Below are 60,948 nucleotides of genomic sequence, written 5' to 3' on the forward strand. Positions count from 1 at the left end.
AAAGAACATGAATCACCAGGAACATAAGAAATACAAATGATGGGTCCTTAAAAACAATATATATATGAGCCGCCAAAAAACTTATACAAAAATAAATATTCCTTCAATTTCAAAACCACTGCAAGAAGTGCAGGTGATCATTTGAGGGTGTTTCTAAACAAGGGTCCCAATAAAGGACTATGGCAATTAATATTATGTAATCTTTCTTTTCCAGGGACAGAAATAAATAGGATGCGTTGCGAAACAAGTGCTTTTTCAAGGCTCACCGCATTTTGGTTATCTCCAACAAGCTTTACCACGTTTAATCTCAGTAACTCTAGATTGTTAAATGCTAATTCGTTATTTTTTATTCCAATTTTAAGTTCAAAAAGTGCAATTTCGGTTTGCTTAAGCCAATGGAGAAATTTTGGAAAAAATATCGTTTTTTAAATTCTTTTTTTGTCAGTTTAACGGTTTTTAAAATAATCAAGGTTTTAAAAAAAAAATGGCTCAAAGTTAAAACCAGGTGAAAAAAATGCTCAAGCAAGTCATTTTTAAACTTCTCTATTCATTGGTACAACGATCCAGAAGTTCAATTATTAAACTTATTATTATTATTAAACTTCATCGATATATATGAGCTACAATTATTGCAACAATAAATCCCAGGTAACATGAACTACTAAATTTATGTAACGTGAATAGTCATTTCAAAATTTTTCACTAAATTTTAAAAGTTTGTAATTTTGTTGTATGGAATTTTTGTTAAAAATTTTTATTAAAAATAAATTAGCTATAAGGTTAAATTTTACAGAAAAGTTCCAAACTATCATATTTTTAAAATGTAGGGTTATTTTTTCTTACCTAATGATAAAAATACAAAATTTGTATTAAATGACAGTATTTATTGTATTATTTTAAAATTTATAAGAACTATTTACCTATTTTATGGAAAACAATGGCTACTTTTTTGCCAGAAAAAGCGATCCCTTTTTTTAAAATTTTTTAAAAATTATTACATTGTTCCCAAGTGTTTTAATGTACAAGGCAAAAAAAAAAAAAATTGAAACTATGCAATACCAAAAAACAAAGATCAATAAAATAGAATAAACTCGAGTCCTTAGAAAGAACAGATCGATGACGTCTCTTTTACTTTACGCTTTAGGAAAAATAGTAAATAGGTATTAAGGAATTGTTTCAGCACATGGCTTTCAAATAATGTATGTTGAACATAAACAGTTTTTACATATTGAATCTAACTTAAAAATCTTTCAATTAGATTTATTTTTTTTTTTAATCGTCTTTAATATAAATAGTCCTCGATAAAGGTTTTTTTTTTGTATACCTAATAAACAAAAATTTAAATTTCTTTTTACTAGGTACTTATCTTATTAAAAAATAAAAATAAAAATTCGTGAACCAATTTTTTTTTCACTAACTTCAATACCTATCTGTAAATCAACATTTTGCTTTATGCGAATAAAATTGTTTCAAAATGTGAATTCAAACATTCCAAAACAATTCTGTCCCTAAATCAAATATCTATAGAAATTTTATCAGTCAACAATCTACCCATACTCCCTTCTCTTTTCTTCAATTTATATACAATACGAGAAAGTTTGCCATCCATATACTCACCTTGAACTCCTTTCGGTGTCGTTTTCAGCCAAATTTAAGAGATATGCAACGAACTCAACGTCATTCTTAAAGGCCAACCTCGTTCTTGTTAACTCCCATTTTTCAGCATTTTTTGTTCCAATGTAAATATTTTTACTGTAATTTTGGTGCCGATACTTTTTGCTATTACTGCCATTACCACTACCATCGCCAGCACTGCCACCACCACCCCCCAATCCACCTGTGGTCGCCGCACTATTATTACTTAGGCTTGCACTGCCACTCCGTACATCGTTAAAATTATTCACCAATACATCACTACAACTAGCCCCACCACCACCACCACCAACACTATTACCACCACCGTTGTTAGTTCCAGTTCCGGCTGCTGATGTGCCCGCACCATTGCTTGTGCTTCCTATCGCAGCCGAAACTGCATCTAATGCGTTACTACCCTCGTTGTTGCCATTTATGTTTGTGTCACCATCACCGTCTCCATCACCATCATCACCGTCGTCACCGCCGCAGCCGCCATTGCCACCTATTTCGGAGGTTGCCTGCGACGAGGAGCAACCCCCATTTATACTCCCGCCACCCTCTCCGGCGCCACTGTTTGTCACCGAGCCGAGCCCGCCGCGATTCAGGAAAATGCTGCGCGAATTCAAACTGTTCTCGGAGCTATCGTTAAAGTCGAATGCACTAAAGTCCGCGTTTGATTTAGACATAATTCTGCCTGACTCTGATTCCTGCTTTCTTTCGCCTCTATATTTTGGTCCTTTTGCTTGTTCTTGTCTACACGTATGGAATCCGCACATACATTCACTGCGCGCCGATTCACAATCACATTTTATTTATAGGTGATGACTTTTCATCTCTCATTTTGAGGATGCTGTCCTTCTTCGTGTAGCGCCTTTGCCTTCCATGTTTTTTTTTTCTTTTTTGATGATTCTAACTTTTTTTTTCGAGGTTTTGCGTTGCCTATGGACCCCCACCCGAATTCTAAATTAATAAACTATAGAAGCCACATGGGAACACATCTCAAGGATCGACACACAATTTATTTTTTGCTGAAAAAAAAACGCACTCGCGAATGAAAAAATTTCTTTACAGGATTGCACCTTCAAACTACCCAGCCATTCCCAATCGGAAGGGATGGGCCAGTGCCAACCAAGTTTTTTTCCTCGAACATTTTCCACAAAATATGTTAACTCTGAATTATATTGTCCTGTGGAAAAAAAAATTTTTTTCTTCGCGAGAAAAATCCGGATGCACAGTCTGTACGGAATGGAGAATAATGGATTCCAGCTAGTCCAGCGAAGTGAAAAAAAAAGAAAAAAATCTTTAGTCCGAATACGCTCGCGAAAATATCCTTAAATCAATATTGGACAGCACGGTTATTTTTCAGCGGGTTCTTGTTTTTGTTATCGTTATCAATTCAATCACTTTTTTTTTACAAATATTTAAGGATAAATTTATGAGAATAAAATTTAATTCAACGGAATTTTATCCTTTTTTTTTCTTCTCTGGTGCTACTAGCAAAGTCGGTAGGTATAAAACTTTTATTTATGTTGGACAAAAGTTGCTGTCAGAACGAAAGTTTTTGCCACCCGTCTTCGTCCTGCTTTGCACATCTCGTTCTTTTTCTTTGTCGTGTTGTTTTTCTGTGTGCGTTCCTTTCAGTTTCCTCATCTATGTTGGCCATTTGCTCCTAGTGCTCAGCCGCTTTCCGTGTTTTATGTTGGTATCCTTTCGGAATGTTTATTATTCTTGTTTGTGTTGGTCATAAATCCTGTGTAGTTTATGGTGTAGCCATCAATTTGGCAATATAGAATCTTTGTCTGTGTGCGTGCGTATGGACTTGTAAGATGAAGAGAAAAAATGATGCGATAGGAAATGATAGAGAGAAAATTCTATTTGTGTGTCCTTGTATACGAGTAGTAGAGTAGAATGTAGAATAGAGATGGATGAACGAATTTATTGTGGTAAGAGAAAGCGGAAAAGCTTACAGAAAGCTTGTTTTAATGGTCTTTTTCTATTAAAAAAGTTTACTACCTACTGAGAATTTGTAGTAGATCTTAAAAACAATTTGAAATGGTTTAATAAAAAGAAAATACTTTTTAAAATATGTTTTCCTTTAAATATTTAATTTCCAATATTAAAATTTACTCGAAACAATTCCAAAATAACCATTTTTGTATTGCAAATTTAAGATAAGTACGTAGGTATGCGACTCTTTTCCAAAAGAGTGCGAAGGGAAGTTGGTAGTGTCGGTTATTTTATACATTATTTGATAAAAGCAAAATGAATCTAAAATTAGATTAAGTAGATTCAATTCTTATTAAAATCTAACCTTTATTTACATATCCTGCAAGGAAAATAGATTCATTAAAAGGGTTTATATCTATCACTAGCACTATCAAGATGAACTAGCTAATGTATTTTTCAAAAAAAAAAAAAAAAAAAAATAGTTTTTTGTAGGTATACTTAAAAAATTTTTGAAATATTTTAATCAAAATTTCATTGAAATCAGTTAAGACATTAACGAGAATGTTCAAAATATGTACAAAAAATCTGAAGATTCCGCAAATAATGATTAAAAAAAAAAAACTTTTTCACCAGGCATAGATCTCATCAATATCGTAAAGTTGTTTTTGAGAAAATTATTTTTTCCCAAAAATGGGAAAACAGTCACCGCCATAGAAAAAAACCATTGGTTCCCTTGGTACCTAGTTCAAACTTCAAAGTCGAAAAACTCATGAATTATACCTAAGGGTTTTTGTGTTTTTTCGGTATTGTTTCTTTAAATTTTTTTTTTTAAATAGCTCTAGTTGGGTCAAACTTCAAATAATTTCAAAAATATTAGTTTTATTCTAACAAGAATTAATAACGATTTCAACTTATTTCACAACTTTTACCTGTTCATAGAACGGTTTACCCGGAACTTTTTATCAATAAGGATTTTAATAAACTTGAACATTTTTAATGGTTTTTTTCCGTATATTATTTTAACTTTGACATCATTTTATTCAGAAAAAAGCATCACTGAGTAAAATTTTTTCTTCTGTTTCTAAAAGATGAATTTATTTTCTTAAAATTGCTTGACTTTTTTTTTACAAAACAGGAATTTCAATTTTAAAACAAATTAAGTAAAATTTAAAAAAGATAAATTTTGAATAAAATTGATCAAATGTTTGAATAATAAATTAACTGTTGAATGATAAGCTATTCTAATTTTTTTAAAAACTCAAAAATATCAAAGACATTTTATAACAGCTAAAAATTAATTATTATTCAAAAATTTAACTTTCTTTAAATCTTGCTGTTAGTTGTTTGAGGTAAGAAAATTGAAATTTCCCCATTTTGCTAAGAAAATTTTAAATAATTTGAAGAGACAAAAATTGATTACTCATAATCAGAAGAAAAAATTCTTCTATATGAAACATTTCTGAATAAAATCATTATTGCACAAAATTATGAAAAAAACACTCAACTATTAAAATCTTTTTCATACAAAATTCCGAGAAAACCGTTACATGAACAATAAAAGTTGTGATAAAAGTTTTAATACTTAAACTTTTTTGAAATGTTGAATGGAAGAAAAATTTTTTAGAGTTGTGGGAAACTTAAATTCTTAAAACTACGCAACCGTGTGGATAGGGCGAACTTTTGTCTAGGCTGTCTATGGGCTGTTCGACAGGGAATCGAATACAAAAACCGATCAATTAGCAGGTGAGGGTATATTTTTTCTACACACCTATTAAGACCTGCTAAGGAATAAAATAGTGGTAACCTATGTTTCCATATATTGGGCAGAGTAACATTAATGAAATCCCTAAATTAAACTTGAAAAAGTTTAATATTTGTATAGTTAATAAAGTTATTGTCTCTTTTTAAAAATCTGCAGGAAATAAGTTAGGCCACTATAGTTCTGGCGGCCTCATACTATGTCATGTGCTTTCATAAAATGCATTATTTAGCACCCTAGGACCATGTTTTAAGCAAACAACCCATGTGCAATTTATTTTTGGTAGCATTCGTTATACTTACTTATGTTTTTTTAATTCAAAATATAAGGTGCTTTCATAATTGCATGGTTGCTTTGTTTACATGCGGTCATTTGCGATCAGACTAATGTCAGAAAAACTATTTTCGCATGTATTTTACTTTGAATTTATGAACACTTTCTCTGATTTGGGTCTTTTGTCAAAATTTTAAAGTTTCAAACAATTCAGCCTCTTCTTCAAAGTAAACCAATTCCATCCTTTAAGAAAAAAATCTTTTTTTTTTTAACATTTCTCCAAATGTTTACAAATTTATTATATTCAAGAAATTCACGGCTATTTTTGTTATTTTGACTTGAATTTTGAATTTCCATTCAAAATTTTGATAGAATTGAGAAATAAACTAAAGCTGTATCATTTTTTACGTCATATTCTTTCTTTCTTCAAGCTTAAATGCATTTCGCATGGGAATTTTTTCATTTGCACATTTGCGCTGCAAATATTTGCGTTTTACATTTATAAATATCTGACATTTGTCATTTGCATTAATGAAAGCTTTGCATTCGTCAGACTTGCGCAACCATGCATTTGTAAAAGCACCCATATTTATTTACAATACAGATAATTTTGTTAAGAGGAAATATTTCTTATTTGCACTAACATTTTATTTAGGTATAATGCAAAATATTTTTGTTGCAGTAATTTATTTTAATGAAAATTATTGTTTTATTTGCGATTTTTTTTTTAAATTTCAAAAACGCAATTTTAAAAATAATTAAACTGTTTGAAATCACGAAAACATACATTAGGGCATATATTAACAAAATAGAATCTCACCAAAAGAGTTCAAAGCACCAGCACCAACCCCCATTGCAGACCATTGATTTAAGAAAAACATAATTCCTCAAATTAGAATTATTATAATTGTCTTTCGTACACTTGAGGTTTCTTCAAGATGCGACGATTTGGCCCCTGGTCTGGTTGTTGAGAAAGAAACCTGACCCAAAAGTAAAGCGAATGTCGGATTCGTATTCAATTTCGTAACCAACCTGGATGGAGAACTTAGAAGAGAATAACCTCCTCTTATGTGGTATGCTCAAATGGAGAGCAACCTCAATCAACTTTATGTGCGCAACTGGAGACAGCTAGCTAAGGATCGAGATGAATGGTTATGGTGAGGATTGTTGGTTGAGGCTGAGACCTGAGATCCAACCATCTAGTCATCCATCCTGGAGTGCCACCTCAAGTCAGTAACAATATTTGATTGCAATTACCTACGTTTCCAACTTTAAACGAACTTCATACTTCTAAGAGCTAAAGTGTATATCCTTAAAAAGTTTTTAATAAAAACAACGAAAAGGTGAAAACTTACACATCAAAATCTTTTCAGATATTGTTGAAATGCAATTATGTTAAACAAGTCTGTGGATAAGTTATAGCTAGTAGCTACCTAAAGATTTTTGTAAAAATAGAAAATTTCTTTTTTTTTTATACTTTTAGTCTTTTCAAATCATACCTACACAAAACAAAAAGAGTCGAAATTTTCTATCTTTTTTGTTGCGATCTGGTGCAATTAATTAACACCGAAATTTTTTTTTTAAATAATACCTTGTTTTCGCCTTATAGCCCAGGGAAATTAGTAAATCAAATCGCATTTTTCGCGGGACAAAATTTTTTTCATGAAATGTGTTCGGGGGGTTGTTCTTATCATAAAAGTCAATTTGTTGGGATGATTGGAGGTTGGGAACAGCCGCCATCTTGGAAAAGAGATTGGTATCGTTTTTATTGAATAGCTCCATTGTTATTCATTTTACCAAAAAATGACAAAGGTAAGACTTATTAACAATAAAAATATCTAAAAAATGATATACAAAACAATTTTGTGAATTGGTTAAATAAAATTTTATAGTTGGTTAAAGTGCGGGTTTGTGTCGCAAGGTTGGTGCAAAATGACATTTTTTCATATATCTGACGAACTTTTGATTTGTCTAGGTAATTCTTCAAAAATGAATTATAGTACTTATAATTATCTATAAAATGAGCCCACAATCGTTACTTTAACCATCATATTGTAGAAGTAATCTAACTTCGAAATTTTCTATGTACTAGTCAAAAGTGAGAAAAAAGCAAGTTTTTTGCTATTAGACCTAGCAAGTTTTGGAAGTAGAGGTATAACCAAAATATAAGTACGTAGTTTTGTACCCTTGTCTTTGTCTTATTATCGAATTCAAAGGTCTGACAACTCTAATTTTGTGCTTTGTGCGTTTTTCGGGGGGTTTAATAACGTAAGTTTTCCAGTTAATGTGAATGAGCTAAATTTACATTAATTCAAATTATAAATATAAAAACTGATGCTTTGTCATTTTTCCTAAATCTGAACACCCCAATCTTGAGGATGTGACCAATAGAACTCAAGATATAAGCCGTTTATGCGATTATGTTATAGAGACTTTTGTGTTTAAATTTTTGTTTGTTTATTTGAATTGAAAACCCCGATATAGTATTTTAAAAAAGGTTATATCTTGAGTTTCACTAGCCGCATCGCCAAAATTGAGGTGTCCAAATTTAGGAAAAATGACAGAGCATCATATTTTATATTTATAATTTGAAATAATGTAAATTAAGCTCATTCACATTAACTGGAAGACTTACGTTATTTAACACCCCGAAACCCGTATAAAGCACAAAATTAGAGTTGTCAGACCTTTGAATTCGATATTAAGACGAGCATGGGTACAAAACTACGTACTTATATTTTGGTTATACCTCTACTTCCAAAACTTGCTAGGTCTAATAGCAAAAAACTTGCTTTTTTCTCACTTTTGACTAGTACATAGAGAATTTCGAAGTTAGTACATAGAGAATTTCGAAGTTAGAATATGATAGTTACAGTGACGATTGTGGGCTCATTTTATAGATAATTATAAGTACTATAATTCATTCTTGAAGAATTACCTAGACAAATCAAAAGTTCGTCAGATTTATGAAAAAATGTCATTTTGCACCAACCTTGCGACACAAACCCGCACTTTAACCAACTATAAAATTTTATTTAACCAACTCACGGAATTGTTTTGTATATCATTTTTTAGATATTTTTATTGTTAATAAGTCTTACCTTTGTCATTTTTTGGTAAAATGAATAACAATGGAGCTATTCAATAAAAACGATACCAATCTCTTTTCCAAGATGGCGGCTGTTCCCAACCTCCAATCATCCCAACAAATTGACTTTTATGATAAGGACAATCCCCCGAACACATTCCATGAAAAAAATTTTGTCCCGCGAAAAATGCGATATCATGCCTATATTTTGACTAATTTCCCTGAGCTATTAAGATTTATGTATAAAAAAAAATATAAATAAGCGCTGGTTTTCTATAAAACTTTACAGTGTATTGTACAGTTCTCATACTATATACAAACTTTTGGTACGAGTATTTTTGGCTTTAGTCTTGGAAATTCAATATTTTAGAAACAGAGTTCATACTTAAAACGGTACCGAACGTTTATAAACCTGTTTTAAAAAAAAAATAATTTTAAAAATATTGTTTTTCAAAAAACGTCACTGCTGAAATGTCCAAGCTGCGAAAACTTTGAATGTGCATGCGAACATATACAGTTTTAAGGCTTTAGTTCTACTATGAATGTCTGTGTAGTCATTTTATTCAATCTTTATTATGTGTTATTCGATACTTTTTAAAAAGATTAAAAAACAAAAAAACAATTTTCAAAGAGAAGAAAATTTTAAATTGTAAATAGTTTTAAAATGCTTTCTAACACAATTCTTATTGAATTTAAATTTTTCCTTGTGTTAAAGTTCTTCCTTAAAGTTTAGTAAATTTGATTCTACCCAAACACAACAGGTGTCGACCCAAATTTTTGTGAAGTGCATTTCCGATTGCAAAGACATTGCTATCTTAAACGGCACTTCATATTCTTCTTCATACTTCTTAGCACTGAGTGCATAATATTAAAAACTAGGTGAAAACTCATCAAAAACTTTTCAGTTATTGTTAAACGAACAATAGGCTGTAAATTGTTTCTCCAAGTGTGATTCTCTGAAAGACTTTCAAAAAAAAAAAGATACAAGTGTCAAAATTTTCGACACAAGAACACGAAAGAAAACAGAGAAAAAGTGAGAAAATGGTTTGATAAAATTTAAAGAGTAAATATATACACTTTCTTATCAGATATATGTATATTAAAGCATGCGCATTAAAAAAAAAGATGAGTTAAATAGCAAATAAATTGCCTATCAAATCTTATATTCGAATAGACAAAAAAAAAGGAAAAAAAAGAGAAATTGTTGCATGCTAGGCAGATTTGTATGTGAAGCAAATTGTCAAGCTTTAAAGCTTTTAACAGGAATAGAATAATATTATCTTTGTATGGATGAAAAAAATTTAGGTTTCACCTCGACATTAGGAGTGAAACACAATGCCACAATTTGAATTTATTTATTTTAGAAAGAAACGTCGATTTTTCAGGACAGGTAAGAACCTGAAAAGGGGTATTCGTATTCATATTTTCATGCATAAGTGTAAACTCCCGGTAAACCTAGTAAAATGGTAAATGTGGTAAAAGAGCTGTCAAACTTATACCAAATATTGACACATTTACCACTTAACCAAGTTTACCAGATTTAACCAGAGCTTACACCGTTTTATGAATACCCCTTAGTATAAATTGTATGAGTGTTCATACAAATGATATGGTGATATCTGATATGAAAATATCGATTTTAGGCAAACATGGTATTTTTCATAAGATCGGTATTTTTTTTTTTACAAAATAAGTGCATCATTACCTTAATATTTGATATAAAGCGCCGATATGTTCACATTACTAAAAAATTTAAACTTAAACTCTATGTGGTAAGAATATTTTTCCATTTTTTAAAAGTAAAATACATAATATACACGAATTGTTGTTTTAATCGTCACATCCCATAGCAAAAAGACTTTATGTAATCTGCATAGTTTTTTGCCAAGAAGACTGCATTTTATAGGTGTACAAATCTAAATAACTTGCACTATAGGGAACATCCTTTTATTTTTGTTTTATCTTTTATTCCAATAAGCGTGTAACTTTAATTAATAAGAAAATCATTCAATTTTTAGACGATAAATACATAATACTTTTTTTTTAAGAAAAACTCTTATTATATTAAGGTGGAGTTCACATTGATTTTAACAGAGTTATTATGGATTTAAGAAGAAATATCTTTAAAAACTTAACGCTTTTAAAAGTATGAAAAACGAAATTTTTATCTTTTTAAGCCTTTGAGATATTATTTTTTGAGTGTCTAAAATCAATTTAAAAGCAGTCGACAGTCGACCAAAATAGCTCAGCAAGCTTTTGACAAATAATGCTACGGCTACGAAGGCCAAGTTTTGTGCCTGTCTACTTGAGAACCGAATCCCCGCGTTAGAAATGGGAACCAGGGGCGTACACCACCTTTGGGGGGCGGTGTCCCAAGTCTCTCGACTAATAGAGAGAAAGAAACTTATTACAAAAAAGTTACTAAGCAAAAAAAAAAGATATTTTATATGAATCACTTCCGACACAAGAGAGAGTTTATTCTTCAGTTTAATGCATAATGCATTGGTAGCCAGCCACATAATATACATATGTACATAAATTCATCTTAAAAAACAAAAATATTACCTCAGGGGCCCCAAAAAAATAAATTACTTTTATGAAAAAAAAAATTAAATATTTTCTATAAGAGCCCCAAAACATATTATTTTTACTTGCGATATAGGTACTATATATCAAGTTATGCATTCGTACAAAAAAAAAAAGTTGAGATAACATTTTTCCATGACATTACGATGGTAGACAATGCCAAAAAAGTGGGTCCCGGAAGTCCGTCTGTCTGTCTGTCTGTCTGTCTGTCTGTCTGTCTGTCTGTCTGTCTGTCTGTCTGTCTGTCAGTCTGTCTGTCTGTCTGTCTGTATAAGGAGCTACAGCCTAAACGGATAGACCGATTAATGTCAAATTTGGTATGTAGCGTTATTTGGCGACTCTCCAGAGGGGTTTTTGGAATTAATTTTTTTGGACCAAAAATAACGGTACTTGTCATATAGCGATTTTAGTAAGATTGAAATATCTCAAAAACGGCTCCAACGATTTTGTTTAAAAAAATCAAATGTTAGTTTTAAGCTAAGGTCTATCTTTCGATGAAAAAAATTTTTTTTTAAAATCATTATTAACGGTACCTGCCATAGAACCGTTTTTTTCAAATCCGATTATCTCCGAAACTGCTTATTCGATTTCAACGAAACTTTTTGTGAAGAAGCATTTTTATAATTTTAATATAAACCAAAAATAAAATTTCCAAAAAAATAATTTTTGGATTTTTAAAAAAAATTTGAAAATTTTTTTTTGAAAAATCAAATTTTCGAAAACGGGACATTGAATTTTTTTTAAATTTTGTTTTTAGATGTTGATTAGTGATTTCTACAAAATGGCATATTAATTTTATTTTAAAACTTTTTTTCCAAAAAATTATTTATAAAAAATTAGTTTTAAAAAAAACGGCTCTAACGATTTTGAAAATTTTGTTTTCTAAAAATGCATGTTAATATATCAATCAAAACTGCATACTTGTTTTGGAGGGCAATTTAATTTCAGATTTTATTTTATTTTTTTTTTTAAACGAATTTTATTTTTTTTTCCAAATTTCTATATAAAAAGTCTTAAAAATTTAAGCAACTTTAACTCTAAGAGCAAGTACGTGCGACCCCAGTCGTGCATTTTATTTTCTCAACAACTGAAGGAAATAAAATAATAATTTTCGAACCTCAAGGTAATCTCAAACTTTCAGAAAAGTTACCTCTCATATAGCCTTATGAACACCTACACGTTAAAGTATTTTGGCTGAAAATATCCGCCTGGAAAGTTTTGGTTATTAAATATGTAATAAAATAAGATTTAAAGAATGGAACACTTCCAAAAACCAGTCTTGCAAAAGTTGGATAACTTTTGCCATATTTTTAAATTTTAAAAATCTAATACATAGTTTGGTAAAATTATGGCGCAATAACCTAGCTAGACTTGGGATTTCGTAGGATTTCACTTGCCCAAATTTGACAGCTCACAAAATTTCAACCATGCTGATGGCAGGTGATTTAAAGCTGAAACACAATCACGCTTTGCCGTCGATTTTGACAACTGCGAAAAGTTCAACTATAGGAAATCTGTGTATCCTCACACAATGACGCTTTTCTTACGTACGCTTTTTTTGACAAACGTAAGGAAACGTAAGAAAGCGAGCAAAAGTTCAACCAGACTGAACTTTTGCTCGCTTTCTGACATTTAACAGACATAGTTACAGTCACCCACATTATTATTGCGCCAAATGTGAATAAAAAAAAATAAATTATTGCAAAACTATGTGTGTTTTTTAATTTCTCTATATAGATTTTGCACAAAAAAACGACATCGAGATATTTTAAATCAAAACAATTTACGTATTAAAAACAAAAAAAAATTAATGATGTTTGAGACTAAGTTTTATTGTTAAAAACAATATATTTTGATTGGTTTTGTTTTTATAACTATAGGATTAAAGAATAAACAAATTTCTATGCATTTTTTAAACACATTAATATCCTTTTTCATTTTTCCACAATTTAATCAAGATAGAGACTTGGCCCAATAATTTTGTGAGTGACTGTGTTTTTTTTATTTGACAGCAGATTTTATGTTGCAATCAGCTGTTCAAAGTCAAAGTGACAGAAGCGAGCTTTGAGGATTTCTCAACGTAACGCAACGAAGCGACGCTCTAAAGCGTGATTGTGTTTCAGCTTTTAAAGTGCCTGGTATCTCTTAAACCAAACGTTTTGACTGTCACAATCAAAAGTCAAACGACTTTACATTACTTGAAGACTACTGTGTAGTTTAAACAATAAACTCTAAGGCCCAATTTATTCACTCTCCATTATTTTTAAAGGCTCCATTAAAAATTTGAAAACTGTCAAATCGCATACAAATTTTAAAATTTCCATTTTTTAATGGCGGGTTTAAATTTAATGGAGTGTGAATAAATTGGGCCTAAAACAAACAATTTTATAAAAATTTCAGGTGCAGCTGCCTACTTTAATAGTTTTAAGAGATATTATAATACCTTCTTTGACTGAACTGAAAACATAAACACAAATAAAATTCACCATAATGGTAAAAAACTGACTTCAATCAGATAAGTCGATTTAAAAAAAAAACAGCTTTTAGTGATTCATTCAAAAAGCTATACTTAAACAACAACAAAACACAAAAAAAAAAGAGAAACAATTTTTGAATCACAACCCTGCATTATTATGTTCTCTCTGACAACAATTTTAAACATTTATGAGAGAAAGTAATCAATAATAACGTTGAACTTTCTCTTTGAACTTATTCACTATATTCCACCCCCATATCATACGTAAGTCATTATCATCCCTTCGATGACAACCACAAAAGTCGAATTGAGTGTGTTGTTACCCTTTACGTACCTATACGTGGTTTTAATCCAGAAAATAACAAAAAAAAAAAAAAGAAGCAATTCAATCCGATTCAGAAACAGATATCTATAAGTGCGTTACCATATTCTAAGAACTTGTCATACTTTTGTCACCCTCACCACAAGGGTAGCTTTAAGACGAACGGGAGTTTATTATTTTGTATATTATTTCGTCAAAGGGGGGGTAGAGAAGTGTGTTTGTGTGCAACAATATAAGGGATCTGTCTCTCTTTTTTCCATTCTTCGCAAACAAGGAAAACATGATGCACCCAAAGAGAAGGACAAATACGAACTCCAACGAAAATAAGACAGAGGCAAAAAAATAAAAAAAAAAAAAAACAAAAATGTATTTCCAAAATTTCAACGAATATCCTTTCGTTTTCGTTGTGTTTCTGGATTAATTCGACTTGCGAATCGGTGTTGTGCGCTTCGTCTGTTATTTTTCCGTTTTATCAAGGATAAACTTTAAATTAAAAGAAAAAAAAAATATAATATATAAAAAAAAGAGAGACAGATAATATTGAAAGAAAAAAAAAAATTGTAGCCCAATTTATTACTTTTTTTTCTACATACTATCGTGAAAAAAATGTATTCGCCTAATAATCATCCACTCTGAATATTAATTGTAACTAAAAAAAAAAAATCATTAAGTTACATATTTTTTTTTTTTCAATAAGGAAAAAAGTATAAATTCAGAAAGAAAAATATAAATAAAAAAAGTTAAAAGTGACATTTAAATGTACGTGCGGATTTTGTGTGTATACATATTGTGTGAAGAAAATAAATAAATTTTCATTAAATTTTTTTTTTTGCTAAATCCAAATTAATTGCTAATTAAGCATAAAAAAAATAATCAATATTGTGTATTGTGCCATCCCCCTCGAGTTTCAATAAAAAGCTTGACAATGTGCTCTATACAACGTGAGAATTCCTTGTTCCTCAGTCAACTTTAAAAAACGTTTTTTTTTTTTTTTTGAAGTTATATATACATTATATTCTTCTTTTATGCATTCGTTACTGTAAAAATTTATATATACCTTCTATATACCTACTTTTCTACAGTTACAAACTTTAATTGGAAAATCAAGAAAATCTAAATTTTTCTAACAAAAAAAAAAAAAAAAAAAAATATATACCTACCTATATAATGCTATTAACGCATTCTCTAAAATCCTGCATGAACTGTTCAAGGACATAAAGAACCAAAATTTTTTTCAACACCAACACAAAGACTCAAAAAAAAAAAAAATATATGATTTAAATTTTAAAGAAAAGAAGTTTAAATTTTTTTTTTTGTAAACGTCACAGCCCATCATAAAGTATACCTACACACACGTTCCTATACACACATTGAAACAAAAGGAAAGATTTATTGATGTATGCAGTTTCTCAGTTTCTGAGTTTGTTCTATTCTATTGTTTTTTTTGTTTGCATTAGTTATGTTGTTAAATTAAATTAAGTAGATTTAATTTTTAATTTAAGTAAATTTGTGCAAAAATATATTTGTCGCCCATTTTACTGCCAATGATGTAGATGATGGGGGGTTCAGGGGTGTACAAAAAAACACCCACCCTTTTGCTGATTCTTGGCTCTATGACTGCTATATTCGTATTTTTTTTTTTTTTTTTTTTGTTTCCTGTTATTCGTTCCATACCAACCTAAAACCCCAACCCCTAACCAAAATCATATCACACACAATAGGGGAACAGTTAAATTTACGTACATACAATCTAGTATATTTTTTTTTTATTTTTTGATATGGTGGTGAAGTTTTTATAGTATAAGTTGCGTTCGTTGGGGTGGAAAAAATGCAAGCCAAAAAGAATAAAATCTGATATTATTATGATGGTTGTTGGTTCGAGTCTTTGGTGATATAAAAAATAAAAATGCTTTGTTTTAATAACTTGGGGTCAGGGACTGAAGTTTTTTTTTTTGTTTTGTTGTTGTTTTTGTATTTTTTTTTGTCGTCGTGTTCCATGTTGGTATGTTAGGAGCATTTTTATGCACTTGTATGAACTGAACTGAACTGAAAATACATATAATATATGATTCTTTAGTATTTTATTTTAATGAATCATGACCCAGTCTGCGTTGTGGTTTTTATTTTTTTTGTTATTCTAATAGGTTTTGTGAATTTAAATCATATGCCTACGATGCCACACAAGATATAAATGCTTAAAGACAATTGCTTTGTTTTTTTTTAATAAGTAGGTAGGCAATTTCCTACTAATATTTTAATAGTTTGTGCCTGTCTGTAGTTGCATTAATTAGCTCATATTTTTTTCTTACTCAATATGATGTGTGTATCATAAACATTTTGCAGTCTAAAAAAAACATAAATACTGCCAGTATTTAAGTATCTGATGAAATAAAAACTAATTTCGCATAAATTATATGTATCCAATAGCTGTGATTTTTTGGGTGAGTTTTAAATTTTGTACTGAATGCAAGATTTTCAAAATGTAAGCCCTTGGGGCCCCTTCTATATTTCGAATCTATTCGAAAATTAAAAACTATATAAACCTTTTACCTACCCGTTTTTGAATTCATTAAATTTTCGCTTTCAGCAGAAGTAAAGAGATGTGATTTTTTTTTAACTCAAACACTTAAAATTACAAAAAATAACTTGGTTTTGATAAAAACCGTCCAAAGTTATATCTCTTAACGTAACGTAACTTAACGTAATGTAAAGTAACTAAACGTAACTTAACGTAACGTAATGTTATATGATCAACGTCGATTCAACGTAAAAAAAACTTACATAAATATACAAATTTGTATCAGAACTCAGCTTAAGTTGCATTTTATCACAACCAGCGAGTTGATCTGTTGGTAAAACAGGATAAGTTCCCTGTTCCTATGCTGTCTTTTTCTTTTAATGTGCCCTTACTTTGATACCTGAAATAACTCTAATTTAACAATGCTTTTTGCTTATGAAACCACTGAAATTAACCCAATTTGAATTGGATTTAAAATTTTCATCTACGATGGAAATTCATTTCTTAAAATAGGTAAATCAAAGTGTTATTTTTTGTTCGAAATTTTAAAACTATTGCGTTTCAAAAACTGTTTTAAGAAGAAGAAGAAAACGTAAACAAGAATTTGTTTTTGTCTTATGGACTTTATGAAATAAATTCAATTTGATTTTTTGTTTTTGACCTTTAGTCCAAAAATAATGCGTTTCGCCCAGGCACAACAGTTGGGCTCATCAGTAAGATGCTGTTGTACCCTTCTTATACTCAAAATTTTTAGTTGATGATTAACCGGGACGCTCTATTATCCGTGATGAAATTATTTGACATTCTTTCTCGACAATAAAGAAAATGTATTTATTTAAACTCTATTATCCGTAATAAACTCTACTATCCGTTACATGAGGACAGAGGAAGATCCTTCACTTCTCCAAACTAACGGAATTTCGTATCTATTAAATCTTACAGACACGCATGTTTTGTTTTGTATCTAGGTTTGTATTGGATAATGTTCGGTTTTAGTTGGAAAACCGTAAGTCAAGCAAGTCAAGTTTTTTTTGTTAAGGGCAAATAAAAGATCACGTAAAGTTTTATCAATACAAAACAAAATGGATTTGGCAAATTAACTTAATAAAAGTTGAAAACTTAGCTAAAATATACAAAATGGGCAGTCAAAAATAAAGAAAAGATTTTAAATTTTTTTTTTTGTATAGGGTCTTTTTTTTTTTACTTAGTTCTTTTTTGTAACGCATTTACATTAATTAAATCGAAGAAAAACATTGGGTAAGACCTCAGTCACACAATAATGCAACAATAACATTCGTCGGCACAACGCCAAAACCGCATTTTTTGACATTTTCCTTTTATTGCGTCATTTAACTTTTATCGATCCCTCTATTCCCTTTATCGATCCCAATCCTCCATTTGTTGCCTAGAAGCTTAAACTATCAATTTCCTTTGCACGAGATTCCATAATTACTCCAGTCAAAGCGTCATTTGACCTTGCGCACAGAGGCACTGTTAGTTTTTATTTCATGGATCGATAGAGGTATACTTAAAAGGCTCAAACCCAATTTCTCACCACCTGATCATTCTTTTTAGCGGAGTTATTCACAAAAATGCATTTTTTGGGATATTTTACTTAAGCTTATAACTTTGCTCCAGATTGTCCTAGACCAAAAAATAAACATGCATTCTCTTCCTTATAATATTTTCTATCGTTGTATGTATTTCATTGTATTTGAGTGAGTAAATACAAAATGGCAGCCATTTAAAGTCAAATTCTTGTTGTTAAAAAACACATTTTTGTCATTATTTCGAAAAAAGCTTATATCATGATTGACATTTTTCTAACCTATTTTGTAGCCTTTTAAATATACTCTATCGATCCATGAAATAAAAACTGACAGTTCCTCTGTGCGCAAGGTAAGGCCCTTTTTTCCGACGCACAGAGGAGTATTCGACCCCAAAATCCGGTCATAAGTGAAAAAAATAAAAATCGCATTCGACCCGTTATTTTTTGCTTTTTGCATTCCTCAATACCCATGCTAACTAAAACTGGTTTCAAATAATAACAGTTGACCCCCTAATTCCCAAGATCTTAGTCTAAATCTAGTCGATTTTATAAGCTCAAGTCACAAAAGCTTATTTTATTTTCTAATCATTAACACTTCAGTCTGATTTTTTTATTGTGATTTGTGATAATTGTGAAAATTTTTTTATGTGTGTCCAAGGTCAAGGTATATACTTTATGTTAATACAGAAATTTCCATATATTTCATTGAAAATATATTAAAAATCGAGATGACAAGAGTGCATAGAAAAACGTGAAAATTAATGAAATTTTCGGTAGAAAAAAAAGTGTTTTTGTTGTAGTCTCGGGTACGATCGAGCAAAAATTTGTCTTATATAATTAACTGTACATCTTTGTCATCTCATGCACATAAAAAAAATTTCCACATATTTCCACCTTTTTTTTTAATGGCGTTTTTTAGTCTCGAGGTATTTTTAGTAAAATTGGCTTTTGTTGCTTAAAAAACTACTTCTTTTCAAATTTTTGTTTTCTTTAACCTGAAATATTAACAATATTTAAAAATTTCATGTAAAAATTAATATTATGAATTAAATAAAATTGAAAAAAAAAATTACTTAATTATTTTTTTTTTTTTAACTGACCCGAAAATTTTTTTCAGTGTGACTTTTTAATACATTATAAGCTATAAAACAATACTTTAGGCCAATTCCAATAAGAAAAACATTAAAAATATTTTTGACCGGATTTTGAGGTCGAATACTCCTCTGTGCGACGCACAATGGGACGAGTGTATGGGAAAAACGGCGAAATTAATATCTCTTGTTTTAATGATTAGAAACTAATTATTTTGCCTGTTATCACTTATTACATTTAATATCTATATTATAAACTCAAAAGTACATGCAGCAACCCGCTATAAATGCCCTCTCCCCCCACCTGCTATGGAAATAAAAGAGCTGAGCAGCGAACTTTTTTTTTGGAGTTCAACTTTTATTTTTTCTGATCTTTTTAATGTTTCTTAAGCTTTATTTTGATTTTCAGTTGCAAATTGTATTGCTTAATAAACTTCAAACTCATTATTTTTACGGATTTCTTACTTTCAAGCCACGTTTTTAAAAGATCACAATTTTTGATTGTTGGAGTTAAGCCTACAAAAACGTCAATAATTAAAAAAGAGCAAATTTGCGCAAAACTTCTTTTCATAATTTAGTTAATATATATATAGAGCATCACAAAACAAGAAAAATATCAACATGAAAATTTAAGCGATTTTTAAAAACCTCACTTAAATCCGAAATTCACATTTAATAAATCAGACATGCACTTCAGACTTCATATTAAATAAACCACGAAGTAAACACAATTTTTTATATCAAAATATGATTTATTATACCTTGATCAATATTAATATACTTGGCATAATTATTAGTTATGCGCACAAAAAGATTAGCAATAAATTTAAATTATAATAGACAAAAACACTGTCTATGAAAAATTTTCGCTAGTCCCTGTTTGCCGCTCTGTAACTTTTGCACGAGTTTACAATTCCAAATAATTTTAACGCATATAGACTAAGTACATATTTAAGATGTCTTACCAATCACTCAAAAAAACAGCTAAAATAGATGACTTTTTTATTTATTGCTATGGGTCGTCCCACTGTGCGACGCTTTGACTGGAGTAATAAATATTGCTTGAGTTTCCAAAACTTTGAAGACTTTTTCTAAAAACTACAACTTTCAAGATTCGTGGTTTTGGCTTTGTGCCCACGATTTATATATGTAGGTATTCAAACAAAAAAAATTAATTGTGAGGTATTATGGAATAATTTTCTGTTTGTTTTCTAGTTTTTGAAATAATTTTTTTTAATTAAAACTTAAATACATATAAATTTTTTCTTAAAAAAAAAGTTCTATTATCCGGGATTTTCGATTATCCGTAAAGAGCTCGGTCCCGACCATCCCGGTTAATCGAGTTTCAACTGTATTTCTATTTGGGTTTCTGAACTTTGTACTCATAAAATAAAGTTGAGGTAAAATTATTTGATTTATTATGCTCCTTGAATATACAATATAATTTTAAAAATATGTCAAAGTAAAACTGTTTTAAACAAAACTGTTAAACAAAGTCTGATCAAGAACTATCAATTTCTGAGTAGTCAGTAGTACTTACCTTTAATAACTTATGTATTGTAGAAAATTTGCCTACACCAAAATTTTGACATTTTGATGCAGGTTCATAAAATAATAAAAAAAAAAACAAATATTTTGGCGTGTGTTAAACATGTGACACATATATTCTATGTACTTTGTAAGGAAAAATGTAAAATAAAAAACTAAAATCAAGACGACGCGACTACTACCAAAACGACAACAATGTTAGTTTTTATTTGTACGTATGTATTCGAAATCGGGTTTTAAGGGTAGAGCTTTCTTATTCTTGCACGGCGAGCTTCTTGCCATAACTCTAAGTGTGTCACGTCCATCCTTAGTAAGAAAAATTAAAGAATAAATAGATCTCGTAATTTTCCGGGGATCAACTCCTTCACTTTTTATCGCTATCGCTGAGAACGATACCCTACCCTGGTGGCTATGAGCCTTGGTTTGTCACAATAACTCCTTGGAACATAAGCGTTTCGTACTTTTTTTCTGGTTGAACACTTTTAAGGATCTTTGATTTTGAATAAAGCTCATGTTCTTACTAAGCATCCTCATCGTGAATATAACCGTTGTAGTGGGTACTGGCGAACATTTAACAATCAAACTTACCAGCAATTTCAAATTGTTATTAATATATTTTCAAAAAAAGAGTAAGTAAGATCGCAAGAATAATGAGGTTTTTTTTCCTGAAGTAATTGAAATAAGTGTCCTGCACTCAAACGCATTTTATTAGAATCATAAGTAATTGTTTTTAAAAGGACCCTCTTGGGTTTTTTGCAATAGGAATTTGTTCCTTGCTTGAGCTTGTTATTTTTTCTTAGGAGCCACTAATGAAATTGCATAAGGAACCATAGTTGGTGATACGAGTAACAAGTAATGAAAAAATAGACAGTAAAAAAGAAACAACCAAGTTTTTTCAGTTAGTCAAATATGACATTTATTTCAGTGGGTACTGCTTTATTGAGTGTTATGGAGCGTTTTGTATAATTTATTGTTTGTTTTTAAACATTATCGAAATTTGTAAGGATATACTAAATCATTGTCCATCTTTAAGAATGTTCATATAAAATATAGGTACCTAACATAATTATTGAAAAGAACACAATTTTGATACAGGATTCATTTTTTTTTTTGCAGAAAACCATTTTTATGTTTAAGGATTCAAACCAACATAAAACTCACAACCTTTTAAAATTTCCACAAGCCTCTGAGTTAAAACATAATGTAAGATTTTTATTTTATTTTTTATAATACCTAATTTTATTTAATGTAATAATTTTTTTTTTTTTTGCATTGCACTTATAACAAACTCACGCAATCAATTTTTGTCCAGATTTTCTTTTTCAAAATTAACAATAAAACAATAATATTGAATGAAAATAATTATGCATGAAATAAATTATATACATACTTAATTATATTTTCTTTTAATGATACCTACCTAAATACTATATTATACAAAAACTAAGTTTATATCTTTTTGATAATCTTTAAAAATCAAGGAAAATGAGGTTCGGGGTGCGGGTAGAAACATAACCTCAATTTTAAGTCGACAGAACCAAAATTCCTAGAATTTTAGTGATGCCACTTAGTTTTCGAGAGAAAGTGGTGATTTTTACTTAATTTCAAATACTTTTTGTGACATCCCTGTCAGAAAAATTAGCTAAAGAAAATAGCGAAGTAAAAAACAGTTGTTTTTTTCTTTTATTAGAGCATCACTCACTTATAACAAATTTTTGAAATTTTTTTTGATTTGGAAAAAAACAGTGTTGTTTTTTTTTGTGGAGAAGTGAAGTTTCTAAATGTTCCTGTATCGTATTTTGCAAAAAACAAAACACTTGGTACATACATGACACACACAACAACACATTCAATAATACTTCCCTGAAAATCAATTATTAATTCATATCGTTACTCAGACGTACATTTTACCCCAAGCTTACACGTCATACTGCCATCGCCATGTACTCATAGTTTGAACTTCTAAGAAAAGAAAAAAAAAAAAAAAAAGTAGAAAACATTTAACGAAGCTATTTTGAATTACGCCCGCAATTTCAATAAACGTTACCCCTAAAGGCACAACTTACTAAAGAAATCCATTTTGAGAAACAAAAATAAAAAAAAAATCCTCCCAAAATGGAACTTATGACGTGTTTTTTTTTTTTTTTGGGTAACGATGATTCTTTTCGGGAATTTAACGGTGAATCATCTCTTCTTTAAAAAAAAAGAAACAAAAAAAATGTTTTCATAAAACTTTTCAGCAGACAATATTAAAAGTATGAGAAATCCTTGTAATGAGATTTCTTTATAATGGAATATACATTTAAATAAAAATGAATGTTTTAGGGTAAAACTTTGTTTTGTATTAAAATGTAATTACTAAACCATCGCAGGTGTGACGAAATAAAACAAAATTTACTTCCAAATGATGTAATAATTTAAATTGCAAGATTAATTTGGAGGTAGGTTTAGTTTGTTTTTTTTTTTTTCTTTCTTCAAGAAAGAAAAGTGCTTAGTATAAGGAGTTTAAATTGGTAAATAATGACCGACACGGATGGAAAAAAGTATAAAATCGCTTTAATAAGATATACTAATGGCAATGTGAATTAAAATTTTATTAAACTTCGTTTTATATATTTTTTATTTGTTCTGGCTTTAGGTAAGTGGTTTTAACAATAATTTGGAGTTACCTATACACATTGGTACTTGTCGAACATATCAAATATTAGGAATTTAGGATACTTTGACAAAAACCTTTTATAAGCTCCTTTATTCTATAAGTTTGTTACGAAATTGTGTCTGGTATTTTCACTTGAATTAGTAAAATATAATTGAAACCCATGAGAAAAGCATGCAACACTGATGAAAATCGTCACGTCATGTTGGTTTTAATTGAAATAAAAATACACAATCCATTCATTCGTATAGAATATCTGGTGCAATGGTTTTATTTTGGGGCAATATGTGAAAAGGTTTTACCTACAACAACTGTAATACTTTATGCTATATTGTTTTTTTTTTTTTAATTTGGGGACAATGTTTCATTTTTTACGAAAACCAATAATATTCTATAATTTTCCAGATTAAATTCACCTTGTTTAAATATATTCGAATTTAAAGCTTTGCTTTGTAGACAGATTGAGCTAAATTGTATTTCTGGTTACATGCTATTGACACAACTTATCTTTTTGAAGTGAAAACTTCTTTAGTATCGTAGTAATTTGAAACAAGATGAAACGACAAAGCGACATGAAAAATCAATTGATTATAACTTTTTTGTTTTAATAGATAGATACATAAAATTTACAGTGTTGATAGATAATAAAATTAATTATACAAGTTGTACAAAATTTCAATTAATTTCATATTCAAAATCCTGAGACCTGAGATAAAGGTAAAAATATATTCTTTTTCTGAACACGTTAATCTTTTGATTAAGAGCACATACAAATTTGATTTAACTTTATCGAGCATGCTGATAATATAACCTTTCATTTGATATATCAAACATAACGGTACGTGCTCTACAAGTTACACAATCTTAAATTGAAAAACTTGAAATATACCTCAAAACACCTGTGGAGATCTGTTGCTGATGACCAGCCACCAGTGTAGTACCGTAATCTCAGTTTGAAATTTCGACATGGTTGGCTTTAAAAAATTCTTACTTTTTTTGTAGGCATCGTAGAAATTTGTATGATTGAAGCGTTATATAAAAAGTGAAATAATAAGCTTTCAGGTGATATATTCGCAAAAAAGGATTTTTTTTTGCTTTTTTCATGAAAAATGATTGTTTTGAATAAAAAAAATATTTTTATACTTTTTGCGCATTGTAAAAATTTAAGTATGGCTTTATTCTTTAGGAAAACTTGTAAGCTTTTTAGTGGTGTAACATTTTTTTCGAGAAAAATGATTTTTTTAAGTTTCACTTCTACCACGTGTGAATTGCACACATGATTTTTTTTTTATTATTAAAAAAAACAAAGTTTCGCAAATAAAACATACACGAAAAGGGGAACAGTTTTGGTGTAATTGTTTTAGCTTTATGTTTTTTACGTTCCGAAATTACCGAAATAGTCCAAAATAAATAATTTTTAGGTAGTTTTTATTGGCATTTTACTTGAAAAGTATTCTTTTTTTACACACAATTAAAATTTAAAACCAAAATGTTAGAACTTTGATCACTTCTATATCACAAGGCTTTTTTTTTTGCCATACTTAGTTTCAATGTAGGAGAATTTCGCTTCTTTCTTTATACATAGTTATGAATTCGATAATTGATTGTATTGTCAGGATAGAGGCACTTTTAAGTCCTCTTAAATAAGACATTACAAAAGTGAAAGCTCACCCTTATTTTTCAGTTTTTACCGACTTCCAAAAAGGAGGAGGTGTTCAATTCTTCTATATATTTTTGGTGTTTGTTACCTCGTATGTAGCTTTGGAGTTTGGACTGAATGAACCAATTTTGATAATTATTTTTGTATTGGAAAGCTGGTGCCTTCAGTGTGGTAATTTTAGCCCTTAGGAACTTGTGGTTGGCAAAAAAGATGCTTCACGGCCTCATTAAACCACATTTCATTTAATCATAATATATCCTAAAATTTTTTTTTGTCGGCACTGTTTTTAACACAAGGAGTCCCAGTAAGTGGGAAATTTGGTCCTTCAAAAGGTGAATTCTTTCGAATTTTGTTGTATGTTGTTTGGAAACTGCAATTTTCAACATCAAGGGTAAGCTCCATCTACCATATTGAATTAAATCATGAATGTTTACTTGAGAAAAATTTTAATTGGAGTAACGAATTCCGCTCTTGAAGTTGACGATGTTATCATAGCTCACCAGAACAACGTATTAATACATACTATGAATTCATAGGTACACTGAGGGAAATAATAAATTGAAAAACGCCTTTTTTTCAAAGATGAACTACTTTGATTTACGTTGCTTTAAGATACGAAACCACAAAAAATTAACCATTTTTCCACGTTGATTTTAAAATTTCAAGATTTCAACTACGTAATTTGTACCTTTTCACAAACTTCTAATTTGTAGCAGAACCATGATACATTTTTAATCAGAATTCGTGGTTATGGTTTTTCTAAATCAATAAAAATTAAAAGAAAAAAAAAATACGCACGCACCAGAGTGACCGACTAAAATTAGACGTTGAAAACAAATTTGAAATTTTGATACCGCTGAAATAACAATGAAACCAATTGAGGGTTGATATGTGTTATGTTGACATGGCTTAATGTTTCAACAATAACTGAAATTCAAAGTTTTCATTTCATTTCAAATTGAATTGAAATGATTGTAGTATACCAAACTCTTTTCACTGATCGTCCGAGTCCAACTAAAGAAATGCATCTTCAATACTTAAAATATATAATATGTAGGCTAAAGCGTGAAGTGTATTAGAATTTATCGTATGCCTACCTGAAATTTTATAAATTTTGTTATATAATCATTAGAACAAATTAAACATGCTCTCAGTTTAAATAGTTTATAATTAACATAACCTTATTTAAGAAGTGAAAATTTCAAATGTTATATAAATTGCTTTATAGTGCACACACAAATGCTTTTCATTTGATTTATGCTGCTCATTATATTATATTTTCCACGCCAAACTAAAAACACATTACCTATCGTATTGTCTGCTTTTTAAATGTTTGCATGTCCTTTCAAAATTTCATGCATTCTGCCCCCAACATTTCAATGCAAAAATGCCCAAAAATTGTTCCACATTTGAACGTTTCCGGTCTTTGTTTTACGTTTATCGTCGAATATATTATGTTTGTTGACTATAAAGCTATCGGTGATGGTGATGGTGACCCGGTGTGGCGCGGCGCTGTGCGGCAAGGAAAATTGGTATACATATAAAATACATATACCTAGTACCTAGTTGGTATATAAAAAATAAACAGCCTTGTAAATTAAAACCAAGGTTTTAAGGATTTCTTCCTTCACATTGTTGTTGAAATACCAAAAAATTGATTTTCTGCCTCTACCGGGATTTAAGCTTCTATATTTTTTGTTCTGTTTGCAAGAACTATTAGGCACCATCAGTGCCAGTTTTTTGTTCCCAGTGACATTTTGATTGCTAGCTGGTTATAGGATTTGATTGGGACGTGATTTGGTTTACCAAAAAATGTTTAGAACGTTGTGTTATGCAAAGATCGATACACAGAGTTCATGTGCATTAAATTTTGTGATTTTGACCCAATTACTTAATTAAATGAAACCATTAAACGAAACTGAGATAAATTACTCCGGTTCATGACTATTTTTTTTTTTTGTGTATAACATTTATCTACTCGTAGATCGGAATACACAAATAAAATTGAATAAGTTAATCCAGTACCGGTGAAGTAGAATACACAATACATTCCAAGCAAATAAGAGAATAAAGAACTGTCATTTAGGTCTTTGCATTGTTATTTGTTAGCCAAGATGAATAAAATAGAAATAAGTTTGTTGTATTTGTTAAAATAATGTTGATTCAATTAATTTCATTTTGTTTCTTGTCCTTAATTAAATAAAAATGGAATTAATTCTAAAGCATAATTTTATCAAAAAATATGGTTATTTATTTTCAATTTTGACCAAAAAAAGTTATGCGGCAAGGTCGCGTTTGGCTGAAAACAAATGCAAAATTTTTGTGTTTTCAAATTTGATTTTACGTTTTTTGCTGAAACTTCTTCATTATCAGTTGGGTTAATTTCGGAGTAATCATATCATGCACATCATAATTCCAGTACTACAAAGTAAAATTTAAGTTATTAAATCTAATTTTTCATTTCTGTCAAAAAACACCCTTCCATTTTCGATATTTGTATAAACTCTTTTGGTATCAACTGCAACACTTTCACTTAATTTAATAAAAGTTGCTTTTTTATTCACAGGATGTTTTGGTAGGTACTAGTTTCAAATCCTCTCATTTCCCTAAAAAAATAGGTTCTCACGTGAAAAATTTAAATAGACTTTATTAATTCCTTATTTGAACGACTAATAAAACCATAGCGCCACCTTTTTATAACATTTTTTTTACATTTTTACATATTTCTGCCTTGATAACCGTTCCATCCAATAAATAAACACAAAAAAGAGCACGTATACGCCACAGTGTACGTGGACAACCGTGCGAATAATGTGAATTACAACTTTGACATAGGTTCCAACGCATTAAAATCGATATTAAATAACACTTGCACTCAATAATTGAACAACAATATCATCTTTATTGTCCATGTTATGTCGTTTCGATTGGCCGTCAGCAAGCGTCCGAAAGAATTCAGAAGCCTTCTGAAAGTGTTTTATTCGCACAAACCTGTCATGTTTGAACGCTTCTCAGAAAGAAATTCTCTTCTTGATTTTAAATTAGAATTCTCTCAAAATCACTATTTAAACGTCGAATCTAATTACCTTATAACTCAGGGATTTTTGGAGGGCTACAAGCCTTATTGTCACTTCATAAGACTTTATAATTAATTATGTTGTCTAAAATGGAAAGTTGAAGCAAAATCTTAAAAGGTCGAAAAAGGGCCAGTTATGACTTGACAATGATATAATAAAAAAAAAACTCAAATAAATTTAAGTTATGCATTTTTTGTAAGACCATGAATTGAACCTCTTTAAAAGAAAACATAGAAACTTGTCATATACCGATTTTAGTAAAATTGAAATTGCTCAAAAACTGCTCCAACGATATTGTTAAAAAAATTCAAATAAAGTTTAAAGACAAGGTCTATCTTTTAATATAAAAAATTTTGTTTGAAAATCATTATTAACCATACCTGAAATAGAACGGTTTTTTTTTTTCAAATCCGATTATCTCCGAAACTGCTTATTCGATTTCAACGAAACTTTTTGTAAAGAAGCATTTATATAATTTTAGTATAAGCCAAAAATAAAATTTCCAAAAAAATAATTTTTGGATTTAAAAAAAAAATATGAAATTTTTTTTTTTTTTTAAATCAAATTTTCGAAAACCGAACATTGAATTTTTTTGAAATTTTGTGTGTTTCTACAAAATTGCATACCAATTTTATTTTAAAACTTTTTTTCCAAAAAATTATTTATAAAAAATTAGTTTTTTTTTAAAAACGGTTCTAACGATTTTGAAATTTTTTTTTCTAAAAATGCATGTGAATATATCAATCAAAACTGCATACTTGTTTTGGAGGGCAATTTGATTTCAGCTTTTATTTTATTTTTTTTTAAAACGAATTTTATTAAAAAAAATTTTTTTTTTTTAACTATATAGTACAGGGATGGCGAACCTTTTCAGAGCCCCGTGCCATTTTTAAAAAATAATTTATTTGAAGTGCCTCTTTCCTTATGCATTTTCTGTGGTGCCTATTGGTAGCTCGTAGCCCATAATTGGTTATAATGTGCAAATCATGTCAAAGTTTAATACTGCTTTACTAAAATTAGTGTTGTCCATGATTTGTCAGCATTTTTATCTAATTTAAGAGCTTGTTTCTATTCAAGTGACGCAAAAAAAACATTGTTTTTTGTGAAGTTATGCGAAAAAACGCAACTAGTAGTCATAGGGTTTCTGTTTTGGGTTTTTTTGTTTTTACAACATTGTTTGTTAAAAGTTCCTCTTTGAAAATGCAAAACCAAAAATCTACTAAGTTACCTCACCAAAGCGCCAATCGCTATTTTCTAAAGAAAAAATGTTGTTTCTATTGTGACGCGCAGTGTATCAGGGTACATACTACAGTTAAGCGTTTCCGATAAATGCTTGACCACATTGAAAGAGTATGTGGTAGCGGTACGGGTAATTGTATGAACAAAATTTTAAACTGAAACGTGAGCGTTGAGATGTGGTATTTTTTCATACAAATACCCGTACCGCTGCCGCATACCTTTACACTGAGGGAAAAGCCACCATAAAACAACGTGAAATCAATGAAAACCACATTGATTTAACTATTATTCGGAATGATTTTGCGTTGAAGATGGACATTTTAAAATCAACGTGGAAAATAGGTTAATTTTTGATGGTTTCGTATCTTAAAGTCACATAAATCAAAGTAGTTCAACTTTGAAACAACGATGTTTCAACTTCAATTTATTTTTTCCCCCAGTATCTACGGTGTGGCCAAGCCTTATCTCTTTAAATTGTGAAAACCTTGACGAAAATTCCTCGACTGATGAACTAATTTACCGATTAAAAGTTTTCAGCTTGTTTGACTACGTCTGGTTTTTCATATTAATTCAATCCGATGTTAAAATTTTTCAAGTTTAGAAAATACACGCACAAAGTTTTTCAATATACCTAATATCTTTGCTTAAAATTTTCAGTTTAACCTCAACCATTTAACTTTTCTGCCAGTGAAGATTTTTTTACTTGCTCTATAGGGCAAGTATTGGTTTCGTGTGGAAAAAAAAATTGAGGTTTTAATCAAAACCAACATTACGATGATGGAGAATTCCAAAAAAGTGGGTCTCGCAATTCCGTCCGTGCGTCTGTACGTCTGTGCGTCCTTGCGTCTGTGCGGCTGTGCGTCCATCTGTACACATTTCCACAGCGGGTGGACGGATTTTCATCAAATTTGGTACAGATGATTTTTATGAAATTCTGAAAGTTGGTTTTTTTTTGTTTTTTTATATCTCGCTTAGAAAGTGTACCTCTCATTCAAATTTTTCAATTCAAACCAAATAACTCGAAAACTGCTCTAACGATTTTGATTAATCTTTTCAAACGTAATATTCAAAGCAATTGCAATAAAACTGCCTTATTATTTTTTTCAAAAAAAGTTAAATAAAAAACATTTTTTTTTCATTTAACAAAATTTTGCCCTAAATGTCGGCTCTTCCCAAAAATCAAAAAAATTTCTTTAATTTTATATAGAGGCAGCTCTTAAAATCTACAAGTAAACTAACATAAAATTGTTTTAAACTGCAAGAGCAAGTACGTGCGACCCCAGTCGTGCATTTTATTTATTGTTGATATCAAGTGAGAAGATGAAGAAAAGAGTTTTACAGCGGAACAAAATCTAGAAAAATAGTTCAATGTCGCTTAAATGTGCAATTGGATCACCTACTCAATTAGTGGCGTGCCAGATATATTTCATGGCGTGCCACCAATGGCACGCGTGCCATTGGTTCGCCATCCCTGATATAGTAGGTACCTACATTATCCAAATTTCTATATAAAATGTCTTAAAAATTTAAGCAACTTTAACTCTAAGAGCAAGTTCGTGCGACCCAGTCGTGCATTTTATTTTTAATGTCTTTGTAAGGACATTCTATGACTTACCTGAAAACTCCCATAAAGTTTAATGCCCACGGGTCCAATGGGTTCATAAAATGTAAGTTAAATATTTTTGAGTATTCTAGAAACCAAAATCAATGAATTTGAAAACCATCACAATGTAATGCTTCCTTTTATTATATCGTCTTTAGTGGAGTAACTAAAGCTAAAAGAAAGGCAATATCAGGGAAAAGATTTTTAAAATCGGAGCTGTTCGGTCGGGTTTACTAATAATTTGATTTAGTTCTCCACTACTTATATTATCTTTATTATCTTCAGTATCAGTGTTGCCAGAATATTTTCGAGGCAAGGAGCTGATTTTGATATAATATTCAAATGGAAAGTGTGTGCAAATTGTTTACCTGTCCACATTTTAAGTGGATTTTTGCTGTTAAATGCTTTGATTTTAAAAGAGCCTTAAAATCACCAAGTTCAAAATTAGAAGAGCCAAAATCCGATAAAACGAAAATCAAAATTTTAAGGAGCGAGTTAAAAGTTCAAAAAGCCTGTTTGGCGATAAATATCCGGCTCTGGCAACACTGTTTAGTATTACAGTTTGATTTGTAATAGAATTTTTGAAATTTGTTTCTTGAATGATATTTGAATTTCACGAGCCAAAATATTGCCTTTTTTTCGAAATACACAATACACTTCGCACACATTGGTTTGGGGAGGAGTTTTCGATTTTGTGTCTATCAAAGAAGATATCACAGTTTCTTTAAGCCACAAAAGAACCTTTTTGATTGTCAGGGTTTCTATTTGCCCTTGAATAAATTCTTCCTTCAAAAACCATAATTGTCCTTATATTATTGCCCATTTAAGTAGCTTGTTGGAAGCAGTTTCCATAAGTATCAATACTAGCAGAGACTTCACAGTCCAGTCAGTTCAAATTTAACACAGAGTCCAACAACAAAATCTTACAACTTCAGTTTTTCCTTCTAGTATAAATAAGTTGGGTTAAAGGCTTTTGAAATGAAATGAACATAATGGCTACGTTAAATTCATTTATTTTTTTTACAACTTTTGCCGTCGAGACGTTCAACAATCAGCTCTAAACAAAACAAACTTTAAAGTTTTTACTATTTTTACTTGCTCTATAGGGCAAGTATTGGTTTCGTTTAGAAAAAAAAATCGAGGTTTTAATCAAAACCAACATTACGATAATGGAGAAGATCAAAAAAGTGGTTTTCGTCATGCCGTCCGTCGGTCTGTGCGTCCATGTACATAGAGCTAGGGCCTAAACGGATGGATGAATTTGCTTGAAACTTGTTACAGATGATTTTTACGTAACTCCCTAGACCCTTTTTTTTTATTTGTTTAATATCTCCTTTTTAACGCATACCTCCCATATAACGTTTTCGAGGTATTGCAATTTTCCCGAAAACGGCTCTAACGATTTTGATTAAATTTGGTGTACGTAATACTCTTATTGATTCTAACAAAATTTAGTTTTTCTCAAAAAATTCGGAGAACGGAAAATGGCGTTGCCGTTTTTCAAAAATTGACATATTTTAGGTTCATATATTTCATCAAAGTATAAGCCAATTTTATTCAAAAATTATAGACACATATTTCGTATTATTTTGAAGTGTAAAATTTAAAAAAAAAAATAAGTTAAAAAAAAAATTGAAAAATTTAATTTTTTTACTTTCGATTTAAAAAAAAATTTTCTCAAAATATCTAATTTCCAATAGGTATTTAAGATAAAGATACTTTGAACTACAAGAGCAAGTTCGTGCGACCCAGTCATGCATTTTATTTTTAATTCAAAATGTGCTGGTTTTGGGTGAAAGGCATAAATGTTACAAAAAGCTAGATAAGTTTTGGTAACAAGGTTACTTTTTATAAATAAGGCAATACAAAGAAGAATAACACAATTGTTCGTACTTTTAACGTTATTTCTCATGGTTGACGTGAAAAATTCAAACCTAAGTTTATATGTTTGAATTTTTCACGTCAACCATGACAAATAACCTAAAAAGTACAACCAAAAATAATTTAACCAAAAATGACACTTTAAATAAAATCTGGCTGGAGTACCTATTGAAATAAAAAAAAAATTGTTCATTGCTTCTTTTAAGTCGTTTGCTCTTCTTGCCTGAATTACAGATAGCAAAAATGTGACCCCAAAAAAACTTTAATTTATGTCTGTCTATCTTTATTTTCTTTTGCTTTACAAAGAGTTATGAGGCCAAGTTTACTTTAAGTAGGAAAAAAGGATATTTTTTGGAAAATGAACAGTATTATATCCTTTAAAAGAATACAAAATGATTTTCTTCCGTTAAATAGACCAACCAGGTAGGTTTATCAATATGAACATGGTCTAAGCTAAGGAAAGAGGTGTGAGTTAAAGTTTTTTTTTTTTAAGTGGGAAACATCTATGACAAAAAATCACTTCATTACAATCAATGCCCTTCAGGTGTCCCCTTAAGGTACATTCACTCACCTAACCTACTCCTAGATATGTCAACAGTTTTTAGAATCAACAGTACCTGATGAGATGAAATAAACTTCAATAGGCACAAGGTCACATTGGAATTTTTTATGTCATCTTAAATGGGCAGAAGGCCAATTTTTTTTAAGGAAACATACCGTATGTTTTTTTGACACAGTTCTTATTTAATGTTTCTATAGCAGAATTTTTTCTTATGAACAAATATATAAAGTGTAGAGAAGAATTTAAAGTGTAGAGATCTGAGGTAGATTATAATCGTAGATTTCTCTTCTACTATCATAAAAACGTTAAAAAACCTACTAATAAGCTTGACCAAATGCATGTTAGTATTCAATTTAGTTTTGTGTTGAAATTTTATATGCTTGATATTTTGTTAATTTTCAATTAGTTTAGTATCAAAACATAATATAAACACTTAGAATTATAATATTATTAATAAATAATTATTTCACTACAGCTTACCGCTATCAATAATGGTTAGTACAACATTGACAACAACAGTTTCACAGCAAACAACGGCAAGTGGCTCCAATCAAACTGTGCATCATTTGCGCCCCCATAGTTCCCTACACTATTCAACCACACTCCAGTCATCAGCGATACGTGGTAGTTATTATTTGAATAGTGATTCAAGTTATAACAGTGGTGGTTCCGAGTCCAAGGACACATCATCATCAAACCTATACAACGGCCACTTTACAAACACTGTTCGCACTCAGCATTCGTCGAGCAACGTCATACCAATACCAACATCATCAACAACTTCATCAGCAATCCGCCCTAGGCCTGACATTCTTCTAAACAGTCCGACATCATCATGCACAAGTTCCAATGTACTACGAAATGAAGTAAATCTCTTAGAATCGACATCTCCACCCTTAAGTGATCAAATTTCAATATTGTTCCCCAAGTGTCGGCCAAAAAGCGATGCTAATACGAATCCTGCCACAAGCACTACACAACAAAATTCAAGCAGCAACAATTTTGCACAATCACCGCCGGCTGCATCGGGCTCCTCGTATTCTTCAGAATCAGTGTCCTCAGCTAGAATATCAACAAATCCATTCCTTTGCCTTCCAAGTCCCAGTGGAAACGAAACTAAACGAAATAAATTCGAGATAACTTCCCATAAGGACCAAGAAGTCGTAGATATGCCACGCAAGTCCTCGGGTTATAACCAACCCTCGTCACACCAACAACAACAACAACAACAACAACAACCATACCAGCAACAGCATTATCATCAACAACAACAGCAACAGCAACCAAATCAGAGCACTACTCACCGAACCATGAAGAGCTCGGGAAATCAAAACCCATTCATTAATCACAACTATTGGGACACACGTCATAATACAACTCCAGCGGGTACCGTCCTTAATTCGCCGGAACTTACTTCGGAGAACACTTCCCGCCGTCATGGTCACAATTACCTGCAAAAGCCACAACACATTAGGCTGGGAAGAAGTCCTGTCAGCCATCAGAATCCAAGTCATGATTATTACAATGCGGCGGAGGTAAATGAAAGGGCTGAACATCATGAGGCGCAAAATCGTGGTGATAATGAAACTTATAATAGAGCTGCGTCAATTGCGGCTAGCAATGGTGGAAATGGCAGCGGAGTTGTGGTTTTTGATGATATTTCTGACAGTTGGCAGAGTAAGCATAAGCATCACATATTAATATTTCTTATGGCGTTTTCGATTGGCAGTCCGGAAGCGTCCGGAATCATTCTGAAAGCGTTTTATTCGTACAAAACTGACAGTTTTGTGTGAATAAAATTTTTTCAGAATGATTCCGGACGCTTCCGGACTGCCAATCGAAAACGCCATTATTAAATTGATAATTGTTTTTCTTTTTCTTTTGTTCTACATACATTTTTGGTTTGATTTTGCTGCAAACTGTAAGCAAATGTTTTTGGTAGAATTTTTGGACCAAATCAAAATTAAGTCTAAGTATGAAAATCTTGGTATTTCTTTCAAGAGCCTGTCTTGGATTTGGGAATTTATGAACAAAATTTATTATTAAATTAAGCAAAAATGTTAGAAAATTAGTCCATTGCAATTTAGTTTATGATTCCATATCAAATTCCCTTGGCGAAACTTTCTAACTAATCTAATCCAACCGTGAATTGCATTTGAATTATTACGAGTAAGTTGTCAAAGTTGGAAACCAAACATTAATTGGAAACTCTTAATTTTTTTTTTGTTAGACATATCAATTTTTAAATATTACTAAAAAATGTTTGCAAGTTGTTTCCAAAAAGCTAATATACAACATGACAGCTGCCTTTGGTTCTATGGCAGAAAGTGCCATGACCACTGTGGTCTCTGAGGATTTAAATGATTTTATGGACCGAATTTTCTTTCGCTTTCTTAAAATAAAATATATACCTAAACAAATAAAAATGAAAAAAATCATCAATTTTGCTATCATAACATATTTATCCTATTCTCAAGATTCCTTTCAAAAGCCCAACGGTATTAAATATTTTTAAAACTTATTTCTTTTACTCTAAAGGTAGACCTTGAGTGTTATAGAAGAAACGGAACATTTTTTTGATTTTTTATTTAGGAATGATAGATTAACCAAAAAATATTTTTTTGGTTTTTGCAATGTTAGAACCCTTTATAACACTATTTTCATAACACACACATATCTTCTTGCATGATGAAATTGTATATTATTTTCTATCGCTTTGTTGCCAATTTCTTCTTCGTTCCGTTGAGGAATGTAATGGGAAATCGATACCTACAATGCATTGTTTTGACGGATTGTTTTTGACAGTTAACAAATAGATGACCTCCAGACTTATTGAAGCTCTAATTACACTGGTCTACTTTTTTAAAGGATTTTTCTGTGCTGATTCCGAATCCGAAGTCAAAATTGGCCTAGCACGTCACGTTTGTAGGATATTCTCGTTAGAAAAAAAACCCCATTTTCTTTGCTGTTTTCGAAGCAATATTTTGGTGTAATGTAAAATTTTTCAACTAAACTTGTCACGGTTTATAAAAAAAATTGTTTTTTCTCTTTCAAATTCAGTTTGAATCTCCTGTATGTATATTCCTTTTCTTATTCGAGATATCTTATTTGAGGAAGTTAAGAAGTTTTGGCATATCCTAGCATAAAGAAACGGATCATTAAAAATTCATATTTATTTCTCCCAAGAACAAAAGTATACTTCTCTAATAGATTTTAATATGCTGATTTTGAATCCGAATTCAAAAAATTTCGATCAGCTCCGGTTTTTGAGATAAAGTAGTTTTTTTTTAGATTTTCTAACCAAAAACTTGATTTTGTGATTCTCTAACGCGTTTATCTCAAAATCCTGACGTGCTAGATTCTTTTTGACTTCGGATTCGAACTCAGCACATCAAAACCCGTAAGAAATGTACACTTATAAATTTTAAGATTTAGAAGGAAGTGTTTTGAATGGTTTATCACAGATAAGATATTTCTAAATAGAAAAAAAGTACATATATGAAATTACAAAGCACGTATAAATTTTGTTTTAATGTATTTTATTATAGTTTACTTTACATATGTGACTTTTTATATGTATATAACGGGCGCTGATATTTTACATTTTCCTTAATTAAGGTGTTTCTGTTCATCTGGAATTTACTAAAAAACTGCAGGTTTTTAATATTTTTGCTGTTTTTGTCAATTAGTATCTAAAAATGTGTGTAAACTTTAATTAATAAATACAAATTTGGTGTCATATGATAGATCATGTTATGAGAAATAAGTCCTCCAAATTTGAGCCCAATACTCATATTTTTCAAAAATCAAAAAAAAAAAAAAAAAAAAAAAAAATGGAAGGTAGGTACTTCTTTAAATTTTCTGAAACCAGATTTAGATTCAGGAAAGTCTGGGGTCGAACTACGACATACGTTCGTTAACGTTTTGACTATTGCTCTTTTTATTTAATCAGAAGAAAATGATAGAGACATAAAGCGTTAACGAACGTATGCCGTAGTTCGACCCCTGATCTTTCATAATTTCAAATTATTTGAAGGAGAAAAAAAATAAATTTTACAGACCAGTGTAATTACCTAAAGTGAAAAAAAGCAACAACAAAAAAAATCGGAAGAAAATAAAACAAAAAATATTTGAAACTTCGATTTGAGACTATTGAGGCTATTTGAAGAAAAAAACTAGAAAATTTTTGTGTTTTGTCACTACACAATCATTTTTCACTGAGATACAGCCTATAAATAAATTGCACGACTGGGGTCGCACGTACTTGCTCTTATGCTTAAAGTAACTATAATGTTAAAGCTTTTTATTCAAGAAATTTAAAATTCGATATTTTGAAGAAATTTCATAAGTACACTGAACCAAATCCTTACGTAAATACAACGAAAAAATTCGTTGAGCCAACGAAAATTTAATTAATTTTCAGCCGATGAAAAATTTAATTGGCTCAACGAAATGGCTTTCATACGTTAATGAAGAACTTCATCAATCAACGAAAACTGTAGTATTTTAATGAAATTTTTCATAAAAATTTTTGATCGAGAGTTAATGAATTTTTACATCACTTTACGAAATTTTTCATCGATTAACGTAAAATTTAATTAACCACGGTGATATTTTTCGTTAGTCAATGTATTTTTTGATTAATTTATGGAAGAACTTTCGTTAGCTAACGAATTTTTTCGTAAATTTAATGAACATTTTTATTAAATTACGAAAAAAAATTTGTTAGCTAACGAAACTTAATTGTATTTTTTTATTGGACTTGTTAAATTATTAATTTAATATAGTCCAAACCAAAAATTGGCGTTTCGACCCGGTGGAGCTCACTTAAGTCAACTGATGAGTCCGACTTATCGTGAGACACCTAGTCAATACGCAAATATTTTTTATATTCAGCTCAGCTTACATAGATTTTTAAACAAAAACCTAATGTGAACTATATAAAGCAAGATTCAATTTTTAATCATTAAAACAGAAATGCACCCAAGTCTACGTTTTTTTTTTGTAAGGAAACGATTTTTTTCGTTAACTGATGTATTTTTTCATAAGCCAATGTAATATTTCATTAGTCTATGAAGAATTTTCATAAGCTTATGAAGATTTTCGTTAGTTAATGTTGAATTTCATAAGTTAATGAATTTTTTCGTTACTTAATTAAAACTTTAATAAAGTAAGGAAAAAATTCTCATTTTTATTCTTTAAAATGAGTATGAAATTGTTCGTTAATTGATGAATCTTTTCATTGAATTGGATTTTTTGGCACTAAAAAGGGAGAAAAAGTGTATTAAACGTTTTCATTAATTGATGAAGGTTTTCATATTTCGAAAAATTACATATTTTCGTTGAGCCAACGAAAGTTTCGTTGGGCCAACGAAAATGTAGCGTATGAAACGATTTTCGTAATTTTACGAAATTTATTATTTTCAGTGTAGTATAAAAAAATTAAATCTGTTTTTATAATTAATAAAACTCCGTTTTAAAATATCTTAAAAAAAAAAACAAATATGCCATTTTATTTCTCGTATAAAAAGGTATTTTTAGAAAAAAAATTTTGAAAATTGTAGGAGCCGTTTTTTAAAAAAATAATTTTTTTTATATAAAATTTTTTTAACATTTTTCAAAAAAAAAGTTGGTGTGCCATTTCGAAGAAATAATTAATTTACACATAAAAACTAAATTTCAAAATTTTTCATTGATCCGTTTTCAAAAAATTGATTTTTCAAAAAAAAAATTTGAAATATTTTTTAAAAAACCAAAAATGCGTTTTTTGAAAATTTTCTAAAATTTTAATATTATCTTTACTTACACACTTTTGTATAAAAATTTTCATTTAAATCGGGTTAATTTTGTACGAGATATTCAGAAACGAAAAAAACCGTTCTATGACAGGTACCGTTAATAACGGTACAAAAAATATTTTTTTTATTTAAAAAGTTGGCCCTTATGTGTAGTATTACACACAAAAATTTTAATCAAAATTGTTAGAGCCGTTTTTGAAAAAAATTAACTTTTCTATTTCCGTTATATGGCAGGTACCGTTAGTTTTGGTCATAAAAAAAAAATTTCAATTTCCCCTCTAGGGAATCACCAAAAACTGCTAACTACCAAGTTTGAAGAAAATCACTTCACTCGTTTAGGCTGCAGTTCCAGATAGAGACAGACGGACAGACAGACAGACAGACAGACAGACAGACAGACAGACAGACAGAATTGCCGGACCCACTTTTTTGGCATTCTCCATCATCGTAATGTCATGTAAAATTGTTATCTCGAGTTCGATTTTTTTTACGAATCCTAAACTTGCCCTATAGTACCTATATCGCAAGTAAAAATCACTAAGAAAATCACGAATTTCGTTTGTTCCTAGTGTAATTAAAAGATTCATTCTTCTAAAAACAACAATAATGCTGTAATTGTCCAATAACACTGGTCAACAAAATTAAACTTTTTTTTTGTTACAGAAACCAAGGTATACTTTTCTATAGGATTTTGGTGTGCTGAGCTCAAATCCGAAGTCAAAAAAATTCTACCACATCACGTTTTTGAGATAATCCCGTTAGAAAATCGAAAATGCCGCTTTTTACCAGTTTTCGAGATTATTTCTTAGCTTTTGGTTATTTGTTTTAAATAAATTTGTAACGGTTTCTAATAGAACTAAATATTGTCTTTCTAAATCCGTTTAAATCTTTTAAAAATCTCTTATCTTCTTTGAGAAATCTGAAATTGAAATCAACGTGTTTGGTATATCTCATATTTATTTGCTTTTAATAGTAAATCTCGAAATGTTCTTTGCCAATCGCTTTCAAATTTTGACACAACGTTTCATTTACATTCCAGTAAGTTCTTATCTTGTTTTTAACAAGAAAAAAAATTATATTTTTCTCGCTAGTAATTATTTAGTATAAGTATCTGACACGGTCACACTTTGATGTATCTCACTGCGATTCACCACCTTCGCAAATATAAGAACTTGCAAGATTCTAAATGGAACGTTGTGTCAAAATTTGAAAGCGATTGACAAAGAACTTTTCGAGATTCGCTATTAAAATTAAATAAACATGAGATATACCAAACACGTTGATTTCAATTTCAGATTTCTCAAAGAAGATAAGAGATTTTTAAAAGATTTAAACGGATTTAGAAAGACAAGATTTAGTTCTATTAGAAACCGTTACAAATTTATTTAAAACAAATAACCAAAAGCTAAGAAATAATCTCGAAAACTGGTAAAAAGCGGCATTTTCGATTTTCTAACGGGATTATCTCAAAAACGTGATGTGGTAGAATTGTTCTGACTACGGATTCGAGCTCAGCACCCAAAAAACCTATATAGAAAAGTATATCTTGGTGTCTGTAACAAAAACCTTGTTGACCAGTGTAATTAAAAAAATCATGAAAAAAATCGTTGATTTTAAGTTGTTTTTTCTCTCAGTGTACCAGCTTAAAAATATTTCTCTTTCTCGAAATGCCAATGCAATATAAACTAAAAGTTTGCAGACTTTCTTCCCTACAATGGGTAATGTTTTAAGACAAGGTTCGTTTAAAAAAAGCGCTCAAGATGTAATCCGCGGTCTTCAAAAAACAGAGATTCCATTTTAAAATACTTTTGGTTAAAAATGGACATTTGTAGTCCAAAATTAAGAGATATTCAATACTCTTGATCCAATATTTTTTTTTATAAAAAGTTTAAGTTTGACAGAACTATTTAAAGGAAATTGGCCAAAAAAACATAAATATTTCGCTCGAAAGCGAAGTGAAAACGGTAAAATTGACTCATAAGTTTTTCGACTGAGAATTATCTCAGTAGTATCCCATGGTTTTCATCTGTGGTTGTGAACATGACCATATGGGACATTCTGTGTAAGAATCCTCGAAGATTAGATACTCTTACGTAGAAAAATCTAAACAAATACAGCATACCTACGGAAAATTGTGTTACAATTTTTTTTTATTTCTTTCAATATTTATTGAAATACAATTTTTCCTTTCATTACCAAATATTTTTTTGTTTTGGTAGGTATTAACAATATCTTTAATCCTTTATTTTAGATCTTCGAGTCACAACTGGCTCCCCACCAGCTTCGGCAGCACCATTAGTTGAATCAACAATTGATAGCGCAAATCATGAATTGAGCAAAAGTGAAAATGAAGCTTATAAGAATTATAAGAAATATTTAGACAAAAATTATGCGATAAATATTGAGATGCGAAATGGTATTATTGGTAAGATATCAATATTTAACAAAAACCATACATATTATATATTTTTTTTAATTTTAAAGAATACGAAGGATCTCCTCGTCGATTTGGTCAAGGAATACCAGAAGATGAAGAAGTTCAATCGCAAAATTTCAAGTTTAACGCAATAACATCTTCGCCACAAAAAATGCATCCAATTCGCCCAGGTTTTCCTCAGGTAGGTTTGTAGGCTTTTCTCATAGTTCGTTCGTCTTCGAAAAGGACATCATAGTTTGTGAACTTTGTTTTTATCCTCATGGAAATTTATTTGTCTTGTTTCCTTATAGCGCATTGTATCCACACCTCAGGATTCTCCTCCTCCATTGTTGAACTTGAAAATGTCACCCGTCAACAATACCGAAGACACAAGCAATGACGTCTCCGAAATAGGAACTTTATCCGATATGACAGTGTCTGAGGTGATATCTGAAGCGATGATGGCAGCCACCTCAACAACAGCTGGCCTTTGTTCCCCGGGAACAACGGCAAAAGAGGACACACTAGTATCAACGTCGGCGGCGGCGGCAAAGTCGTCAACCTTTGACTATCTATACGAGTTCTCCGAGACAAGAAAAGTCCTCGAGGAGTTCTTTGAGTGCCCTTCGACCGATGACAAACCAATTGAGAATGGAAGCGACGTTGACAGTATTGTAAGGTTCACCTCTTTGTTTAAAAAAAAAATAGATAAAAAAAAAATACAATACAACATCTACCTTTTAGGGATGAAAAGTATTTTCCTCTTTTTTTCCTATATTGTTATTTAATTCAATTTTCTTTTTTCATCAAAAGGACATTCAGTATGAATTCCACAGTAATGTTAATAGAGAGGACGACGATGATATTGCGTTGCCACCTCAGTTGGATCATATTTTTTCTGTGCAATCGGGTCACATGAATAACAAAAGTCCATCCATGGATGAAAATTATCGTCCAGTTGACGATGATGTTGAGGGAAATGATGACGACGATGATGACGATGATTCGGAAAGCCCACAACCAGTGCCAGTTGTTGTTGCAAATAGCTGTTCACCAGTTAAGCCACAACAAAATCAACATCATGTGGTTAAGCAACAACAAAGCAATTTCTACAACACTAACGGAGTTGGTGGTGGTGGTGGTGGTATCCTGGACAATCGTCGGACGTTGACAAGGGACAATGATAAATTGGTGCAATATCGGCGGGATATAGATTTCTTTTTGGAGTCAGCTAGTCGCAGCAGTGGTGACCAAATGGATAGTCAGGATGGTATTAATCATAATCCAGTGCAACCCAGAAGTTATCGATGTTCTCCAGAAACAACAGATTATGATTCGAATTGTGGTGATTTGGACAGTGAGTGCATTTATGGTTTTTTTTTGTTTTTCTTCTTCAAAAAACTTTTTATTTTTATAAATGGTTTGGTGGTTGTTACTTAGGATAAAGTAGTGACAAAGAGATAAATGTAGGGTGCGAGAGAAAAAAAGTACAGATAAAAAGAATGAAGTTTGAGAAGATTTTAATAGTTTTTCTGTTGAGAACTTTATTAGGATCAAATCGTTCAACCTTTGACCTATAATAAAGTTTTCTTCGCCACAGAACTAAGAGCTTTATAGAATGTAGACAATAGTGTACAAATCAATTAGTGGTCATGTTGTTAGAAATCTTCATCAGAGCATTACTTTATAGAAAAAAAGGACCAAAGTTTTCGTGTTGCTCGTTAAGAGCTTGGAGTATAAATATTTTAATATTATGTGAAAACTTTTTACAAGGTCTGATTCCAAAACAAATGTTTTTAAGTTAAGGTGATGCATTTTGCTAACAATTTTTAGAAAACTGGAAGAAAAAAAAAAAAAAAAAAACAACAAGAATTATAAAGGTAAGCAAGTCTTGTACCGAAATTATTCTTCTTTAGAATCAAAAGTGAGACTAACCTAACAAGTTTACATATCTTCCTTATGAATTTATGATCATCTATGAATGTTAGTGTGTTATTTATTTTGAACACTCTACACACGAAGCTTTCCAAACGATATCCTGAGCCAGTAAAAATAACCGTCAATGTCACTGTTTTCATGACATGACAAAACAACATGTTCAAAAATTGGAACAAAGTCACCTCATGACGGAAAAAATTCACCACTGACTTGTACTAATGTACTAAAAAAAACAGTAGTGACAAAATTAATTAATTTCGACGAAAAATTTTTTTTCTCTACTTTCAAATGCACTGGATAATTTTGATCATCGATTTTTATGTATAAGAAATGATCACTGACAAATATAATTTTGAAAACTTGTATTTATGAGTTTTATAACAGGGGGGTCATTCCGTAATTTTGAAAACGATAATCGAATCGATGATAATCGTTTTATAGTTTGAGAATCTTTAAAGCTATTTTAAGTCAATTTTGATTCAATATTACCTAAATAGTTTATATAAATAAAAGTTTTCGTATCCATAAAAGTCGTATTTGTCTAGGTGATTTAGTAGTTGCCTCTTACTCAGGTGTCCGAGGTTCGATTCCCGAATTTGAAATTGTTTTTTTTTTTTTTTATTTTCTCAATAATCGTCAATCAATAAAAAATAGGTCTCGTTTTTGGAGAATTTATTCGTTTATAAAAAAAAAAATATCGAAAAATTATGATTTTTGCCATTTTTTAAAACACATGCGCCACCAGAAGTCCTTAATCAATTTGAGCCAATTTTTTCTTCTTAATATTTAGCTCATATAGGAGTTCTCTGAAGTTATGGTGTTCAAAAAATAAAATTAAAGTACAATTTTTGATGTTGTAAAGATACCATTTAAAAATTTTTTTTTAATACACTAATACACTGAGGGAAAAGCCACCATAAAACAACATAAAATCAATGAAAAACACATTGATTTAACTATTATTCGAAATGATTTCGCGTTGAAGATGAACATTTTAAAATCAACGTGGAAAAAGGTTAATTTTTAATGGTTTCGTATCTTAAAGTCACATAAATCAAAGTAGTTCATCTTTGAAACAAAGACGTTTAAACTTCAATTTATTTTTTCCCTCAGTGAACCTACTTCAGAACCGATGCGCGACCGGAAGATAGGAATAGGAACTGATTTTGATTGTTTTTTAAATCCTTATTAGTCTTCACCATTCGCAACTTTTCCGCGTTATTACTACTTGAAATTCGAAAAAAAGTGTTTTTTCGGACCACTCTAATATACATCTTAAAGTAACTCAAAATGCTCCATTTGTCTTCTACAGTCGAGTTGCTTACTCTACAGGCTTTACACATGTACATGCGACGGAAGTTATACTTCTCACTCACAGAAATTCACTTTGGAGGTTCATATCATAACAAAACTGTTTTACAATTTTGAGTTCTATTTGCTACTAATAGCCCAGGGTCGATAATTTTTGAAACCAAAAAAAAATCATAGTTGGATGAAACCCATTGGAAAAGGAGGTGAATATAATGAAAATTAAAGGAAAAATAAATTACGGGCGAGCCGAGTTCGGGAAGTGGTAATGTTGAGTTTTTAATGGTAAAAAATGGTATATCTCGATTTCCGGCAAAACTACAAGTCCTATGGAAAAAAGTTGTATGGCAAGGTTGTAGGTAAAAAAAAGATCTACAACTTATGCATTGACAATTTTTTCACATAACCTCAAAATTTATGTGAAAAATTCAAAAAACCGAGTTTTTGGTTTTTCATTTTTATGTTTTTCAAAAAAATGTTTTTTTCTACGAAATTTGGTGAAAACTTACCTTATTATATATTTCCCGAATACAGAGTAATTTATTTGATTTAAAATAGTAATTTTTTAACCTTTTTTTTACTTAATACCAAAAAAACACCTTAATTTTCAATCGAAAATTCACGTGTCAAAATATCAATTTTTTTAGTTAAAATCTCTACTTTCTAATAGTGTAAACAAAAATTTACATTAGTACACCAAAGTGCATGTTCTCGGAAAATGCAAAAGCTTAGTAGATTCGAAAATTTTTTTATCATTATTTAAAATTTTGGCCTATTTATTAAAATTTACACTTTAATTACTCATAAACTCTAAGATTTTATGTTACATTGATTAATGTTACGGTTTTTGAGTAATTTAAGTGTAAATTTTAATAAATAGGCCAAAATTTTAAATAATGATAAAAAAATTTTCGAATCTACTAAGCTTTTTGCATTTTCCGAGAACATGCACTTTGGTGTACTAATGTAAATTTTTGTTTACACTATTAGAAAGTAGAGATTTTAACTAAAAAAATTGATATTTTGACACGTGAATTTTCGATTGAAAATTAAGGTGTTTTTTTGGTATTAAGTAAAAAAAAGGTTAAAAAATTACTATTTTAAATCAAATAAATTACTCTGTATTCGGGAAATATATAATAAGGTAAGTTTTCACCAAATTTCGTAGAAAAAAAACATTTTTTTGGAAAAGATAAAAATAAAAAACCGAAAACTCGGTTTTTTGAATTTTTCACATAAATTTTGAGGTTATGTGAAAAAATTGTTAACCCTACCACTTCCCGAACTCGGATCGCCCGTAATTTATTTTCCCTTTAATTTTCATCATATTCACCTCCTTTTCCAATGGGTTTCATCCAACTATGATTTTTTCTTATTTTTTAATGTTTTTAAAGGCTTCGGCACTGGTCTATAATCCCTTTGGCATTTCTTTTCAAAAAGTAAATTTTCATAACCTTACATTAAGTAAATGGTCTGTTTATTACGCATTTTCGAAGAAAATTGAGCTTTAAGTAAAAAATTAGCATTGGAAAAAATTGGAATGGAAACTTTGGAGTTAGAGACTATCAACCCGTTATCACCATCAACATATGATAGAGACTTACTAAAGTATATTTGGTATATTAAAATATACCAAAAAATAAAACTTTAAATTTTCTTAATATTAGGGACACGCTGAATATGCATAGCACATAGAAAAGTAACTAAGGCTTAAGAAAATTTTCACCTATATACGAAATTTATCTCTTCCTTCCTGTGCCAAAAAATTGACTTTTTATATTTTCTACTGTAAGGAATCACTTTTTTGCAATTAATTTGTAACTTTTATTATACAATATTATAAAAAATTTATATTGGCATTGTATTAACATTTTATTTATTTCTAGGCCTATCAGGAGAATTCAATGGTGTTTCAACATATTGCAACTATCCCAAATGCTATACGACTAGCATGCCTGTTCTGGAAGATGGCCTCTCAAGTGGTCACACTTCAGATACTGAAAATAATAATAGACCCGTGCAAATGGGAGGTATTTCAATGTTAATGGATCCCAAACGGAACCAGGACAATAGCAATCATGTTAAATCAAATCGTGCCTCACCCAATGTCGATGCTTTTACTACCATCAATGAAAGCCCTGTAAATGGCCAGCTTGACAATTCCGGACGGGATTCTGTGCGATCTAAGCGTGATCAAGAAATTCTAGGACAAAGTCCTAGCAGTAGTAACAGCAAAGTTTTTCAAAATATTGATCCGGATTTGGATTCTCTTTATTCTATAAGTAAAGATTTTTAATTTATATGGAAATGTTTGTCTAATTTAAAGTATATTTTTAGGCGTTTTTCACCGAGGTGCTGATATGGTTCATGTTACACCACCTCCACCAGCACCAGCTCCGCACCGTAAGCCTACCGTTGTAAGCTCCGACATGTTCCAGAAAAATCAAATCGACTTTAAAGAACAGATACCAACAACCCTAACGGGAGGAGGGGCTTCCTCAAACTTGTTGAACCGTACAAAGTCGTTGAAGTCCTTGGAAAAACCATTTGCTTGCAACCAACCGCCTTCTATTCCCGAACGGCTTAGCAATGCCTCCCCATCAAGCAGCTCTCCAGTTTGGGTGCCCCGATATTTAGAAACAAGTGTAGGCAAAAGTCTGCTTGATACGTCTGACAGGCAGCAAGGCAAGAACCTTAGCGGAGATGAAGATGATGTTGACACAGATTTGGAGACTGATAGGTTACTCGGACATCAGCGTCTTGACGATCAAGGCTTCTATGATGACACAAAGAGCTCTTCATGGGACCGAAAACCCATATCTCTTTTGGCTACGTCCTTATCAAAATTCTCACCCAAAGTTCAGCAACAAAACTCGAAAAATTCCAATGGTTCTCTCTCACTGAGGCAAGGCTTCAACTCGTTACTAACGAGCACACCCGAAATCCCACCGCCCATTCCGCCAAAAACTTCCACAACCAGTTTACTCCACAATGCTGGAGGAGGTTCGATGTCATCGTTGGACCATAGTGACAAGTCTCCAGAGAAGACTCCCGAAGCTCGTGAAGAGTGTGCAGTTGTGACCATAGGAAGTCCCAGTGCTGATTCAGGCTCGGATGGATCTGGCAATGGCAGCCAGAAAAAGGACACACAAAACTCGGTTACGGGAGAGAAAAAAGTAAAAAAGAGTAAGAATCAGGAAGGTAAATTGTTAGGTTTCCTTCTTTTACGATTGATGTTTTCATATATCTGTCCGTCTGTCGACGACGAGATTGCAGTTGCGGTAGATATGTGTAGACGTTTGATTTTGGTTTTTCTATTGCTAACGTTTCTATTTTTGCATGCGTTCAATTTTCAAACAAAAATTGCTGCCTTCACATTGATTTAATTTGTAAGACATTTGTTTTTCTAGAGTGTTCGTTTAATTCGAACCAAATTGGCTAAGGTTTAATGTTTTTTTTTTCTTCTGTTTTTGTTTTCATTGTTGTGGATCTATTCTTAATTTGTGCGGTTTTGAAAAGGCGGAGCAGTGTTAATTGAAGGAGTATTATTCCGGGCGAGATATTTGGGATCAACACAATTGGTGTGTGAAGGTCAACCGACCAAGTCAACAAGAATGATGCAGGCAGAAGAAGCAGTATCAAGGATTAAGGTGAGCTTTAAAAAGATGGTTAATTTATGCTTTTCATTGGATCTCCGCTTATGGCATGATTTTTGAAGATTTAAGTAAATTCATTCAAGTAATTTGCTTGTCAAATAATTTGCTGTTAGACAATTTAGTCGAATTTAACTGGAAAGATTTTTAAAAATCATCTATTTTGTCAGATTTAGTTCGGATTTTTCTTTCATTAACAAATTATTCTGTTCTGCTTTTCATTCGTAACCCAACTTATGTATTGCTAAGGAATTTATTCAAAAAATGTACCGAAGAGTTACCTTCTCATTGTTAAGTGAAAATGATATTCCTTGAACGCATAAATTCTTACAAAGATGATGTAGTAGTGAGGTTTATTCAAACAGTCTAGGTTAGCTTATTACAAACGATCAAAGATCGATTTTTGTGGGTTTTGGGATCGAAAAAGGTAACATTCTCTGACAAACAATAACAAACAATGACATTAACAAACACTAAAACAAATCTCAACCAACCAGTTTTTTAAGTGTGCGTGCAAGCCCCTGTGCAAAAAGATGTAAATCTGATTAAAATAGTGGAGTTCTCGGTAGTAATTTCTCTGGAGAAAAAAAGTTTTAACTCTTTTGTCTAGTGGAGGAACATAAAAGCAAAAAGAGTACAAAATTAAGTACAAAAATAACTTTTAAGCTTCTACGTAGTATCTTTCTTCAAAACACATCGAAAACAGTAGGTAAACAATTGTTTTTTTTTTTTTTTAATATTCAAATAAGGTTCTTCGAATTCGAGTCCTGAAAAAAGGACTCAAACAAAAATGTATTAAGTTGATCAGAGTTTTGGAAGATTTTCACCTTCTATAGGCAAAACTAACAAGCCCGAATTATTTCTGTCCTTTAGAAGTTTTGATATTATTTAAAAATCATTTGAGTTTGAAACAGCAATGTGTTTTGTACGTACTGTATAAAAAAAAATTTAATTGACTGAAATGAAATAATCTTTATTTTGCTAAAAAAAAGAAAAACACATTGCTTTCCTAAGTCAACTTATTTGTCTTTTTAATATTTTTAACCAGTTTTTAACCAGTTTTGTAAAGTTTTATATGCAAAGGATATATTAGAAGGAAAATTAATTTATTAATAAGAACACAATGCGATGTCCTATTCTAGTGAAAATGTTGGATAGGACACAACAATAAAAAAGAGGTTTGTCCTCTATACTTTCATTGTTATGGCGATATGATTTACTCGTTTAATTTAGGTATATTTAAAAATTCATTTGCATGTTAGAAAACTAAAATCCAAACCAATTGCTTGAATTCAACCTCCTTAAAGTTGAATGAGTTGAAGCCTCTAATTTACAAAAATCACTAATCCACACTAAAGCCTTCAAAAGGCGAATTTGGTTCAATTATATTACACCTTGATATGAATAAAAAGTAGTAGGTAAATGCTTTTGGGGCATTCCATGAAAAATGGTAACTTTTTATAATAAGGAAAAAGAGTAATAGATGGCATTTATTGCAATGAAAAACTTCTTTAGAGGCAGATAACTCTTTGTCAAGAGTTAACAAGTGTTTGCGAACTTAATTCTTAAATTTATACTCTCCCAGCCAAACTTTTCATCAAGTTTTAAGTAAAAATAAACGCTTAAACTTGGTTGATTTAATGTCGTTTACGTTACGCAACACATAGAAGGGATGATCTTAAATTATTTTCAAATCGATCTAAAAACTGGTTAGGGCATTTAAAATCTATTTAAAACACCAAAAAAACATGCAAAAATTTCATCTACGTTACAATGGAAAGATCCTTTTACATTAACTTTAAAAAATTATCAAATACCTATGTATGAATTTTTTGAGTACGTATCATTCAATCAATAATAATGAGAGGTTATGCTAAAATCTTTCATTTGTAAGACTGTTTGCAACATGTTTTTGGTTACATAAAATCAATTTTGAATAGGTACTTTGTTCAGGAAAATTAAAGTGAGTTTTTCATGAATTTAAAAAAAAATGGAAACAAAATTCTGAAATTTCGCTTTTAAGGACCTATAGACTATACGTTCGGAAAATTTACATTAGCCCCGTTCCATTGGATATGGTAGTCTACTAATAGTAGATGTTTTGGTTAATCTAGTACTATTATCTACTCATACTCTTCTTCCCGAGTAGATACGATTTGTATTAAATTCGTTGAAAGTGCGTTCCATTGAAAATCGCTAGTAAACTACTAGTAGTACTTTACCACCTTCCAAAGGAACAAGGCTATAAAAATATGTGTTTCGAAAAAAAAAAAACACCCTCATAAGAAGGATGTGCGGGAAATCTGATTGTGCAAGTTTTTGACATTTCATGCAACCATGTCGTCTAGTGTATGAATATTACGAGTATGTATACCAACAGTTACACATTACACTTTGTGGGTGGTAGTTTTTAAAGAATGAGTATTTATAGGTTACTTTCTTAATGAAGAATTTTGGTTAAATTTCGATTGCTTTCATTAATGAGTCATGTTGAAATAGTAAGAAACTCTTGTACAATCTTATAAATATTTAAGAAACATTTGGTCAGTGAAACAAAAATCAATTAACCAAATATTTATCCTATCTCATTTTATAAATGAATGCAAGTCGGTATACTTCTATACGCTGGCAGATGGTATGTTCGTGATATGACACATTTATCTTCATACGACGAATATGACGATAAAATAAACGTAGTACCTATTTTTTTTTTTTTAGAATATGAGTAAGTGCATGAAAAGGCATTTTCAATTAATGAATTAGTGTTAAATGTTAAGCCATGTCAAACGGGTCACACAAAAATAGTTCTAAATTACAATAAAATATTAACTTTTAAATACTTGTATCGGTTACGTTTTTAGATTTTAATTTTACAACTCCTTATTGGTGTTATCTCTAGTTTCGTTTGTGATTTAGGTAGATATACTATAAAGATAAACATAAATTGTATAGTATTGTTGTGTAGTAAGTTATTTGAAAAATCAATCAACAGTAGTTGTTATTTCTTTTGATAACAATTTAAAGTTATTAATTTTTATCAATTTGGATTTTTTGTTGTTATTTCTGAATTTTTCAATTATAGTGGGAAAATGTGTTATATTAAAACATAACTAAACTTACCTATAATTAATTGAAAATTGATTTTGTTATAAATAACGATAAAATATACACTTTTTGCGTTACTTATAGTTTTTTTTTTTAATATTTAATCAAAATCTTTAATACTCTGTTCAGAATCTTTCTTACTTACTTAAAGGTGGCACTGCAATCAAATGTGCATCTGGGCCTCAACCAATAAGCTTCTCCAACCCAGCTGTAATCTTATATAGCTGTTTTCAGCTTCGCATGCAAAGTTCATTGAGATCCCCCTTCACTTGTGTGCGCCCGCCAACTTACCCGAGGTCTTCCTCTTATGCGCTTAAAGCGGAGCCTAGGTAGGCTTAGTCCTTCCCTGCCTCGAAGATATGGTGACCTTTTTTGTATTACGTCAATCGTCGATGTTTTTTGTCCGGCTTTGACGAAAGCATATAATTTGCTTTGCCCTTCATTGACTGTTAGATTAATTTTACCCACTTGACGGAACAGCGTGCTCTTTACAACTTCTCTCTGTAGATACTGAGCAGCTTGCTCTCCCTGTTCATGATTGATCATTGATTTTTGTTTTTTTTTTTTTTTTTTTTACTGAAAAATTAGTTAATAATTTTGAACAATTAAAAAAAGTAATTTATTACAAAAATAATTTCTTACATTTATTTAGGTATAGCAACACCCTGATAAAAATGTTAATGGCTTGACACTGGTTTTCCTCGAAAATAGAGACTTTTGTTTAAAAAGAATTACACGAACAGCGGGTTTAACTCTTTAAAAAATATTTCAATATTTTGTACCACACGATTTCAAACTTGTACTTGCACTGTCACAATATCTATGCTTCTAAAAAACAGTTATCTGTAGGTAACAATGGCGTATTGAGGGGAGGCTCAGGGGGCTCAAGCCCCCCCCCAAGCCTCCAAAATCAAGTTACTATTTAGCTGATTTCATCATAATCTACATGATTAACTGAAACTTCTTCGTAAATCGTAGAGATTTAGAGGCAGATCAAATGATCGAGCCCCCTCCAAACTCTAAAATGGTTGTTTGCGTTTGTTTGAGTAAGTGCCTTAGTTGACGTTGAGGTTTTGGATTTTCAGGATTTTTGTCCAATTCAGAATTCTTCAAATAATTTGTTTGTAGTTTTGACGTGGAATTACATCACCGTTAAACTTTGCAAAGCTTCTTATGCAATCACGTCGTATTTTATTGGGCAGGTTCAGAAACGTTAGGGACTAAATATTTAGGTAATTTCTCGGACTCTGATTGGTCAACTTTAAAAAAAAATCCTTCCAATTTAGGTAATTTGATTGGAAAGCTGACTGGAAAGTTAGGCAAGAAAATTTGAAAATTTTCCCTAAATATTTAGGAAAGTTTTTTTTGTCAACATGACAGATGATTGTTTTTAATTACAACAGAATTAAATCCATTTGTGTGAAAAAAAAACGAGAAAAAAGTGCATTATCGGTTATGATTATGAATTATTATAAATAATATTATAATATTTATTTATTAAAGTAAAGTGAAATTTGGTGTCTGCTCCACGTGATCTGTAAAATTCTCAAGTAAATTTCGAAATTTGGCAATAATGGTGTATCCATACTAATTTAGTCAATTTACTCAAATTTCCGTTCAAAAAATGACGTTGCCTAAATATTAAGTCCCTAATATTTCCTGAACGTGTCCATTGTCTTGAGTATATTACTTTTTTTCAAAAATAATATTTTTCTCAAAGATATTGGACACACAAATTTTTTATATCTCAATATCTTAGTGGTCAACATAACTAATGGTTTATTTAAGCAAATTCCAGTTTCGGATTAAACATCAAAAGAATTTTATTGAAAATTAGTTTTTGAGACTTTTACGTTCTGCATTTCACTTTTTGAGCATTCACTTGCGTTGCCGATAGTGAAATTAGGTGTTGTAAATTTTTTCGCTCATTTCGATTTTCTGATCGAATTCAATTCGCTTTGTTTCTGCTCGTGAACTTGGTATTTTTTTCAAAGTTGCCAATTAAATTGCATCCATGTTCAAAGTAGCAGTAATTTAACTTTAGAAACAAAATAAAAATGGATGATCCTTCAGTTTTGACAGTTAGAAGCATTTTCGAAGTTTTCGAAATCGATCGAAGATCAATTTCACGTGAAATTGAAAAGTGATGCCAGTTAACTTTCGGTCGAATTGCGGAAATATGGGCATTTATACCGAAAAAAGTGATGAGTATAGCTCAAAAACTAGACGCGATAGGAATAAATCTGTAAACAGTTTTGAATTCAGCACATGAAAAAGTTCGAACGAAAAAGTGTTTTTTTTTTTAAGATTACTAAACACCTTGCTGTTTGTGTAAAATGTTTGGGATACAAGAATTTGGAAAAATAGCTACTTTGAATGTGACAGGAGACAGTAGTACGAAGTTGTCGGGAGCAATAAAATGCTACTATTCGACTTTCAGTACCGCAGCACAGCGCTTTTCTCTCGATCAAAGATGAATACAAAAAGAGGCAAATTTGTAGTACATTTACCTTTAAAAAAATTTTTTAAAAATTTTTCAGCCCCCCCCCAAATTTTTTTATGGATACGCCACTGGTAGGTAACTATATAAAATAGTTACTTTTAACTATTTTGCTTTGGCATGTGACTATTATAATAGTCATTTTTAACTATTTATAACTATTTTCTGTTCAAAAATAGTTATGTGCAAAATTGTATTGAATTCTACAAAGTGACTATACAAATAGTTACAAAATAACTATATTGTTTTTCTCTGAGTGTGGATATCGATTGTTTGATTCTGTTTTTTTTTCCTTCCTGGCCTAAAGCTACACTAATATGCACCTATTAGATTGTTGAGAAGAAGCTTCAGACGTTCACACAAAACTGGAGAAAGTATCTTATATTATAGGTGATGTTTAGTAGACTGATTCCTTTATATCTGGCGCAGTTTAGAGGGTATCTTTTCTTAAAGATCGAGCAGATGTGATTTTCAAATCCTCAAGACCGTTTGCGACTCCCTTGGTCCCTTGTTTGTATTCAGTTCGGGGTTTGTATCCTTGGGATGCCATTTCTTAGCTTATGGTATAAATTTCGAATCTAATTCTTCACAAGTATAAAATAGACCCAGTTGTGTATTCAATTGTTCTATCAATTCATCTGAATTAACCAGTTTTTAGTCCTTCATTAAATTTGTTTGTGTTATTTTTGGCTTATTTCTTCTGCCATCCTATTGGCATAGCTACTCCTTCAATCTCTAAATTGCTAACTTAAACCATACAAAATCTCATTTATAAATTGTCTTTCCTTCATTTTATTTCCATATGCTCAAACTTGGATTTGGATAAAAACATCATAACATTACCATAAATATGCTCCTGTAGACATTGGTAAGTCATTAAAAGTAATTTTGTGCAATCGCCTTTGAACATAATATCATCAAGTCACAAATCACTTGTCATTATCATTTCATTTTTAAATTTTTGCTATAACAAAAATCTAATTCTAAAAACTACCAAATTTTGCATTGATTGATTAAATATGTTGTTCTTAATTTATTTTAGGCTCCCGATGGTGATGTCCAGCCTAGCACTGAAGTCGACCTCTTCATTTCAACCGAAAAGATCATGGTCCTTAATACTGACCTTAAGGAAATTATGATGGACCATGCTCTGCGAACGATCTCATATATTGCTGACATCGGTGATTTGGTCGTCCTCATGGCCAGGCGGCGTTTTGTTTCACAAGACATTGACGATGGACCCAAATTAAATCGCACTCCAAAAATGATATGTCATGTATTCGAAAGTGACGAAGCTCAATTTATTGCCCAATCAATTGGTCAGGCATTCCAAGTGGCCTATATGGAATTTTTAAAAGCAAACGGAATTGAAGATCATAGTTTTGTCAAAGAAATGGACTATCAGGAAGTGCTAAATAGTCAAGAAATATTTGGCGATGAGCTGGAGATATTTGCAAAGAAGGAATTGCAAAAAGAAGTCGTTGTACCCAAAGCTAAGGGTGAAATTTTGGGGGTAGTCATAGTTGAAAGTGGTTGGGGGTCAATGTTGCCCACAGTTGTGATTGCTAATTTGATGTCTTCTGGCGCTGCGGCAAGATGTGGACAATTGAATATTGGTGATCAATTGATAGCTATAAATGGTTTAAGTTTAGTTGGTTTGCCTTTGTCAACTTGTCAGACTTACATTAAGAATACGAAGAATCAAACTGTTGTTAAATTTACTGTAGTGCCGTGTGCTCCGGTGGTAGAGGTCAAAATTAAAAGGCCAAATACCAAATATCAATTGGGTTTTAGTGTTCAAAATGGCGTGGTAAGTACTTTTAAGTTTCCAAAGGTGTTAGAAATATGCTAAAAATGACCCTCATTTTTTTTTAGATTTGCAGTCTTCTACGAGGAGGAATCGCTGAAAGAGGAGGTGTCAGAGTTGGACACCGTATAATTGAAATTAACAACCAAAGTGTTGTAGCAGTACCACACGAGAAGATAGTAAATTTACTGGCTACTTCTGTTGGAGAGGTTTTACTTTTGAAATACAACCTAAAAGTATGCAATATTTTTTTAATGTTATGTATTTTTTCTAGATTCTTATGAAAACGATGCCAACATCCATGTTTCGACTTCTAACCGGGCAAGAAAATCCTATTTATATTTAAGTGTCTTTATATTTTGTGTTTTTATTTGCTAAAACCTAAGTTTAAACATATTTCCTTTTCAAAAATGATGGAAAAACTAGTATTTAAAATGAAAAAGTAAAGTAAAATTAGCTTTGAATAGCAGACAAACCAAAAATTATAACAAATTTATTTTGATATACAGAACGTACATAGAACATAGATTTATTTGAAATAGTTCTAATTATAAACTTAAAATTAGTTTTTATTTATCAGCATTTAATATAATTAATTAATTTAATTTTTATTTATATAACATCTAGTCAATAAATTATAATAAAATATATATTATATAAAAAACATATAAATTTTAGCAAAAACAAAGCAGTGCCCCAACATAATTCATGTGCAAAATCAACAACTCATAACTTTTTCCGTCCGCTTATATCAGAAAAAAATTAAATTAAAATATGAATTATCCTATACTCATTTACACACACACACACACACACAGACACATTTACACAAAACACATGGAAACATTTTTTCCATTTTCTTGTCCAAAGCTCAAGAACATATTGAAAATTATTTATTTTTTGGGAACCAATGTACTTGGTATTTGTTTACTACAGACTTTTTAATAAGTTTTTGCAATGAATGAAACAAAATTTGATCAATGTTGCTTATTCTGTATGAGGAGTTAGAACGACTTTTAATTTTTATTTTCGATTTTCCAAAAATTCAAAGGTCAAAGGTCACAACATTTTTTGTTTTTAAAACGGTTTTTTATTTTAAAAATTATGTTCTACAAAATTGTAGCTGAGGTTATTTTGCAAAAAAATTCTCATACAAAGTTTTTTTGTATCACTTACCGTTTAGTCATTACAACATTTCAAACTATCCCATGTAGTTTGATTAAAATAACAAATATTAAAATATCTAGAAAAGCATTATGCGAGTTTGAAGTGATACAATTTCTAAACGTTGAGTGATACAGGTAAACTTTGTATGAAAATTTTTTGTAAAAAAGCATCAGCTACAATTTTGTAGAACATAATTTTTGTCTTAGACCTAACGTTTTAAAAACAAAAAATGTTGTGACCTTTGACCCCTTATAATGGGACTAGTGGATAGAAGACTTTTCACAGATTACACCAAGCTGTATACCAAAAATCAGCCTGTTAAAAATTTTTTCCCTTTTCTTGACAATTTTTCGTCTATTCTTTCTGGATTATATAACAATATTAATATTTTTTAAAGTATTTGGTCGAAAAGTGTTTTTTAGTTTCAAGTTTCAATGAGATGTGTGTGTTTTTTTTTTAAGTGCTCTATCCATTCCAATACTTTCTATACATGTTTTCAGGTGCTCCAAATCTAAAAATTGCTTAGTTATTTGCACCACTAATTTTTTCTAAACTAATTTCTATGGTTCCCAGATTAAAAATATTCATCAATAATTCTGAATACAAAAGTGCTTACACATGATTACTTAAAAAAAATTAATGCTTACTTAAAATATTCCCCAAATATCATAAAATAAAAAACAAAAAGAAATAAACAACCGCTTTCATTTTTTTAAATTTTATCTATAAGAATGATATTTAAATTTATTTTAATTTTTGGTATATAAAAAGTCAAAATAAATTTAATAAAAATATGCTGTATATAAAATAAAGCAATGACAGAAACAGATTTGAATAATAAATAAAACAAAACAAAATAAAATCTAAAACACATCATAAAACTCACCATACACGTAAATAAATATATCTATATTTATTAAAAGTATTAAAAACAAATTAACAAAATTTTTATTTACAAACCAAAAAACAAAATAAAAAAAAAACTAACAACCCTTTACTCATAATGTATTTATTCATCCCTAGAAAAAAAAAACAAAAAAAAATAGATATGAAAAATAAATTAATTTTAAACTGCATCAAACAAATTTCAAAAAATCGTCCAAGAAAATATTATACCTATTAGTGTGTTATATCAATGCGTTTATACATATAACAAAAAAAAAAAAAAACATATATGCGAAACAAAATAAAAAAAATAAAAAACAATATATAAATAAAACAAAAAATACATGATGTATAAAAAATATATATGTACACATTATAGTATATATAAAGATTCCTTATGATATACATTATATAGTTTTGATATGGAAAGCTTGCTAAAAATAAAAAACATAAAAATTTACAAAAAATAATAAAAATAAAAATAAACATAAAATTAAAAAACGTTATTAAATATATATAAAATTGTATTTAATAGCCACATCATATTTTAAGAAAACACATACCTACATATATATAAATATATTTAAACTTATAAAAAAAATTAAAATATTAAACAAAAATAAAAAACATTAGTGGGCAGATAATGATTTTTGATTAAAAAAAAAAAACAAACAATGCAAACAAATAATAATACTAATTATAAATCACACTTTTAGTTTTCAATACTGCAGCACCGCTCCTGAAATATTATAAAATAGTCTATTTGCAATTGATAAATAAAATTAACTATAAAGTTGGGACAATTTTGCTTATAACGCTTGTAAAAAAAAAATCGACATTTTAACCAAACTCATTTAAAAATTTTGCTTCAAGTCAAAAAATTTTTTAAGTTTAAGAAGATTGCAACTTTATATAATAATTTATTTATCAAATGCAAATTTACTCAATATATATTGTAAAATATTTAATTGCGATTGCAAATCAATTCCACTATAATGCAAAGTAGATTAAATTCATTCACTTGCAAAAAAACTTAAAAACAAAATAAAAAAACCAATTAGACAAAACAAAAAAAAAAAAAACCGATTAACAATAAATAAGCAAATTATATACATATAGCAAAAAAAAAAGTTAGCAAAACTAAGTGAATTGTCCATTGAGGTTATTTATTAATGTTGTTATGAGGAAAAAAAACAAAATATTTTCTTTTTTTGTTTGTTAAGCAGTTTTGCTATGAACTGCTTAGAAAGAACATATAGATAAACTTAATGCAGAAAAGAACTAATAAAATATACTGGTATTTGCCTTCTTCTAGTGTGTCTTATGATTAATAAGTCCATGTTTTAATTGTGTAATTTAGCGAATGCATATTTTTTTTGGTTTATCTATATTGAATGAATTTTTGGTTTTTGTTTGCGGGATGATTTTATAATTTTTTTTGTACTTACTGAACACCCTAATGTTAGAATATTATGACAACTATTCAGTTGTTCCATTATTCGTGTAAGAAGATGTCAAATCCTCGGATAAATTTGATAAAAGTCCATATTTTTTTTTTTTGAAATTCCAAAAATGAAACAAACAGAAAATCTTTTTTTTTTATTTAAGTTGAGATTTATTTTGAAAAATTTATTAAATTTTGTTTTTTTTTTTGATTTTATAATCTCTAATATTGCAATTCATACCATAAATGTATGTTACTAGATTTTTAAGTTAAAATTATAATTTAATTAAATTTTATATGTAAAACTATAACCAAAAAACAAAAAAAAAAAAACAAAACAATTTATAAAATAAACATACAGACCCTAATACACAATTTCTATTTACTTTTTTTATTTTTCATATTCATGTGTTTGCTTTTTGTTATAAGTTTCTAGGAAACATATACATATTTAACTAAAGATTGTTGTACCTTTAAGATGCCGATAAAATAAAAATTAAAAAAAAAAAATATAACAAAAACAATAAATCCTTTCTACATCAACATTGTTAGCTTCATTTAACTATTCAAAACTAAAATAAAAAAAAAAAAATAAATAAAATAAAATAAAAAAAAAAATGAAATAAAATAAAATAAAAATCTGTACCAAAAATGAAAATATGATGAAGAAGTAAGAACAAAAAATCTAATTATATCTGAACGACAATGCTTAAAAACAAAATAAAGGAATTAAATACGCAATTTGACATTTGTTTATAATTAAAAGAATATAAAATTCATAAGCTAGTGTAATAATACGTTATTAACAAAAAATTGGTTCTGATTTCTGAGGTTGTGAGACCTCTTATGCCAGGGCCACATAAATAATTATGAAGTGAAGTGTCGCTATGTCGCCATTTTGCCATGTCGGTACGTCAAATAGTCGCTGTGTCACCATGCCCCTATGTCGCCATAACGCCGTGTCACTATGTCACCAAGTCACCTTGTCGCAATGTCGTCTTGTTGCCATGTCGTCATGTCGCCTTGTCGCTATGTCACCACGTTGTCTTTACGCCATGTCAGCATGTCGCTATGTAGCAGTGTCACCTTGTCGCTATGTCGCTTTGTCGCCATGTCGCCTTGTCGCCATGTCTTGTATTTAGGTTCTTTTTTGAATTTGCGTTATTGATATTCTTTCGTTCTTAGTTGTTAACAAAGTTTTATTTTTTTTTATGTTAAGAAATTTCTTCACCATCATCAAATATACCCAGAATAAAAATTATTGTCCCCACATTTTGTTTTCAATGAACTTACAGAGCATGGTGTTTAATATCCCCTAACGTTTAAGGCTGATATGCTATCAAAAAAAAAAGTAAAAAACATAATAATTACTGTAAAAAATTAACACAATTTAGCTATTAAATCTAATGGCCAGATGTCAGGGCCCGATAGAGATGTAGGTTCTCATTTTCTCTCTT

General features: G+C 30.1%; 2 protein-coding genes across 10 annotated transcripts in view; one reads left to right on the top strand and one right to left on the bottom strand.

Annotated features, from left to right (window-relative positions):
* Positions 1–2,525, bottom strand: part of LOC129910994 (uncharacterized) — a 16,712-nt gene extending 14,187 nt beyond the window's left edge. For both annotated transcript variants that reach the window (XM_055988622.1, XM_055988621.1), the window contains exon 1: positions 1,618–2,525. In XM_055988622.1, coding sequence (XP_055844597.1) covers positions 1,618–2,411 — 794 coding nt within the window. In that variant the 5' untranslated portion in view covers positions 2,412–2,525. The remainder of the gene's footprint in view (positions 1–1,617) is intronic.
* Positions 2,526–14,792: 12,267 nt separating this feature from the next.
* LOC129909033 (ras guanine nucleotide exchange factor P) lies at positions 14,793–59,246 on the top strand. Of its 8 annotated transcripts, none has more exons than XM_055985978.1 (13): positions 14,795–15,027; positions 21,909–21,995; positions 33,946–35,147; positions 41,520–41,693; positions 41,753–41,886; positions 41,996–42,358; positions 42,498–43,041; positions 46,817–47,212; positions 47,268–48,131; positions 48,450–48,580; positions 55,231–55,998; positions 56,064–56,204; positions 56,270–59,246. In XM_055985978.1, the coding sequence occupies exons 3-13, from the start codon at positions 33,962–33,964 to the stop codon at positions 56,339–56,341; spliced, it is 4,773 nt and encodes a 1,590-aa protein (XP_055841953.1). In that variant the 5' UTR covers positions 14,795–15,027; positions 21,909–21,995; positions 33,946–33,961; the 3' UTR covers positions 56,342–59,246. The 8 variants fall into 8 exon arrangements, with proteins under 8 accessions (XP_055841954.1, XP_055841953.1, XP_055841947.1 ...); XM_055985972.1 differs by having other exon boundaries at positions 21,909–21,982; XM_055985973.1 differs by having other exon boundaries at positions 21,909–21,982; positions 48,459–48,580.
* The last annotated feature ends 1,702 nt before the right edge of the window (positions 59,247–60,948 follow it).

This window comes from Episyrphus balteatus, chromosome 2 (genome assembly GCF_945859705.1).
Source record: "Episyrphus balteatus chromosome 2, idEpiBalt1.1, whole genome shotgun sequence".
Classification (NCBI taxonomy): Eukaryota; Metazoa; Arthropoda; class Insecta; order Diptera; family Syrphidae; genus Episyrphus; species Episyrphus balteatus.

What these genes read in the sequence shown, in the direction of transcription:
- LOC129909033 (XM_055985972.1), top strand. Translation starts at nt 21,921, where the DNA reads ATGTTTAAGGATTCAAACCAACATAAAACTCACAACCTTTTAAAATTT. An exon ending in TATTTCTGACAGTTGGCAGA is followed by an intron (nt 35,148 to 41,519) that starts GTAAGCATAAGC and finishes CCTTTATTTTAG; the next exon opens with ATCTTCGAGTCACAACTGGC. An exon ending in GAAGCGACGTTGACAGTATT is followed by an intron (nt 42,359 to 42,497) that starts GTAAGGTTCACC and finishes TTTCATCAAAAG; the next exon opens with GACATTCAGTATGAATTCCA.